General features: G+C 45.5%; 1 protein-coding gene across 1 annotated transcript; it reads left to right on the forward strand.

The window, feature by feature from the left end:
• Positions 1-50053: 50053 nt before the first annotated feature.
• Positions 50054-54064, forward strand: LOC311511706 (olfactory receptor 52P1-like; the record flags this gene model as incomplete). The annotated part of the gene is made up of 2 exons (XM_084612513.1): positions 50054-50170; positions 52968-54064. Exon 2 carries the CDS (start codon positions 53012-53014, stop codon positions 54062-54064), a length of 1053 nt encoding a protein of 350 aa, XP_084468639.1. The 5' UTR covers positions 50054-50170; positions 52968-53011.
• Between the last annotated feature and the right edge of the window lie 18025 nt (positions 54065-72089).

Raw genomic sequence — 72089 nt, forward strand, 5'->3', positions numbered from 1 at the left:
GGATTTTTACCAAACCTTCCCAGGAAGTGGGGTGCAAGGGTTGGGAGGATTTGGGGGGGAAAGACATGTCCAAACTATGTTTCCCAGTAAACCAAGATAAAGTTTGGTGGTGACAGTGGAAATCCAAGGGTAAAATAATTTTGTACCTTGGGGAAGTTTTAATCTAAGCTGGTAAAAGTAAGCTTAGGAGGTTTTCATGCAGGTCCCCACATCTGTACCCTAGAGTTCAGAGTGTGGAAGGAACCTTCACACACCCCATAAAATCTTTGCACTAAGGATGAATGTACAACCCTCACCATTCATAACTAACAGAGCTGGCTAGCAAATCCTCCCAGAGCATCCTGGGTTTAACATCTGTCTCACACTGGCCCACTGTGTCAGTCAGCTACCAGTGGTTCCTGCATGTGGCAGCTGTATTGATCTAGGCCCTCACATGTCCCATTGTTGCCCGCTCTCATTATATAATGTGCATAATTCTCAGCCTGTGAGTTTTTCCTGAGCAGCAGTCCTTGAAACACCATGTACTGTGTATGGGTGTAATAAGAGAAGCAGCATAGGTTCCTCAGCATTTGCGACCTGTGTGTAGATTTCTGACCAGTATGTCACTCCTCCCTGCCAAGGGAGCCGGTTTGATGGGAGTCATCTCACCCCCTGCAGAAGAAGAGTTGTGGGGAGCGTGGGGCAGCTCGGAGGTTGTGGAATCCACAGGTGACTGAGGTGTATGGAGAAGACACTGGCAACAAGTATGATGTTGGAAGCAAGGCAGCCTGGGATGGGGAGGAGAATTCAGACAGCGGATCCAGGATATGGTAGGAGATTGAAGCAGCTGAGGTGCAAAGATCGGTGGTTCTTTCCACCAGTGAAATGTCTGAAGTTATGTATATAACTTTCAACAAAAATTGGAAACAAAACGGAGAAATCGGCTGGGGTCTGCTGTTTATACTTAGGAGGTTCGCTAAACTCTCAGGTAGCTCTGTTTGAGTGTGTGGCACCATCTGCTCTAGTGTTGGTGATCACAGGGCCTGGAGAGCCTGAATCACCAGCAAAGCAGTGTGAAACAGGGCCAGCCCAGTTGGGTGGTTAGAGGGGTGCAGCATTTCTCATGGCTCCCAGACTGCACCCCAGGGGTGACAACCCATCCGTCTTATACCCTCTGGACCTCAAATTTAACCACAAGGCATCTATGACGCAAGTATGGGGCTAGGGACAGTAGCCCAAAGAGGAGAGCCACATGTAGCAGTTCTTTGATTCCTGTACCACCATGTTCTCACCCATGTTCTCACCGAAGCACGGTCATTTTAGCACGGGAAGAGAGGAAGTAATCACGCAGTCAGTGGAGAAGTCCCGTTGGACTAGCTCTGACCCAGGATATCATAACCCATTTCTGCACCAATCTGTGAAAGGTCAACAAAGAAGTGAAATGTGATGCCTCCCTGATGCAGAGAGTAGATTAACCATTCAAACAGTTGGTAGCTGTCAGACATAAAACAAGTTAGCACCTCCCAAGGGCCACTGGCAACTACCATTGATGTCAGAATCCTATGAGAAGAAAGCCTTTTACACGCATTTCAGCTTGCATTAATTCAGGATCATGTAATTTGGCTGCGACAGGGTGGCACTGATTTTTCAGAGGCGAATGGAATGGCTATTACAGCTGCATGGGTGGTGTGCAGTGGTACAATGCTACCATCAAGTGAAATGTGTTTTTGGCCCCCAATCTTGTGGCAGCGTTCCCAGTGAGTGCAGGTGGAAGTGCACTACACACAGGAAAGAAATCTATCACCATGTGCTGCACTGAACCGTTCGCAAACTGCATTTTGCTCTGTAAATCTGAGCCCCTGTTATTGGCAGATCATTTCTTCACTCCCAGGGGGGCTCTTAGGCTGAAGTTCTCTACGGTCTATTTTCTGCTTTTCCCGTTGCTCACAGAGTCCAGGGAATTCTATGGGAGTCCTGGGCAACCTGACAGTTCGCGGGGAGTGTTCAGGGGGATCATAAAGGTCGCTGTGCAGCATGTGAAGTGTCAGCCATGTGACATTCACACACTGATTCTCAAGCCTCTGCCTTGCAGTAGCCATAAGGAGATTTCCTTTCTCTGCTGAGCAGGATTGCGGTGACTTGCCTGTTTCTGCATTAAGGTTAGTGCTGAGTTTTTAGTACTCTCGGAAACACCAAGGGATTTACCTGGTCAAATTGGAACTATAAATGTATTGGAAAGAGTTTCGACAAATATTGTGTTTTAAATTTAGTTCCTTTTCTCTTACTGTTTCCTTCTATCTGTCTCAGTAACTTCCTTTTTTTTTTTTGTGCTGTGTGGTTTTTCCTCTGGTTCGCTCAAGTTTTCCAGTTCAGCAATGTCACTGCCCTGTTAGGAAATGCAGCCAAAGCCTCTGCAGTGGGTACCTGTGAACCAGAGAGTTCACAACGAGAATGGGCCACACACTGGCTATATTCTGCTTTCACATTCTGTCTTCACTGGGTCACTCCAGACTGACACTGTCCTCTCTGAGAGCAAAATCAGGGCCCCTGTGTTTTGAAATTCCCAACTTTCATTCCCGGTCTCAGAGCACCCCATGAACTGAAGGGAAACATGAAGGGTTTCAGAAAACATGAAGGGTGTCCTTCAGACTCTTTCAGCACCCTAACAGAATCGCACTTTCTGCAGCAGGACCCAAAGCCGAGATTTTCATAGCCGGGAGCCAAATGTTAAACACTCAGGGTGAATCTGGTCCCCTTTGAGATCAAAGGCCAAATTACCAACAGATCCAGGAGTTCCCCCTAAATCCACATGTAGTGACTTAAATAAATGCCCTGATTTAAATCAGCACTGAGTCTCCAGTGACTTCATGTGGAGCTCTCCTGTGGCCTCTAAGGATGGGTGAGCTTCTTAAGACCCAAGAAGAACTGACAGAAAAGTTGCTGATATCTCAAACTCACAGGCTTAAACCTTCAAAACAAATCGGATAACATTTTTTTCAAGGCGGGAGAGGAGTCTGCTCCCTCTGAGCCCCCGCATCTCTGTTTCTGGAGAGGATGAGAAAATGGGTGAGGGGTAAAGAGGTGGCAAGTTTTGAAGAAATACTTGGACTTGTTGCTCAAGAGCATTTACTAAGTACGGCTGAAGTAAAGCAGTGTCTGTGGGACAAAGATGTAAAGTCTGGGGCTGAGATGGCTTTTTTAGCTGATGACTTTGATTAGACTCAGGTGTCTATTGAGAGCAGGCCACAGAAAGAGGGGTTGACAACTGGTGGGAAGGGAGGGTCCCATTTTGCCCCTGGGAAGACAGTAGGGGGATGGGAGCCTAAACATTCTCTTAGCCAAAAACATTCCTCTAACCCCCATCCCAAATCTCCTGTAAAAGCAGAAGAGCTCAAAAGGTGCTGTCAGTGTAATTCCACTGATCACTTGAGGAATAAATGGCCTGTGCTAGGAGGAAGCAGGCAACCAATAGTTCATGTTAGTTCTGCTGTCCTCACCCCAGAAACTCCCCAAGCAACTGAAACCAATCATACTGGTTTTAGGAGATTAGCCTCTGCAGAACCAGACATGGAGCATGTTAACGCTCTCCAAATGGATGGAGTACTTGAGGCAGAGGGATACAGGAGCTCATATCTCTCTGGTTCAGCGGAATGTGGTCCCAAAGGCCAGGGTGCTACCTGGCCACACGGCAGAGATTGTGAGGGTGGGCGAAAGCAGATTCCTTATACCACTAGGTAAAATCCTTGTGGTGTGGGAAGGTCTGGAAAGTGTTTGGACTGTGGAGTAATGGAACACCTCTTCGTCGACCTGCTCCGTGCTCATGTTTTTTTCTGTGCAGCTCAGCTTAAAGTATTTGCCTGCCACAGGAGTGAGTTTTATCCTGGGACCAGTGAAGGAAAGGGTAAGTTCTCAGGAACTGCTGATAGAATGGGAGAGAGTCTCCTTGATTCTTCTGCAACAGGGGGAAGCCACATGCTTCCAGGCGGGAGGGTGGTTTAGAACAACTCCTGCACTCAAGCTGGAGGAAACATCACATCAGGAAGGGATGGGGTGTAATACCTTCCAGGAAGAGAACTGTCCAGGTTGTTAGCTTCCAGCAGGTCACAGCTGAACCAGAGACAAAGTCTAGGGAGCATAGAGAAATGTGTCCCAGAGGAGAGCCTAGAGAAGGGGCAGGGAATCTCAGAAACCACTGAGGTGAGTGAGGATGCCTGTCACTCTGTAACACACGGAAGCAGGATGCTTCCAAGTATGGGAGGGGGCTGAGACTAGGCAACATGCCCTCAGGCACAGAGGCAGGGGAGATGTTGTCAGTGAGTAAGGAAACTGTCTCAGCTGTTAACTGGCAGAGTTTTGCAGCTGAACAAAAGAAAGATCACTTCCTATGGAGCACACAGAAATGTGTCTTAGGAGGGGGCCCAGAGGAGGAAACTGGGGAAGGAATAGTGGGGGTAGAGGAATGTCTCCCCACTCGTCACTTGGGGCATAATGCCGAGGACACTAGAAGGAAGGCTGCATCAGCATCTGGGAACCCAGGTACACAGACTGTGTCATAAATATAAAGGGAAGGGTCACAACCTTGATGTATGCGGTAACATAAAATCCCTCCTGTCCAGAGGTACAGAGTCCCTTTACCTGTAAGGGGTTAAGAAGGTCAGATAACCTGGTTGGCACCTGGCCAACTGGACCAATAAGGGAAGAAGATACTTTCAAATCTGGAGTGGGGGGAAGAGTTTTTATCTGTGCTCTCTTTGTGTGTCCCCTCTCTGGACACAGAGAGAGACAGAGACCAAGCTGGTAAATCATCTCCTGAAAAGATACCTGAAATGATACATTACAATTACAGAAATTGTAAGTAAAGGCAGGGAAATACCTTTGTTATCTTTTGTTTTAGATTGTGAATTTTCCATATGCTAAGAGGGAGTTTTATTCTTGTTTTTTGTAACTTTGAAGCTGAGCCCAGTCGCGAATCCTCTGTGTTTTACTTTTTTATTTACTCTGTAAAGTTACCTTCCATCCTGATTTTCCAGGTGTGATTCTTTTACTTAAAAAAAAAAAAAAAAAAAAAGTTCTCCTTTTAAGAACCTGATTGATTTTCAGGGTCCTAAAACGCCAGGGGTTTGCTCTGTGCTCACTTTGTAACGAATTGGCTAGTATATTTTTCTCAAGCCTCCCCAGGAAAGGGGTGAAGGGGTTTCCGGGGAATATTTTGGGGAAACAAGGGCTCAAAGTGGCCCTTTTTTCCTGGATTTTTGTCTAAATCACTTGGTGGTGGTAGCAATACCATCCAAGGACAAGGAAATGATTTGTGCCTTTGGGAAATTTTTCACCTCTATCTCCTCATCCCTCCCATGCTCAACCCTATCATTTATGGGGTCAAAACGAAAGAGCTTCGTGACAAAGTAGTCAAATACACCTGCAGAAGTTCTGCAGACACAAAGTTCACGCAAAGTTCTGCAGACACAAGAGACGATATCTCCTCAGGCCTGCAGTGTCCATCAGGGAACTGTCAAATTGTCAGAGAGTATGTGAACCAGCACTAAGTGGGATGCAGTTTGGGAGGAAGACCAGAAGTTCTGTGAGCGCCATGGTTCCCAGTTACCCCTGGCATAGAGGAAGAGTATGCTCACAAACAATCTGTAAAAAAAGTCAGCCTTCCTTGACTGTGCAGTTCTTACGAGTTGTACTCCTAGCAGAAGGAAAATCCTTTCAGCAGAAAAGGGTTAAGAAGCTAAGGTAACCTCGCTGGCACCTGACCCAAAATGACCAATGAGGGACAAGGTACTTTCAAATCTGGAGGGGGGGAAAGCCTTTGTCTGTCTGTGTAATACCGTTGCTGGGAACAGATCAAGGATGCAAGCCCTTCAACTCCTGTACAGTTAGTAAGAAATCTAGCTAGAAAATGCTTTAGGTTTTCTTTGTTTTGGCTTGGAAATTCACTGTCCTGGAGGACATGTGTATTCCTGTTTTTTGTATCTTTTTGTAACTTAAGGTTTTGCCTAGAGGGATTCTCTATGTTTTGAATCGGACTGCCTGAATCGGTCCATGGGCCTGCATTCACCACAACCCTCCACAGCATCCAGAATGCGTTCACCCGGGGAGGGATATCCTGGCCCACAACACAATTTTTTTCAGGAAGAGGGGCAGACCAGCTGAATAGTCATGACTAAGGTTTTTTGTCACAGATAGTTTTAGTAAAAGTCACCAACAGGTCACGAGGGTCTGCGGGGGCGACTGAAATGGGGAAGATTAAAGCCTCATCAGGAGTATGACAGCCTGAGCCGCACTTCAGGACGGGTGAGGGTCCAGCACTTACTGCCACTGCAGATAACAGCTCTGTGGCCCCCACTGCAGCCCCAGCACCTCAGAGGTCCCGAGCCCCTGCTGCAGCCCATGTGAGAGAGCTCCACGGCTCCCACTGCCAGTGGCAGCTCCGAGATCTGGGTCCCCACACGGCCAAGAGCCACTTGGAGGGCCACATTCCCCCACCGCCAGAGGTGGCTGAAAGCTGCTGGTTCCTTGGCCACACATGGCAACTGAGAGCTCAGGAGCCTCCACCCGCTGCCCCAGGGCTGAAGTGGTAAATGTCACAGAGGTCTCCGAAAGTCACAGAATCGGTGACTTCTATGACTTAATCTTATCCTTAGCCATGTCTATGAACAACTCTCCGTAGTGAATGGAGAAGTGGTGGAACCCGAGTGACTGAGACAGTGACAATACTTTGTGCAGGAGGCAAAACAATCACTGACTTGCCCCAGACAGTAGAATTGTTCATCCCTGGACTCAGAGTGTCATCCGGAATTGTTAAGACCTGGAATGGTGTTGCCTCTGTAACATTGTTCAGTGCTTCTCTCCTTGGAGCTCCAAAATTATCAGTATTGGCAGGCGAGGCAACCTACTAATTCAGCAGTCCTTGATGTTATTCAGAAAGAAAGACCGCAGGCATGGTTCGATGACAAAGGCATCCGGAGAGGTTTATTTCCCCCTAGGCAGAATCCCATCACCCTGAGTATGAGCAAAACGAGTGAATTACCTTATGAAAGTCCTTTTCTGGGTGGTAATACCCCAATAAATCCTTAGAGATCAAGGACTACTGAGGGTAAAGACATTAAGAATGTTGATCTACCATCTCCAAACCGATGGGTTCGTAGAGTGATTTCAAGGAACTGTTCTGGAGACATTATTGAATTCTGTAGCCTCAGATTCCGAACATTACGATCAACTCCTCCTCAACCTCCTTTAACCAATCAGGGAGGTGCCTCAAGGCTTCAAGTTTTCGCCCTTTGAACTGCTGTCTTGGAAGTCCTCAGGTAATGAACATAGACCAATAAATTCTTCAATTAAGAAATTGCCTCGAGACTTTGTGAGTGTTTGCTCGAAAAATTTTGCTAAATGCACAGCAGGTACAAGAGAAGGCCGATAATAAAGGGGTCTAGCTGTGAGTGTTCCGTCTCGGTGATTGTGTGTTATGGTTACAACCAAGCTTGCTCTTCAGATGATTGGTTCATTGGCAGGGACTCTTTGATGTAGTGAGGCATGTGGGCCCCATCAACTACAAGGAGCACCACCCAGAGAAGAAAAAGAAGACTAAGATAAGAACATAAAAACAGCCATGCTGGTCAGACCAATGGTCCATCTAGTCCAGTATCCTGTCTTCTGACAGTGACCAATACCAATCTTCACAATGAAAGAACAGAACAGGCTGTTCTTGAGGGATCCATCTCCTGTTCTCATCTCCTGATCCATCTCCTGTTTCTTGACTTTAGCAAAGCTTTTGACACGGTCTCCCATAGTATTCTTGTCAGCAAGTTAAGGAAGTATGGGCTGGATGAATGCACTATAAGGTGGGTAGAAAGCTGGCTAAATTGTCGGGCTCAACGGGTAGTGATCAATGGCTCCATGTCTAGTTGGCAGCCGGTATCAAGTGGAGTGCCCCAAGGGTCGGTTCTGGGGCCCGTTTTATTCAATATCTTCATAAATGATCTGGAGGATGGTGTGGATTGCACTCTCAGCAAATTTGCGGATGATACTAAACTGGGAGGAGTGGTAGATACGCTGGAGGGGAGGGATAGGATACAGAAGGACCTAGACCAATTGGAAGATTGGGCCAAAAGGAATCTGATGAGGTTCAATAAGGATAAGTGCAGGGTCCTGCACTTAGGACGGAAGAACCCAATGCACAGCTACAGAGTAGGGACCGAATGGCTAGGCAGCAGTTCTGCAGAAAAGGACCTAGGGGTGACAGTGGACGAGAAGCTGGATATGAGTCAGCAGTGTGCCCTTGTTGCCAAGAAGGCCAATGGCATTTTGGGATGTATAAGTAGGGGCATAGCGAGCAGATCGAGGGACGTGATCGTTCCCCTCTATTCGACATTGGTGAGGCCTCATCTGGAGTACTGTGTCCAGTTTTGGGCCCCACACTTCAAGAAGGATGTGGATAAATTGGAGAGAGTCCAGCGAAGGGCAACAAAAATGATTAGGGGACTGGAACACATGAGTTATGAGGAGAGGCTGAGGGAGCTGGGATTGTTTAGCCTGCAGAAGAGAAGAATGAGGGGGGATTTGATAGCTGCTTTCAACTACCTGAAAGGGGGTTCCAAAGAGGATGGCTCTAGACTGTTCTTAATGGTAGCAGATGACAGAACGAGGAGTAATGGTCTCAAGTTGCAGTGGGGGAGGTTTAGATTGGATATTAGGAAAAACTTTTTCACTAAGTGGGTGGTGAAACACTGGAATGCGTTACCTAGGGAGGTGGTAGAATCTCCTTCCTTAGAGGTTTTTAAGGTCAGGCTTGACAAAGCCCTGGCTGGGATGATTTAGCTGGGAATTGGTCCTGCTTTGAGCAGGGGGTTGGACTAGATGACCTTCTGGGGTCCCTTCCAACCCTGATATTCTATGATTCTATGATTCTCCAGTCCAAGCATAGGCAATCAGATGCTAGGGATTCCCAGATCATGGGGTTGAATCCCTGAATATCTTAGCCTGCAGCCTATTAATTTCCTTCAGTCATCCCTGGTTCTTGTGTAATGTGAAGGAGTAAACAAGACTTCCACAATTAAATTACCCCTAATGAAAAAAACACAATAAAAGAACTAAACAAGAGCTTAAGAACCATGTCAAACAAACAGTGAAATACGAAAAGGCATCTTTTAAAAAGTGGAAGTCAAATCCTAGTGAGGTATATAGAAAGGACCATAAACACTGCCAAATTAAGTGTAAAAATGTAATAAGAAAAGCCAAAAAGGAGTTGAAGAAAAGCTAGCCAAAAACTTAAAAGTTAAGAACAAAATGTTTTTAAGTACATCAGAAGCAGGAAGCCTCTTAAACAACCAGTGGGACCCCATGACAATTAAGATACAAAAGGAGCATTTAAAGATGATAAAGTCATTATGGAGAAACTAAATGAATTCTTTCCTTCAGTCTTCATGGCTGAGGACGTTAGAGAGATTCCCAAAACTGAGCCATCTTCATAACATCAGCTAACAGGATGTTAGGAATCATTAAAAAAGGGAGAAAGAATAAGACAGAGAATATTTTATTGCCTTATATAAATCCATGGTGTGCCCACATCTTCAATACTGCATACAGATGTGGTCTCCTCAACTCAGAAAGGATATACTGGCATTAGAAAAGGTTCAGAGAAGGGTAACTAAAATGATTAGGGGTTTGGAACAGCTCCCATATGAGAAGAGATTAAAGAGGCTAGGACTTTTCAGGTTGGAAAAGAGGAGAAGTTTAGACTTGAAATTGGACGAAGGTTTCTAACCATCAAAGAAGTGAAGTTCTGGAATAGCCTTCCAAGGGAAGCAGTGGGGGCAAAAGACCTACCTGGCTTCAAGATTAAGCTCGATAAGTTTATGGAGGAGATGGTATGTTGCAATAACATGATTTTGGCAATTAATTGATCTTTGGTAAATAGGCCCAATGGCCTGTGATGGGATGTTAGATGGGGTGGGATCTGAGTTACTACAGAGAATTCTTTCCTGGGTATCTGGTTGGTGAATCTTGCCCACATGCTCTGGGTTCAGCTGATCACCATATTTGGGGTCGGGAAGGAATTTTGCTCCAGGGCAGATTGGAAGAAGCCCTGGGGGTTTTTCGCCTTCCTCTGTAGCATGGGGCACGGGTCACTTGCTGGAGGATTCTCTGCACTTGAAGTCTTTAATCCATGATTTGAGGACTTCAATAGCTCAGACATAGATGAGAGGTTTATTGCAGGAGTGGGTGGGTGAGATTCTGTGGCCTGCATTGTGGAGGAGCTCAAACTAGACGATAATAATGGTCCCTTCTGACCTTAATATCTATGAATCTATGAGACTAAGGGGGGATATGATAGAGGTATATAAAATCATGAGTGGTGTGGAGACAATGAATAAGGAAAAGTTATTTACTTGTTCCCATAATATAAAAACTGGGGTCCACCAAATGAAATTAATGGGCAACAGGTTTAAAACCAAGGAAAGGAAGTTCTTCTTCACTCAGCACACAGTCAACCTGTGGAACTCCTTGTCGGAAGAGGTTGTGAAGGCTAGGACTATAACAGGGTTTAAAAGAGAACTGGATAAATTCATGGAGGTTAAGTCCATTCATGGCTATTAGCCAGGATGGGTAAGGAATGGTGTCCCTAGTCTTTGTTTGTCAGACTGGAGATGGATGGCAGAACAGAGATCATTTGATCATTACCTGTTAGGTTCACACACTCCGTTGCACCTGGCATTGGCCACTGTCAGTAGACAGGATACTGGGCTGGATGAACCTTTGGTCTGACCCAGTACGGCCATTCTTATGTTCTTATGTTCTCCCCAAAGTTAGACATTTTGGCTTTTATCAATTCTTGAAAGATTTCACCAATTACACATCTGTTTATACGTCACTATAAATCCAACCTATCATTTTCTAACAGTTCCCTAATGTAAGTGGGGAACTATTGTTGGGATCTTTCCTGGCTTTTGCGACACCCCAAGGGAACTGGTAGTGAAAGAGTCCAAGTCCCTACTCCCACTCCCTTTTCCCAGAGGCCTGCCTGACCTCAAGGACTCCCCTTCCACTCTCCTGTTTGGAAGAGTCCTCGTAATGGCGATATGGCTGAGTCAAAGATTCCTGGAAGGCTGAACCCCCAGTCTCATCGTGGTCACTTAGGACAGGAGCTAGGGTGTCCCCACTCTGGAGTACTCTCTTCACACCGGACACTTCTTTGACCCACTGATCACTGCATTAACTTCAAACCAACTAGAATGTGTTAAACAGCGACTGAAAGAAAATTGGAGAGGAGTACTTGTGGCACCTTAGAGACTAAGCAGTTTATTTGAGCATAAGCTTTTGTGAGCTACAGCTCACTTCATCGGATGCATTTAGTGGAAAATACAGTGAGGAAATTTATATACACACAGAACATGAAGGAAAAAAAAAAACCTGTAAGCAGAGTGATTATTTAAGATGAGCTATTACCAGCAGGAGAGAAGGGTGGGGGTTGGGGGGGGAGGGGGGTGAAAACTTTCCAGCAGTTAACAAGGACATCTGAGGAACTTTGGGCGGGGGTGGGGGAAATAAACATGGGGAAATAGCTTTACTTTGTGTAATGACCCATCCATTCCGAGTCTCTATTCAAGCCTAAGTTAATTGTATCCAGTTTGCAAATTAATTCCAATTCAGCAGTCTCTCGTTGGAGTCTGTTTTTGAAGGGTTTTTTTGTTGTTGTTGTTGTAATATAGCAACTTTCATGTCTGTAATCGCATGACCAGAGAGATTGAAGTGTTCTCTGATTGGTTTATGATTGTTATAATTCTTGACATCTGATTTGTGTCCATTTATTCTTTTAGAGACTGTCCAGTTTGGCCAATGTACATGGCAGAGGGGCATTGCTGGCACATGATGGCACAGATCACATTGGTGGATGTGCAGGTGAACGAGCCTCTGATAGTGTGGACATCTACACATCTACCAATGTGATATGCCTGCACAGTCTCTACGTAAAAGAATAAATGGACACAAATCCCCCTCCCCCTCCGCCCTGCTGCCCTGCTGGTAATAGCTCATCTTAAGTGATCACTCTCCTTACAGGTTTGGTTGTTTTTTTTCCTTCATGTTCTGTGTGTATATAAATTTCCTCACTGTATTTTCCACTAAATGCATCCGATGAAGTGAGCTGTAGCTCACAAAAGCTTATGCTCAAATAAATTGGTTAGTCTCTAAGGTGCCACAAATCCTCCTCTTCTTTTTGCGAGTACAGACTAACAGGGCTGCTACTCTGAAACCGGAAAGAAAATTAAGGATAAATGGGAAAGTTCAAGGAAATAAGGAACCCCGTCCTGACAAGCAGCCATGTCTGGGACCTAAGAACTGTTCTCTTTGTGTTCCTCACACATCCCAGGCCCCCTGCCAGCCTCTAGTTGTGCTGTGGTGATACTGCCAAGTCAGACACTGGCTTTTGCAGTGGCCACACACCCTCAGGCTCTAAGTGGCAGGACCCTTCTCCCCAGCAATTGGCCCTACATCAGATTGATTTCCTCTCTCCTGAGTCCAGTCTTCAAGGCCCTCCGGTCTGGTGACATCTCCCTGTGCTAGGCCCTCTGTCCATGGCCCCAACTTGCTCTCCTGAGCTGCTCATTGTGATCGGCTACCTTGTTACTAGTTGCCGGCATCCACTGTCCTGGCTCTGTCCCTGCAGCTCCCTACTCTAGCTCAGCCGTGGCTCCCTGTTGGTGCAGCAGGTTTGTGCGGATCCAGCTCCCGGTTCTGGTCTGCTCCAGCTGCAGCTCCCCAGCTCTGCTTCAGCACTGCTGCCTTCAACTCTTCTGGCTTGTTGTGTGTTTGGTTGTCATGCTAATAGCACCTTGTTGTTGCTATGGCAACTGAGTTAGCTTATTAGGGGATAGCCCAGCCAGTTTGGGCTGGTTTGGTTAGTTCAGTGTGTGGAAAATAAATGGCTGCTTTCATGGCTCACCGCTCTCTGCGTCTCAAGTGATTCCTTCCTAAAGTGCTGCCCCCAAGGATACAACAAAGTGGCGACGAGAATGGGATCCCTGTGCTGCCCCAGCCACAGAAGGAAGTGGAAGTCAAGGCAAGCAAACAAACAAACAAAAAAAACCTACCAAAATCTTTCAGCTGTTGGAAGGGGGTAAGAACTGGCTTGTTTGCACTGACTGTGCTGGCTTGTTGGCACTGACTGTGAAACATGAAACTAAAACCATGGCTACACTTAAAGGGCCACTGGAACCTTTGGAGGAGAATGTAGTGCAGTGGCATGTGTATACTGAGCGTTTTGATCTTTTTGTTCTTGCAAATGACATTACAGCAGAGAAGAAGGTGCCAATATTCTTAAGTGTTGTGGGAGCGAAAACCTACTCCCTGCTACGCAGCTTATTACACCCTGTTAAGCCTGAGACCAAATCTTACAGTGATATTGCAGAAATCCTGGGGTCCCATTTTTCCTCCAAACCACTGGTAATTCCTGAAGGATAGAGGTTCCACAAAAGAGGCCAAAAAGAAGAGGAAACAGTTGTACAATTTGTAGCAACTTTAAAAAGGCTAGCAAAACACCGTGAATTTAAGGAGATGTTAAATGATGCCCTGCGTGACAGGTTACTGTGTGGTTTGCAGAGTGAAACTATACGGAAGAGCCTATTGACAGAGGCTAGCTTCCCTTACCGAAGGCTGTGGATATTGCCGTCTCCATGGAACTGGCTACAAAGGAGGCGCAATCCATCGGTGCATCCTCTAGGGTGCATAAAATGTCACAAGAACCTTCCCACAAAACTGTGCAGAGTCAGGAATGTTGCCACTGTGGTGAGCCGGGTCACAAGGCATCACAATGATGGTGTAAGGACCTGGTGTGTCAACACTGTGGCAAAAAGGGACACATTGAGTGTGCCTGTAAACAAAAGAAAAAGAGGCCTGTACTCTGGCCGACCTAAAAGGGGAACCCGTATACCCAAGAGCAGATCCAGGATGACCCAGGTGACACCTCATCGCAAGAAGAAGAGCCACTCCACGTTTTGTCTTTGGCAGTGGGCTCACATGAATACTGGGTAACCCCGTTGTTAGATGGCAAACCTATACGCAAGGAACTGGACACCGGGGCAGCCCTCTCACTGGTCTCTGAGGCTGTGTATAAAGAAAAGCTACAGCATTTTAAGGCAACAAAAGCTGTTCTGAAGACGTATACAGGAGAAGCTGTGCCCATGTTGGGCAGTATTGATGTTAAGGTGGAACTCAAAGGACAGGCTGCTAAATTGCCACTGTTTGTGGTGAGAGGTAGTTACCCAGCCTGAATGGGTAGGTCCTGGCTTGGGAAGATTCAGCTGAACAGGGCAGAAGTGCACCAAAGGACTAAAGAAGAAACCGGTCTGACCGCTATACTAAGGAAACATGCTGCTGTTTTTGGAGAGGATCTGGGAAGTATGAAGGGAATCACTGTCACACTGAACATGAAACCTGACAGTCAACCAAAATATCTGAGAGCCTGAACTGTGCCATATGCCATCAGGCCGAAAGTTGAAGCGGATTTGGAGTGCCTGGTCACCAATGGAGTCCTAATACCAGTTACCCATACTCCATGGGCCACTCCTATCATTCCAATCATGAAGAAAGATGGCTCCCTCTGGATCTGTGGTGATTATAAGGTCATTGTCAACAGAGTGTTGTGTGCAGAGCAATACCCGTTTCCCCGCATCGATGACCTCTTTGTGGGCCTGGCTGGGTGACAAAACTTCAGTAAGACTGATCTGAGTCAAGTGTGTTTACAGATGCATATCGCTGGAAGGTCCCAAGAGCTGTCGACTCTTGTGACTCATAAGGGGCTTTATCGATACTGTCGCCTACCCTTAATGTCTGTTCCCACCCTGTTCCACAGGGCTATGGACCAGATCTTGTGTGGCTTGCCAGGAGTTCAGTGCTATCTGGATGACATCCTGGTCACTGGAAGGAATGAAAAGGATCACTTAAAGAATTTAGAGGCTACCCTACAAAGACTGGAAGAGTATGGCCTACAAGTCCACAAAGACAAGTGTGAATTCTTCCAGCCCTCTGCTGAATATTTGGGACACATCATTGATGCTGAGGGTCTTCATAAGGCCCCTGCAAAAGTTAAGGCTATTGTGGAGGTTCCCCCACCTCAAAATGTTAGCCAGCTGTGCTGGTTTCTAGGACGATTGAACTATTTTGGAAAGTTCATCTCACAGTTAGCCACACTGCTAAAACCACTTCGCAAATTCCTTGGGCAGAACGAGACCTGGAAGTGGACTGAAGCCTGAGATGTTGCATTTAACAAAGCTAAAAATGCATTGCTAAATCCTGAAGTTCTAACGCACTTTGATCTATCCTTATCCCTACAATTGGCCTGTGATGCCTCCCCTTATGGAGTGGGTGCAATCGTGTCAAACATTATGCCTTCGGGAGAAGAGAGACCTGTTGCCTTTGCTTCACGCACTCTAAGCAAAGGAGAAACTAACTATGCCCAAATTGAACGTGAGGCATTGGGAATCATTTTTGGAATTCAGAAGTTTCATCAGTACCTGTTTTTGCGGAACTTTACTCTTCTTGCTGACCATCGCCCTCTGACGTCAATTTTTGGACCCTATCCAGGCATTCCCCCATTAGCTGCTAGTTGTATGCAACATTGGGCATTGTTACTTTCAGCGCACACATATGAAACCAAATATCAGAAATCCACTCTGCTCGGCAATGTGGATGGTCTCTCAAGGTTACCTTTGCCAGTCAAACATCAAGATACTGCCCAAAAGGAAGCCTTCTACTTTGAACACGTAGAGAATACACCCATCACTGCTACTCAGATAAAGAAGGCAACTCGCATTGACCCAGTGTTGTCCCAAGTTATGGACCTCGTGATGCATGGAAAATCTCAACGAAACCTCTCCGGTCTCATCGGACCTTGGTACCTACATGTCCTGGAGGACGGAGTTATCGCTCCAATCTGGCTGTTTATTGTGGGGGAGACGTGTCATTATCCCACCACCACTGAGACCACAGATGTTAGAACAGCTACATTCTGGTCACTGTGGAATAGTGCGCATGAAGGAAATTGCACGAAGCTATTTCTGGTGGCCTGGATTGGACAGTGCTATTGAAGAGAAAGCAAGAGCTTGTATGTCATGTCAGGGTGTCAGGAATGCACCCCAGTGGGTACCCCTACACCCAGGGACTGGCCTGAAAACCCATGTCAATGTATTCATGTTGACTTTGCTGGCCCCCTTGAAGGAAGCATGTCCTTAGTGGTGGTAGATGCCCATTCTAAATGGCCAGAAGTCTCCAGAATGCAGTCCACTACTGCAGAGAGTACTATCCAAAAACTACGGGGACTCTTTAGTCGTTTTGTTCTGCCAGAACAACTTGCGAGTGACAACAGACCACAGTTCATCTCTCAGGAGTTTCAAAAGTTTATGAAGGCAAATGGGATACACCACATCACTACAGCACCATATCATCCATCGACCAATGGATTAGCTGAAAGATTTGTGCAGACAATGAAACAAGCTTTGAAATCAGCAAGGAGACAAAACTCCAATGGCTGGATCTTTAGCTAGGGTGAACCCAGGGTTATGGGGCAAAATAATCCCTGGGGTTTAGCTGGGAATGGAGGCAGTCTACCTTTCTTCTCTAGTTTAGTGTTTGTTTTATTTAGGAAATGTTCTTATAAAGGGGGGAGGAATATGTTGTGTATTTGGTTGTCATGGTAATAGCAGCTTGTTGTTGCTATGGCAACTGAGTTAGATTATTAGGGGGTAGCCCAGCCAGTTTGGGCTGGTTTGGTTAGTTCAGGGAGTGGAAAATAAATGGCTGCTTTCATGGCTCACAGCTCTCTGTGTCTCAAGTGATTTCTTCCTCAACTGCTGCTCCCAAGGATACAGCATGGCTGAGTGCTGCATCTGTGGCCTCAGCCCAGTTCTGCCTTCAGGGATCCTTCTCTGGACCTTTCTTTTTTTTTGGGGGGGGGGGGCTGCTGCTGCTCTGCCTCCAGCTCAGCTTGAGCTACTGCATCAGGTTTGCCGCATTTTACTGCTTTAATAGCCCCAAATAACTTAAAAACTAACCTAAAAGTAGCGCAATCTCTTTCTTGAAACACAGGGTTTTTTTATAATAAATGCAATGGTCTATACATCAAGTAACAAATGAAACGTTTTGTTAGATACCTTACATGGATCTGATTTAGAAAAGAAAAGAAGCTAAAAGCCCCAGAAGGAGTTTTTCCACATAATCTACAAATCTATGAGATGACAATCAAATTGAAAATCAAACCCTCAGTATTTGTATTGAATCCTGATTGATGGGTGGCTGGTGTTTTAAAGAAAAAATAGCATATTATGTTGTTAAAAATTGCCTTGCCCAAGGGAGCCCAAAACTTATGTTGCGTAAAAACAACAATAACATTATTATATTATTTATTTCTAAATACATTCAATGATGCTGGCCAATGTGCATATTCTGAGTTGCATTATATTGTTACTGTTAGTCCCTAAAAGGCAACATTTCCTCCTCGGTGTCTTCACTGGAAGTAGGATGCTTCTGCTTCTGGTCATACATATCAGCAGTAAGCAGTGCAATCATTCTTTCATTGGTGCAGACTCTTCATAACAGATTTTGTATCATTGTATAGATGCAAAAATGAGACATCAGCCAATCTAGGTTGTGAAAGACTCAGGAAGGCAAGCAATTCAATCACCTGGACATATAGTGACAATTTCTGTTTCATCTGTTTCACAAACTGCCCTCAAATTCAGAGTAATGTGGTCCAGTTCTCAGAAACACATCGTTTCAAAACTCTCACCAAGAAGCTCTACTAGAATGCCCTCAATTCCTGCAGCACCTTTCCTGTATTAACATTTTCCAACCGTAACATTGAGTTTATCCTCCAAGGTTCAAGAAGAACTGGACGTAGAAAAATCAGGTATATTTCAGCACTGTCCTTACTTTATTGCCTTTGGCTATCAGAAAGCATGGCTTCAGTTTGTCAAACTGAACAAGATACCGGTTCAAACAGGGTATAATGGAAAGCCACCTTGCTTCAGAAAACTACCGTATCTTCTGTTGGTTTGAAAGTCATGGAAAGAACAAGTGACAGGGTTTCTGGGGCTGAGGGCTGATAGATGACACTGAGAGAGATCAGCTGATGGTGAGAAAGTGGAAACTTAGCAGCAGAGAGATCAGTACTTGGTGATACAGTGATAAGAGGTTAGGTGTGAGGAGCTTCTCAGACTTGAACTTCCACAGTGCTGAGCTCAGCCAAAGGAGAAAAGAGCACCCTTGATTAACAAGATATACTTTCACCCTCTTGTCACGAAGGCTTAAAATCAGTGGCACCGGGTAATCATATTTTGCAAGTGTACTTATGCAATTTCTCACGAAGCTCGAAGGTTTTGGCCCCATAAATGATAGGATTGAACATGGAGAGAAGGAGGTAATATAGGCTGGTCAAGATGATGTGAACATGGAGAGCAATTCCCTGACCAAACTGGTATGTCACAGTGGAGAAGAGGAAGGAAGGGTAAGACATCTTCATCACACCGATATGGTCTGTGCAAGTGCTAAAAGATTTCTGGTGGGCTTTCTTGGAGGATACTCTGAGGACAGCCCTGATGAACAGACCATAGGAAAGGGCAATACGTGTCAGGTCTAACATGATGATTACAATTGCTATTACCAAACCGTACATCCTGTTGACTGTAATGTCGCCACACGACATCTTCACCACGGCCATGTGGTCACAGCACGTATGTGGGATAATGTGGTTGGCACAGAATGGCTGCCTGCTCAGGAGCAGGGGCATGGGAAGAAGGAAGAGAACAGCTCTTATCAAACCCACTAGCCCTAGCTTAGCTATTCATGCGTTGGTGATGGCAGTGGCATATCTCAGAGGGTTACATATGGCGACACAGCGATCAAAGGACATTGTCATGAGGGTGGCAGAATGTGTCACGGAAGCCACGTGAATGAAGAACATCTTCGTGAGGCAGCCACCCACAGTAATACCTTTCAAATTGAACCAAAATATGCACATTGAATTTGGCATGACAGAAGTAGATGTGCCGATTTCTGTGAGTGCCAGCATGGAGAGCGGCAGGTACATCGGCTTGTGCAGAGTCTGCTCCTTGGCTATAACATAGAGAAGCATGAAATTTCCCAGCAGGCCCATAAAGTAGAAAATAGAGAAAGGGACGGAAATCCAGACGTGAGCAGCTTCCAAGTCAGGGATGCCCATTAGAAAGAATGCTGAAGCGTCAAAGTGTGTAAGGTTGAAAACTGCCATGAGGTGGTTCATGTGTCAGTCAGGGTCAGAAATGGTCAAGGTGCCTGTGAAGGACAGCCAGTGGGTGGTGGGAGAGGGGTGGGGGGTTTACACAATTTATAACAAACTGTAGAGCAAATATTTAATACTTATTACCAATCTAGAAAGGGGGTGTTGAGCAGTGATGTGGCAACATATGCAGGTGGCACAAGATTATTTAGGTCCTAGTCAAGTCCAGAGAAGTCCTCAGAGAGAGCTAACCAAGCCAGGTGAATGGGCAGCATAATGGAAGTTGAAAAAGTTTGGGATTGTTACCTTACAAAGAAGATCAATTAGAGGGGAGATGTGAAAATCTATAAAATACTGCCTGGTAGAGAGTAGATTGAGACTGTGTTCTCCATGTCTCCTAACACAAGATCAAGAGGACATTCAATTAAAGTGAAACATGGCAAATTCAAAACCAATAAAAAAAGAGTGCTCTCTTGACTCAATGCCTACTTAAACTGAGAAACTCATTGCAACAAGAGGTAGTTGAGGCCATGGGCTAAGTGAGACTTTGTGCTCAACAGAATGGGCAGGAAGGCCATAAGGCTATTGGTGTTTAGGGCAACAGGTCTGCACCTCTGTTACCTCCTGTCATAAATATAAAGGGAAGAATAAGCACCTTTCTGCATACAGTGCTATAAAATCCCTCCTGGCCAGAGGCAAAATCCTTTCACCAGTAAAGGGTTAAGAAGCTAAGGTAGCCTGGCTGGCACCTGATCCAAAATGACCAATGTGGGGACAAGATACTTTCAAATCTGGAGGGGGGGAAAAGGCTTGTCTGTCTGTGTGATACCTTTGCCGGGCACAGATCAAGGATGCAAGCCCTCGAACTCCTCTAAAGTTAGTAAGTAATCTAGCCAGAAAATGCATTAGGTTTTCTTTGTTTTGGCTTGTGAAATTTGCTGTGCTGGAGGAATTATATTCCTGTTTTTGTGTCTTTTTGTAACTTAAGGTTTTGCATAGAGGGATTCTCTATGTTTTGAATCTGACTGTCTGTGAGATTATTTTCCATTCTGATCTTGCAGAGTTGTTCTCTTATCTGTTTTTGTTCTTCTAATAAAGTTCTGTTTTTTAAGAATCTGATGGGTTTTTTTGGGTCTTAAAAATCAAGGCTGGTTTGTGCTCATCTTGTTTATTCTCAAGCCTCCCAGGAAAGGGGGTGTAAGGGCTTGGGGGGATATTTTGGGGAAAGACGTCTCCAAGTGGGATCTTCCCTGATTCTTTGTTAAATTGCTTGGTATTGGCAGCGTACCAGATTTTAATCTAAAATAAGCTTAGGGGGGCTTTCATGCTGGTCCCCACAACTGTACCTAAGAATTCAGAGTGGGGAGGGAAGCCTGACACCTTCCTTGTTTCTTTTGGTGAGACACTTTCTTGCAGGCACCCAGCTTTGTCTGAGGCATAAGTTACAGATGTTAACAGACAAATGTAAGAAGAAACATGTGTCAGCAACTCAGCTGCTAACCCTTCTCATGCCTGAATCTCAATGACGTTTGCAGATGACAAAAAATTGGGGGATTGTAAATAATAAAGAAGACAGGTCACTGATTCAGAGCAATCTGTAAGAAGGAATAATCAGCTAAACATGCATTTCCAGTGTGGCCTTGTGGCCGAAAGAGCGAATGTGGTCCTTGGATGGTAAAAACTGGAATCTCAAGGAGAGTTAGAGAAGTTATTTTACCTTTGTATTTGGCACTGGTGTGGCTGCTTCTTGAATCCTCTCTCTAGTTGTGGTGTCCCCAGTTAAAACTGGATGTTTATCGTCGGAAGAGTTTTCAGAGAGGGGTCACAAGAATTAGTACAAATTAGAAAACATGCCTTGTTGTGATAGATTCAAAGATTTGAATCTGTTTAGTTTAATCAAGATGGTTAAGGGGTGACTTGATAACTGTCGGAAACGATATACACTGTGAACTAGTATTGAATAATAGGCTTTTCAGGCTAGCATACTGAAGTGTAACAGCAAAAAGAAAAGGAGGACTTGTGACACCTCAGAGACTAACAAATTCATTTGAGCATAAGCTTTTGCTATAAGCTTTTGTGATGAAGGGAGCTGTAGCTCACAAAAGCTTATGCTCAAATAAATTTGTTAGTCTCTAAGATGCCACAGTCCTCCTTTTCTTTTTGCAGAGACAGACTAACATGGCTGTTACTCTGAGAGGTGTAACACAATCCAATATCTGGAAATTGGAGTTAAAGAATTTCTGATTGGAAATAAAGTGTACATTTTAAATGGTGTCAGTTTATTAAGCATTAGAACAATTTTCTATTCATGAGTATGTTGAATTTAACCATAATTCTCAGGTGACAGCTCTGCCTCGGAAAATGTGCACTCTGTGTGTATTTCATGAACCTGAGGGATCCCATAAGGCGCTGCATGCAAAAAAGTTTTAGGTGAGAAAAATAATAACTTCGCCCTGTCATAAATATAAAGGGAAGGGTAAACGCCTTTAAAATCCCTCCTGGACAGAGGAAAAATCCTCTCACCTGTAAAGGGTTAAGAAGCTAAAGATAACCTCGCTGGCACCTGACCAAAATGATCAATGAGGAGACAAGATACTTTCAAAAGCTGGCAGGAGGGAGAAAAACAAAGGGTCTGGGTCTGTCTGTATGCTGCTTTTGCCAGGGATAGAACAGGAATGGAATCTTAGAACTTTTAGAAAGTAATCTACCTCGGTATGTGTTAGATAATGATTTCTTTAAATGGATGAGAAAAGAGTTGTGCTGAATAGAATGACTATTCCTGTCTGTGTGGGTTTTTTTTTAACTTAATGTTTTACCTAGAGGGATTCTCTATGTTTTGAATCTAATTACCCTGTAAGGTATCTACCATTCCGATTTTACAGAGGTGATTCCTTTACTTCTATTAAAAGTCTTCTTGTAAGAAAACTGAATGTTTTTTCATTGTTCTAAGATCCCAGGGTTTGGGTCTGTGGTCACCTATTCAAATTGGTGAGGATTTTTACCAAACCTTCCCAGGAAGTGGGGTGCAAGGGTTGGGAGGTTTTGGGGGGGAAAGACATGTCCAAACTATGTTTCCCAGTAAACCAAGATAAAGTTTGGTGGTGACAGTGGAAATCCAAGGGTAAAATAATTTTGTACCTTGGGGAAGTTTTAATCTAAGCTGGTAAAAGTAAGCTTAGGAGGTTTTCATGCAGGTCCCCACATCTGTACCCTAGAGTTCAGAGTGTGGAAGGAACCTTCACACACCCCATAAAATCTTTGCACTAAGGATGAATGTACAACCCTCACCATTCATAACTAACAGAGCTGGCTAGCAAATCGTCCCAGAGCATCCTGGGTTGAACATCTGTCTCACACTGGCCCACTGTGTCAGTCAGCTACCAGTGGTTCCTGCATGTGGCAGCTGTATTGATCTAGGCCCTCACATGTCCCATTGTTGCCCGCTCTCATTATATAATGTGCATAATTCTCAGCCTGTGAGTTTTTCCTGAGCAGCAGTCCTTGAAACACCATGTACTGTGTATGGGTGTAATAAGAGAAGCAGCATAGGTTCCTCAGCATTTGCGACCTGTGTGTAGATTTCTGACCAGTATGTCACTCCTCCCTGCCAAGGGAGCCGGTTTGATGGGAGTCATCTCACCCCCTGCAGAAGAAGAGTTGTGGGGAGCGTGGGGCAGCTCGGAGGTTGTGGAATCCACAGGTGACTGAGGTGTATGGAGAAGACACTGGCAACAAGTATGATGTTGGAAGCAAGGCAGCCTGGGATGGGGAGGAGAATTCAGACAGCGGATCCAGGATATGGTAGGAGATTGAAGCAGCTGAGGTGCAAAGATCGGTGGTTCTTTCCACCAGTGAAATGTCTGAAGTTATGTATATAACTTTCAACAAAAATTGGAAACAAAACGGAGAAATCGGCTGGGGTCTGCTGTTTATACTTAGGAGGTTCGCTAAACTCTCAGGTAGCTCTGTTTGAGTGTGTGGCACCATCTGCTCTAGTGTTGGTGATCACAGGGCCTGGAGAGCCTGAATCACCAGCAAAGCAGTGTGAAACAGGGCCAGCCCAGTTGGGTGGTTAGAGGGGTGCAGCATTTCTCATGGCTCCCAGACTGCACCCCAGGGGTGACAACCCATCCGTCTTATACCCTCTGGACCTCAAATTTAACCACAAGGCATCTATGACGCAAGTATGGGGCTAGGGACAGTAGCCCAAAGAGGAGAGCCACATGTAGCAGTTCTTTGATTCCTGTACCACCATGTTCTCACCCATGTTCTCACCGAAGCACGGTCATTTTAGCACGGGAAGAGAGGAAGTAATCACGCAGTCAGTGGAGAAGTCCCGTTGGACTAGCTCTGACCCAGGATATCATAACCCATTTCTACACCAATCTGTGAAAGGTCAACAAAGAAGTGAAATGTGATGCCTCCCTGATGCAGAGAGTAGATTAACCATTACAACAGTTGGTAGCTGTCAGACATAAAACAAGTTAGCACCTCCCAAGGGCCACTGGCAACTACCATTGATGTCAGAATCCTATGAGAAGAAAGCCTTTTACACGCATTTCAGCTTGCATTATTTCAGGATCATGTAATTTGGATGCGACAGAGTGGCACTGATTTTTCAGAGGCGAAGGGAATGGCTATTACAGCTGCATGGGTGGTGTGCAGTGGTACAATGCTACCATCAAGTGAAATGTGTTTTTGGCCCCCAATCTTGTGGCAGCGTTCCCAGTGAGTGCAGGTGGAAGTGCACTACACACAGGAAAGAAATCTATCACCATGTGCTGCACTGAACCGTTCGCAAATTGCATTTTGCTCTGTAAATCTGAGCCCCTGTTATTGGCAGATCATTTCTTCACTCCCAGGGGGGCTCTTAGGCTGAAGTTCTCTACGGTCTATTTTCTGCTTTTCCCGTTGCTCACAGAGTCCAGGGAATTCTATGGGAGTCCTGGGCAACCTGACAGTTCGCGGGGAGTGTTCAGGGGGATCATAAAGGTCGCTGTGCAGCATGTGAAGTGTCAGCCATGTGACATTCACACACTGATTCTCAAGCCTCTGCCTTGCAGTAGCCATAAGGAGATTTCCTTTCTCTGCTGAGCAGGATTGCGGTGACTTGCCTGTTTCTGCATTAAGGTTAGTGCTGAGTTTTTAGTACTCTCGGAAACACCAAGGGATTTACCTGGTCAAATTGGAACTATAAATGTATTGGAAAGAGTTTCGACAAATATTGTGTTTTAAATTTAGTTCCTTTTCTCTTACTGTTTCCTTCTATCTGTCTCAGTAACTTCCTTTTTTTTTTTTGTGCTGTGTGGTTTTTCCTCTGGTTCGCTCAAGTTTTCCAGTTCAGCAATGTCACTGCCCTGTTAGGAAATGCAGCCAAAGCCTCTGCAGTGGGTACCTGTGAACCAGAGAGTTCACAACGAGAATGGGCCACACACTGGCTATATTCTGCTTTCACATTCTGTCTTCACTGGGTCACTCCAGACTGACACTGTCCTCTCTGAGAGCAAAATCAGGGCCCCTGTGTTTTGAAATTCCCAACTTTCATTCCCGGTCTCAGAGCACCCCATGAACTGAAGGGAAACATGAAGGGTTTCAGAAAACATGAAGGGTGTCCTTCAGACTCTTTCAGCACCCTAACAGAATCGCACTTTCTGCAGCAGGACCCAAAGCCGAGATTTTCATAGCCGGGAGCCAAATGTTAAACACTCAGGGTGAATCTGGTCCCCTTTGAGATCAAAGGCCAAATTACCAACAGATCCAGGAGTTCCCCCTAAATCCACATGTAGTGACTTAAATAAATGCCCTGATTTAAATCAGCACTGAGTCTCCAGTGACTTCATGTGGAGCTCTCCTGTGGCCTCTAAGGATGGGTGAGCTTCTTAAGACCCAAGAAGAACTGACAGAAAAGTTGCTGATATCTCAAACTCACAGGCTTAAACCTTCAAAACAAATCGGATAACATTTTTTTCAAGGCGGGAGAGGAGTCTGCTCCCTCTGAGCCCCCGCATCTCTGTTTCTGGAGAGGATGAGAAAATGGGTGAGGGGTAAAGAGGTGGCAAGTTTTGAAGAAATACTTGGACTTGTTGCTCAAGAGCATTTACTAAGTACGGCTGAAGTAAAGCAGTGTCTGTGGGACAAAGATGTAAAGTCTGGGGCTGAGATGGCTTTTTTAGCTGATGACTTTGATTAGACTCAGGTGTCTATTGAGAGCAGGCCACAGAAAGAGGGGTTGACAACTGGTGGGAAGGGAGGGTCCCATTTTGCCCCTGGGAAGACAGTAGGGGGATGGGAGCCTAAACATTCTCTTAGCCAAAAACATTCCTCTAACCCCCATCCCAAATCTCCTGTAAAAGCAGAAGAGCTCAAAAGGTGCTGTCAGTGTAATTCCACTGATCACTTGAGGAATAAATGGCCTGTGCTAGGAGGAAGCAGGCAACCAATAGTTCATGTTAGTTCTGCTGTCCTCACCCCAGAAACTCCCCAAGCAACTGAAACCAATCATACTGGTTTTAGGAGATTAGCCTCTGCAGAACCAGACATGGAGCATGTTAACGCTCTCCAAATGGATGGAGTACTTGAGGCAGAGGGATACAGGAGCTCATATCTCTCTGGTTCAGCGGAATGTGGTCCCAAAGGCCAGGGTGCTACCTGGCCACACGGCAGAGATTGTGAGGGTGGGCGAAAGCAGATTCCTTATACCACTAGGTAAAATCCTTGTGGTGTGGGAAGGTCTGGAAAGTGTTTGGACTGTGGAGTAATGGAACACCTCTTCGTCGACCTGCTCCGTGCTCATGTTTTTTTCTGTGCAGCTCAGCTTAAAGTATTTGCCTGCCACAGGAGTGAGTTTTATCCTGGGACCAGTGAAGGAAAGGGTAAGTTCTCAGGAACTGCTGATAGAATGGGAGAGAGTCTCCTTGATTCTTCTGCAACAGGGGGAAGCCACATGCTTCCAGGCGGGAGGGTGGTTTAGAACAACTCCTGCACTCAAGCTGGAGGAAACATCACATCAGGAAGGGATGGGGTGTAATACCTTCCAGGAAGAGAACTGTCCAGGTTGTTAGCTTCCAGCAGGTCACAGCTGAACCAGAGACAAAGTCTAGGGAGCATAGAGAAATGTGTCCCAGAGGAGAGCCTAGAGAAGGGGCAGGGAATCTCAGAAACCACTGAGGTGAGTGAGGATGCCTGTCACTCTGTAACACATGGAAGCAGGATGCTTCCAAGTATGGGAGGGGGCTGAGACTAGGCAACATGCCCTCAGGCACAGAGGCAGGGGAGATGTTGTCAGTGAGTAAGGAAACTGTCTCAGCTGTTAACTGGCAGAGTTTTGCAGCTGAACAAAAGAAAGATCACTTCCTATGGAGCACACAGAAATGTGTCTTAGGAGGGGGCCCAGAGGAGGAAACTGGGGAAGGAATAGTGGGGGTAGAGGAATGTCTCCCCACTCGTCACTTGGGGCATAATGCCGAGGACACTAGAAGGAAGGCTGCATCAGCATCTGGGAACCCAGGTACACAGACTGTGTCATAAATATAAAGGGAAGGGTCACAACCTTGATGTATGCGGTAACATAAAATCCCTCCTGTCCAGAGGTACAGAGTCCCTTTACCTGTAAGGGGTTAAGAAGGTCAGATAACCTGGTTGGCACCTGGCCAACTGGACCAATAAGGGAAGAAGATACTTTCAAATCTGGAGTGGGGGGAAGAGTTTTTATCTGTGCTCTCTTTGTGTGTCCCCTCTCTGGACACAGAGAGAGACAGAGACCAAGCTGGTAAATCATCTCCTGAAAAGATACCTGAAATGATACATTACAATTACAGAAATTGTAAGTAAAGGCAGGGAAATACCTTTGTTATCTTTTGTTTTAGATTGTGAATTTTCCATATGCTAAGAGGGAGTTTTATTCTTGTTTTTTGTAACTTTGAAGCTGAGCCCAGTCGCGAATCCTCTGTGTTTTACTTTTTTATTTACTCTGTAAAGTTACCTTCCATCCTGATTTTCCAGGTGTGATTCTTTTACTTAAAAAAAAAAAAAAAAAAAAGTTCTCCTTTTAAGAACCTGATTGATTTTCAGGGTCCTAAAACGCCAGGGGTTTGCTCTGTGCTCACTTTGTAACGAATTGGCTAGTATATTTTTCTCAAGCCTCCCCAGGAAAGGGGTGAAGGGGTTTCCGGGGAATATTTTGGGGAAACAAGGGCTCAAAGTGGCCCTTTTTTCCTGGATTTTTGTCTAAATCACTTGGTGGTGGTAGCAATACCATCCAAGGACAAGGAAATGATTTGTGCCTTTGGGAAATTTTTCACCTCTATCTCCTCATCCCTCCCATGCTCAACCCTATCATTTATGGGGTCAAAACGAAAGAGCTTCGTGACAAAGTAGTCAAATACACCTGCAGAAGTTCTGCAGACACAAAGTTCACGCAAAGTTCTGCAGACACAAGAGACGATATCTCCTCAGGCCTGCAGTGTCCATCAGGGAACTGTCAAATTGTCAGAGAGTATGTGAACCAGCACTAAGTGGGATGCAGTTTGGGAGGAAGACCAGAAGTTCTGTGAGCGCCATGGTTCCCAGTTACCCCTGGCATAGAGGAAGAGTATGCTCACAAACAATCTGTAAAAAAAGTCAGCCTTCCTTGACTGTGCAGTTCTTACGAGTTGTACTCCTAGCAGAAGGAAAATCCTTTCAGCAGAAAAGGGTTAAGAAGCTAAGGTAACCTCGCTGGCACCTGACCCAAAATGACCAATGAGGGACAAGGTACTTTCAAATCTGGAGGGGGGGAAAGCCTTTGTCTGTCTGTGTAATACCGTTGCTGGGAACAGATCAAGGATGCAAGCCCTTCAACTCCTGTACAGTTAGTAAGAAATCTAGCTAGAAAATGCTTTAGGTTTTCTTTGTTTTGGCTTGGAAATTCACTGTCCTGGAGGACATGTGTATTCCTGTTTTTTGTATCTTTTTGTAACTTAAGGTTTTGCCTAGAGGGATTCTCTATGTTTTGAATCGGACTGCCTGAATCGGTCCATGGGCCTGCATTCACCACAACCCTCCACAGCATCCAGAATGCGTTCACCCGGGGAGGGATATCCTGGCCCACAACACAATTTTTTTCAGGAAGAGGGGCAGACCAGCTGAATAGTCATGACTAAGGTTTTTTGTCACAGATAGTTTTAGTAAAAGTCACCAACAGGTCACGAGGGTCTGCGGGGGCGACTGAAATGGGGAAGATTAAAGGCTCATCAGGAGTATGACAGCCTGAGCCGCACTTCAGGACGGGTGAGGGTCCAGCACTTACTGCCACTGCAGATAACAGCTCTGTGGCCCCCACTGCAGCCCCAGCACCTCAGAGGTCCCGAGCCCCTGCTGCAGCCCATGTGAGAGAGCTCCACGGCTCCCACTGCCAGTGGCAGCTCCGAGATCTGGGTCCCCACACGGCCAAGAGCCACTTGGAGGGCCACATACCCCCACCGCCAGAGGTGGCTGAAAGCTGCTGGTTCCTTGGCCACACATGGCAACTGAGAGCTCAGGAGCCTCCACCCGCTGCCCCAGGGCTGAAGTGGTAAATGTCACAGAGGTCTCCGAAAGTCACAGAATCTGTGACTTCTATGACTTAATCTTATCCTTAGCCATGTCTCTGAACAACTCTCCGTGGTGAATGGAGAAGTGGTGGAACCCGAGTGACTGAGACAGTGACAATACTTTGTGCAGGAGGCAAAACAATCACTGACTTGCCCCAGACAGTAGAATTGTTCATCCCTGGACTCAGAGTGTCGTCCGGAATTGTTAAGACCTGGAATGTTGTTGCCTCTGTAACACTGTTCAGTGCTTCTCTCCTTGGAGCTCCAAAATTATCAGTATTGGCAGGCGAGGCAACCTACTAATTCAGCAGTCCTTGATGTTATTCAGAAAGAAAGACCGCAGGCATGGTTCGATGACAAAGGCATCCGGAGAGGTTTATTTCCCCCTAGGCAGAATCCCATCACCCTGAGTATGAGCAAAACGAGTGAATTACCTTATGAAAGTCCTTTTCTGGGTGGTAATACCCCAATAAATCCTTAGAGATCAAGGACTACTGAGGGTAAAGACATTAAGAATGTTGATCTACCATCTCCAAACCGATGGGTTCGTAGAGTGATTTCAAGGAACTGTTCTGGAGACATTATTGAATTCTGTAGCCTCAGATTCCGAACATTACGATCAACTCCTCCTCAACCTCCTTTAACCAATCAGGGAGGTGCCTCAAGGCTTCAAGTTTTCGCCCTTTGAACTGCTGTCTTGGAAGTCCTCAGGTAATGAACATAGACCAATAAATTCTTCAATTAAGAAATTGCCTCGAGACTTTGTGAGTGTTTGCTCGAAAAATTTTGCTAAATGCACAGCAGGTACAAGAGAAGGCCGATAATAAAGGGGTCTAGCTGTGAGTGTTCCGTCTCGGTGATTGTGTGTTATGGTTACAACCAAGCTTGCTCTTCAGATGATTGGTTCATTGGCAGGGACTCTTTGATGTAGTGAGGCATGTGGGCCCCATCAACTACAAGGAGCACCACCCAGAGAAGAAAAAGAAGACTAAGATAAGAACATAAAAACAGCCATGCTGGTCAGACCAATGGTCCATCTAGTCCAGTATCCTGTCTTCTGACAGTGACCAATACCAATCTTCACAATGAAAGAACAGAACAGGCTGTTCTTGAGGGATCCATCTCCTGTTCTCATCTCCTGATCCATCTCCTGTTTCTTGACTTTAGCAAAGCTTTTGACACGGTCTCCCATAGTATTCTTGTCAGCAAGTTAAGGAAGTATGGGCTGGATGAATGCACTATAAGGTGGGTAGAAAGCTGGCTAAATTGTCGGGCTCAACGGGTAGTGATCAATGGCTCCATGTCTAGTTGGCAGCCGGTATCAAGTGGAGTGCCCCAAGGGTCGGTTCTGGGGCCCGTTTTATTCAATATCTTCATAAATGATCTGGAGGATGGTGTGGATTGCACTCTCAGCAAATTTGCGGATGATACTAAACTGGGAGGAGTGGTAGATACGCTGGAGGGGAGGGATAGGATACAGAAGGACCTAGACCAATTGGAAGATTGGGCCAAAAGGAATCTGATGAGGTTCAATAAGGATAAGTGCAGGGTCCTGCACTTAGGACGGAAGAACCCAATGCACAGCTACAGAGTAGGGACCGAATGGCTAGGCAGCAGTTCTGCAGAAAAGGACCTAGGGGTGACAGTGGACGAGAAGCTGGATATGAGTCAGCAGTGTGCCCTTGTTGCCAAGAAGGCCAATGGCATTTTGGGATGTATAAGTAGGGGCATAGCGAGCAGATCGAGGGACGTGATCGTTCCCCTCTATTCGACATTGGTGAGGCCTCATCTGGAGTACTGTGTCCAGTTTTGGGCCCCACACTTCAAGAAGGATGTGGATAAATTGGAGAGAGTCCAGCGAAGGGCAACAAAAATGATTAGGGGACTGGAACACATGAGTTATGAGGAGAGGCTGAGGGAGCTGGGATTGTTTAGCCTGCAGAAGAGAAGAATGAGGGGGGATTTGATAGCTGCTTTCAACTACCTGAAAGGGGGTTCCAAAGAGGATGGCTCTAGACTGTTCTTAATGGTAGCAGATGACAGAACGAGGAGTAATGGTCTCAAGTTGCAGTGGGGGAGGTTTAGATTGGATATTAGGAAAAACTTTTTCACTAAGTGGGTGGTGAAACACTGGAATGCGTTACCTAGGGAGGTGGTAGAATCTCCTTCCTTAGAGGTTTTTAAGGTCAGGCTTGACAAAGCCCTGGCTGGGATGATTTAGCTGGGAATTGGTCCTGCTTTGAGCAGGGGGTTGGACTAGATGACCTTCTGGGGTCCCTTCCAACCCTGATATTCTATGATTCTATGATTCTCCAGTCCAAGCATAGGCAATCAGATGCTAGGGATTCCCAGATCATGGGGTTGAATCCCTGAATATCTTAGCCTGCAGCCTATTAATTTCCTTCAGTCATCCCTGGTTCTTGTGTAATGTGAAGGAGTAAACAAGACTTCCACAATTAAATTACCCCTAATGAAAAAAACACAATAAAAGAACTAAACAAGAGCTTAAGAACCATGTCAAACAAACAGTGAAATACGAAAAGGCATCTTTTAAAAAGTGGAAGTCAAATCCTAGTGAGGTATATAGAAAGGACCATAAACACTGCCAAATTAAGTGTAAAAATGTAATAAGAAAAGCCAAAAAGGAGTTGAAGAAAAGCTAGCCAAAAACTTAAAAGTTAAGAACAAAATGTTTTTAAGTACATCAGAAGCAGGAAGCCTCTTAAACAACCAGTGGGACCCCTGGACAATTGAGATACAAAAGGAGCATTTAAAGATGATAAAGTCATTATGGAGAAACTAAATGAATTCTTTCCTTCAGTCTTCATGGCTGAGGACGTTAGAGAGATTCCCAAAACTGAGCCATCTTCATAACATCAGCTAACAGGATGTTAGGAATCATTAAAAAAGGGAGAAAGAATAAGACAGAGAATATTTTATTGCCTTATATAAATCCATGGTGTGCCCACATCTTCAATACTGCATACAGATGTGGTCTCCTCAACTCAGAAAGGATATACTGGCATTAGAAAAGGTTCAGAGAAGGGTAACTAAAATGATTAGGGGTTTGGAACAGCTCCCATATGAGAAGAGATTAAAGAGGCTAGGACTTTTCAGGTTGGAAAAGAGGAGAAGTTTAGACTTGAAATTGGACGAAGGTTTCTAACCATCAAAGAAGTGAAGTTCTGGAATAGCCTTCCAAGGGAAGCAGTGGGGGCAAAAGACCTACCTGGCTTCAAGATTAAGCTCGATAAGTTTATGGAGGAGATGGTATGTTGCAATAACATGATTTTGGCAATTAATTGATCTTTGGTAAATAGGCCCAATGGCCTGTGATGGGATGTTAGATGGGGTGGGATCTGAGTTACTACAGAGAATTCTTTCCTGGGTATCTGGTTGGTGAATCTTGCCCACATGCTCTGGGTTCAGCTGATCACCATATTTGGGGTCGGGAAGGAATTTTGCTCCAGGGCAGATTGGAAGAAGCCCTGGGGGTTTTTCGCCTTCCTCTGTAGCATGGGGCACGGGTCACTTGCTGGAGGATTCTCTGCACTTGAAGTCTTTAATCCATGATTTGAGGACTTCAATAGCTCAGACATAGATGAGAGGTTTATTGCAGGAGTGGGTGGGTGAGATTCTGTGGCCTGCATTGTGGAGGAGCTCAAACTAGACGATAATAATGGTCCCTTCTGACCTTAATATCTATGAATCTATGAGACTAAGGGGGGATATGATAGAGGTATATAAAATCATGAGTGGTGTGGAGACAATGAATAAGGAAAAGTTATTTACTTGTTCCCATAATATAAAAACTGGGGTCCACCAAATGAAATTAATGGGCAACAGGTTTAAAACCAAGGAAAGGAAGTTCTTCTTCACTCAGCACACAGTCAACCTGTGGAACTCCTTGTCGGAAGAGGTTGTGAAGGCTAGGACTATAACAGGGTTTAAAAGAGAACTGGATAAATTCATGGAGGTTAAGTCCATTCATGGCTATTAGCCAGGATGGGTAAGGAATGGTGTCCCTAGTCTTTGTTTGTCAGACTGGAGATGGATGGCAGAACAGAGATCATTTGATCATTACCTGTTAGGTTCACACACTCCGTTGCACCTGGCATTGGCCACTGTCAGTAGACAGGATACTGGGCTGGATGAACCTTTGGTCTGACCCAGTACGGCCATTCTTATGTTCTTATGTTCTCCCCAAAGTTAGACATTTTGGCTTTTATCAATTCTTGAAAGATTTCACCAATTACACATCTGTTTATACGTCACTATAAATCCAACCTATCATTTTCTAACAGTTCCCTAATGTAAGTGGGGAACTATTGTTGGGATCTTTCCTGGCTTTTGCGACACCCCAAGGGAACTGGTAGTGAAAGAGTCCAAGTCCCTACTCCCACTCCCTTTTCCCAGAGGCCTGCCTGACCTCAAGGACTCCCCTTCCACTCTCCTGTTTGGAAGAGTCCTCGTAATGGCGATATGGCTGAGTCAAAGATTCCTGGAAGGCTGAACCCCCAGTCTCATCGTGGTCACTTAGGACAGGAGCTAGGGTGTCCCCACTCTGGAGTACTCTCTTCACACCGGACACTTCTTTGACCCACTGATCACTGCATTAACTTCAAACCAACTAGAATGTGTTAAACAGCGACTGAAAGAAAATTGGAGAGGAGTACTTGTGGCACCTTAGAGACTAAGCAGTTTATTTGAGCATAAGCTTTTGTGAGCTACAGCTCACTTCATCGGATGCATTTAGTGGAAAATACAGTGAGGAAATTTATATACACACAGAACATGAAGGAAAAAAAAAAACCTGTAAGCAGAGTGATTATTTAAGATGAGCTATTACCAGCAGGAGAGAAGGGTGGGGGTTGGGGGGGGAGGGGGGTGAAAACTTTCCAGCAGTTAACAAGGACATCTGAGGAACTTTGGGCGGGGGTGGGGGAAATAAACATGGGGAAATAGCTTTACTTTGTGTAATGACCCATCCATTCCGAGTCTCTATTCAAGCCTAAGTTAATTGTATCCAGTTTGCAAATTAATTCCAATTCAGCAGTCTCTCGTTGGAGTCTGTTTTTGAAGGGTTTTTTTGTTGTTGTTGTTGTAATATAGCAACTTTCATGTCTGTAATCGCATGACCAGAGAGATTGAAGTGTTCTCTGATTGGTTTATGATTGTTATAATTCTTGACATCTGATTTGTGTCCATTTATTCTTTTAGAGACTGTCCAGTTTGGCCAATGTACATGGCAGAGGGGCATTGCTGGCACATGATGGCACAGATCACATTGGTGGATGTGCAGGTGAACGAGCCTCTGATAGTGTGGACATCTACACATCTACCAATGTGATATGCCTGCACAGTCTCTACGTAAAAGAATAAATGGACACAAATCCCCCTCCCCCTCCGCCCTGCTGCCCTGCTGGTAATAGCTCATCTTAAGTGATCACTCTCCTTACAGGTTTGGTTGTTTTTTTTCCTTCATGTTCTGTGTGTATATAAATTTCCTCACTGTATTTTCCACTAAATGCATCCGATGAAGTGAGCTGTAGCTCACAAAAGCTTATGCTCAAATAAATTGGTTAGTCTCTAAGGTGCCACAAATCCTCCTCTTCTTTTTGCGAGTACAGACTAACAGGGCTGCTACTCTGAAACCGGAAAGAAAATTAAGGATAAATGGGAAAGTTCAAGGAAATAAGGAACCCCGTCCTGACAAGCAGCCATGTCTGGGACCTAAGAACTGTTCTCTTTGTGTTCCTCACACATCCCAGGCCCCCTGCCAGCCTCTAGTTGTGCTGTGGTGATACTGCCAAGTCAGACACTGGCTTTTGCAGTGGCCACACACCCTCAGGCTCTAAGTGGCAGGACCCTTCTCCCCAGCAATTGGCCCTACATCAGATTGATTTCCTCTCTCCTGAGTCCAGTCTTCAAGGCCCTCCGGTCTGGTGACATCTCCCTGTGCTAGGCCCTCTGTCCATGGCCCCAACTTGCTCTCCTGAGCTGCTCATTGTGATCGGCTACCTTGTTACTAGTTGCCGGCATCCACTGTCCTGGCTCTGTCCCTGCAGCTCCCTACTCTAGCTCAGCCGTGGCTCCCTGTTGGTGCAGCAGGTTTGTGCGGATCCAGCTCCCGGTTCTGGTCTGCTCCAGCTGCAGCTCCCCAGCTCTGCTTCAGCACTGCTGCCTTCAACTCTTCTGGCTTGTTGTGTGTTTGGTTGTCATGCTAATAGCACCTTGTTGTTGCTATGGCAACTGAGTTAGCTTATTAGGGGATAGCCCAGCCAGTTTGGGCTGGTTTGGTTAGTTCAGTGTGTGGAAAATAAATGGCTGCTTTCATGGCTCACCGCTCTCTGCGTCTCAAGTGATTCCTTCCTAAAGTGCTGCCCCCAAGGATACAACAAAGTGGCGACGAGAATGGGATCCCTGTGCTGCCCCAGCCACAGAAGGAAGTGGAAGTCAAGGCAAGCAAACAAACAAACAAAAAAAACCTACCAAAATCTTTCAGCTGTTGGAAGGGGGTAAGAACTGGCTTGTTTGCACTGACTGTGCTGGCTTGTTGGCACTGACTGTGAAACATGAAACTAAAACCATGGCTACACTTAAAGGGCCACTGGAACCTTTGGAGGAGAATGTAGTGCAGTGGCATGTGTATACTGAGCGTTTTGATCTTTTTGTTCTTGCAAATGACATTACAGCAGAGAAGAAGGTGCCAATATTCTTAAGTGTTGTGGGAGCGAAAACCTACTCCCTGCTACGCAGCTTATTACACCCTGTTAAGCCTGAGACCAAATCTTACAGTGATATTGCAGAAATCCTGGGGTCCCATTTTTCCTCCAAACCACTGGTAATTCCTGAAGGATAGAGGTTCCACAAAAGAGGCCAAAAAGAAGAGGAAACAGTTGTACAATTTGTAGCAACTTTAAAAAGGCTAGCAAAACACCGTGAATTTAAGGAGATGTTAAATGATGCCCTGCGTGACAGGTTACTGTGTGGTTTGCAGAGTGAAACTATACGGAAGAGCCTATTGACAGAGGCTAGCTTCCCTTACCGAAGGCTGTGGATATTGCCGTCTCCATGGAACTGGCTACAAAGGAGGCGCAATCCATCGGTGCATCCTCTAGGGTGCATAAAATGTCACAAGAACCTTCCCACAAAACTGTGCAGAGTCAGGAATGTTGCCACTGTGGTGAGCCGGGTCACAAGGCATCACAATGATGGTGTAAGGACCTGGTGTGTCAACACTGTGGCAAAAAGGGACACATTGAGTGTGCCTGTAAACAAAAGAAAAAGAGGCCTGTACTCTGGCCGACCTAAAAGGGGAACCCGTATACCCAAGAGCAGATCCAGGATGACCCAGGTGACACCTCATCGCAAGAAGAAGAGCCACTCCACGTTTTGTCTTTGGCAGTGGGCTCACATGAATACTGGGTAACCCCGTTGTTAGATGGCAAACCTATACGCAAGGAACTGGACACCGGGGCAGCCCTCTCACTGGTCTCTGAGGCTGTGTATAAAGAAAAGCTACAGCATTTTAAGGCAACAAAAGCTGTTCTGAAGACGTATACAGGAGAAGCTGTGCCCATGTTGGGCAGTATTGATGTTAAGGTGGAACTCAAAGGACAGGCTGCTAAATTGCCACTGTTTGTGGTGAGAGGTAGTTACCCAGCCTGAATGGGTAGGTCCTGGCTTGGGAAGATTCAGCTGAACAGGGCAGAAGTGCACCAAAGGACTAAAGAAGAAACCGGTCTGACCGCTATACTAAGGAAACATGCTGCTGTTTTTGGAGAGGATCTGGGAAGTATGAAGGGAATCACTGTCACACTGAACATGAAACCTGACAGTCAACCAAAATATCTGAGAGCCTGAACTGTGCCATATGCCATCAGGCCGAAAGTTGAAGCGGATTTGGAGTGCCTGGTCACCAATGGAGTCCTAATACCAGTTACCCATACTCCATGGGCCACTCCTATCATTCCAATCATGAAGAAAGATGGCTCCCTCTGGATCTGTGGTGATTATAAGGTCATTGTCAACAGAGTGTTGTGTGCAGAGCAATACCCGTTTCCCCGCATCGATGACCTCTTTGTGGGCCTGGCTGGGTGACAAAACTTCAGTAAGACTGATCTGAGTCAAGTGTGTTTACAGATGCATATCGCTGGAAGGTCCCAAGAGCTGTCGACTCTTGTGACTCATAAGGGGCTTTATCGATACTGTCGCCTACCCTTAATGTCTGTTCCCACCCTGTTCCACAGGGCTATGGACCAGATCTTGTGTGGCTTGCCAGGAGTTCAGTGCTATCTGGATGACATCCTGGTCACTGGAAGGAATGAAAAGGATCACTTAAAGAATTTAGAGGCTACCCTACAAAGACTGGAAGAGTATGGCCTACAAGTCCACAAAGACAAGTGTGAATTCTTCCAGCCCTCTGCTGAATATTTGGGACACATCATTGATGCTGAGGGTCTTCATAAGGCCCCTGCAAAAGTTAAGGCTATTGTGGAGGTTCCCCCACCTCAAAATGTTAGCCAGCTGTGCTGGTTTCTAGGACGATTGAACTATTTTGGAAAGTTCATCTCACAGTTAGCCACACTGCTAAAACCACTTCGCAAATTCCTTGGGCAGAACGAGACCTGGAAGTGGACTGAAGCCTGAGATGTTGCATTTAACAAAGCTAAAAATGCATTGCTAAATCCTGAAGTTCTAACGCACTTTGATCTATCCTTATCCCTACAATTGGCCTGTGATGCCTCCCCTTATGGAGTGGGTGCAATCGTGTCAAACATTATGCCTTCGGGAGAAGAGAGACCTGTTGCCTTTGCTTCACGCACTCTAAGCAAAGGAGAAACTAACTATGCCCAAATTGAACGTGAGGCATTGGGAATCATTTTTGGAATTCAGAAGTTTCATCAGTACCTGTTTTTGCGGAACTTTACTCTTCTTGCTGACCATCGCCCTCTGACGTCAATTTTTGGACCCTATCCAGGCATTCCCCCATTAGCTGCTAGTTGTATGCAACATTGGGCATTGTTACTTTCAGCGCACACATATGAAACCAAATATCAGAAATCCACTCTGCTCGGCAATGTGGATGGTCTCTCAAGGTTACCTTTGCCAGTCAAACATCAAGATACTGCCCAAAAGGAAGCCTTCTACTTTGAACACGTAGAGAATACACCCATCACTGCTACTCAGATAAAGAAGGCAACTCGCATTGACCCAGTGTTGTCCCAAGTTATGGACCTCGTGATGCATGGAAAATCTCAACGAAACCTCTCCGGTCTCATCGGACCTTGGTACCTACATGTCCTGGAGGACGGAGTTATCGCTCCAATCTGGCTGTTTATTGTGGGGGAGACGTGTCATTATCCCACCACCACTGAGACCACAGATGTTAGAACAGCTACATTCTGGTCACTGTGGAATAGTGCGCATGAAGGAAATTGCACGAAGCTATTTCTGGTGGCCTGGATTGGACAGTGCTATTGAAGAGAAAGCAAGAGCTTGTATGTCATGTCAGGGTGTCAGGAATGCACCCCAGTGGGTACCCCTACACCCAGGGACTGGCCTGAAAACCCATGTCAATGTATTCATGTTGACTTTGCTGGCCCCCTTGAAGGAAGCATGTCCTTAGTGGTGGTAGATGCCCATTCTAAATGGCCAGAAGTCTCCAGAATGCAGTCCACTACTGCAGAGAGTACTATCCAAAAACTACGGGGACTCTTTAGTCGTTTTGTTCTGCCAGAACAACTTGCGAGTGACAACAGACCACAGTTCATCTCTCAGGAGTTTCAAAAGTTTATGAAGGCAAATGGGATACACCACATCACTACAGCACCATATCATCCATCGACCAATGGATTAGCTGAAAGATTTGTGCAGACAATGAAACAAGCTTTGAAATCAGCAAGGAGACAAAACTCCAATGGCTGGATCTTTAGCTAGGGTGAACCCAGGGTTATGGGGCAAAATAATCCCTGGGGTTTAGCTGGGAATGGAGGCAGTCTACCTTTCTTCTCTAGTTTAGTGTTTGTTTTATTTAGGAAATGTTCTTATAAAGGGGGGAGGAATATGTTGTGTATTTGGTTGTCATGGTAATAGCAGCTTGTTGTTGCTATGGCAACTGAGTTAGATTATTAGGGGGTAGCCCAGCCAGTTTGGGCTGGTTTGGTTAGTTCAGGGAGTGGAAAATAAATGGCTGCTTTCATGGCTCACAGCTCTCTGTGTCTCAAGTGATTTCTTCCTCAACTGCTGCTCCCAAGGATACAGCATGGCTGAGTGCTGCATCTGTGGCCTCAGCCCAGTTCTGCCTTCAGGGATCCTTCTCTGGACCTTTCTTTTTTTTTGGGGGGGGGGGGCTGCTGCTGCTCTGCCTCCAGCTCAGCTTGAGCTACTGCATCAGGTTTGCCGCATTTTACTGCTTTAATAGCCCCAAATAACTTAAAAACTAACCTAAAAGTAGCGCAATCTCTTTCTTGAAACACAGGGTTTTTTTATAATAAATGCAATGGTCTATACATCAAGTAACAAATGAAACGTTTTGTTAGATACCTTACATGGATCTGATTTAGAAAAGAAAAGAAGCTAAAAGCCCCAGAAGGAGTTTTTCCACATAATCTACAAATCTATGAGATGACAATCAAATTGAAAATCAAACCCTCAGTATTTGTATTGAATCCTGATTGATGGGTGGCTGGTGTTTTAAAGAAAAAATAGCATATTATGTTGTTAAAAATTGCCTTGCCCAAGGGAGCCCAAAACTTATGTTGCGTAAAAACAACAATAACATTATTATATTATTTATTTCTAAATACATTCAATGATGCTGGCCAATGTGCATATTCTGAGTTGCATTATATTGTTACTGTTAGTCCCTAAAAGGCAACATTTCCTCCTCGGTGTCTTCACTGGAAGTAGGATGCTTCTGCTTCTGGTCATACATATCAGCAGTAAGCAGTGCAATCATTCTTTCATTGGTGCAGACTCTTCATAACAGATTTTGTATCATTGTATAGATGCAAAAATGAGACATCAGCCAATCTAGGTTGTGAAAGACTCAGGAAGGCAAGCAATTCAATCACCTGGACATATAGTGACAATTTCTGTTTCATCTGTTTCACAAACTGCCCTCAAATTCAGAGTAATGTGGTCCAGTTCTCAGAAACACATCGTTTCAAAACTCTCACCAAGAAGCTCTACTAGAATGCCCTCAATTCCTGCAGCACCTTTCCTGTATTAACATTTTCCAACCGTAACATTGAGTTTATCCTCCAAGGTTCAAGAAGAACTGGACGTAGAAAAATCAGGTATATTTCAGCACTGTCCTTACTTTATTGCCTTTGGCTATCAGAAAGCATGGCTTCAGTTTGTCAAACTGAACAAGATACCGGTTCAAACAGGGTATAATGGAAAGCCACCTTGCTTCAGAAAACTACCGTATCTTCTGTTGGTTTGAAAGTCATGGAAAGAACAAGTGACAGGGTTTCTGGGGCTGAGGGCTGATAGATGACACTGAGAGAGATCAGCTGATGGTGAGAAAGTGGAAACTTAGCAGCAGAGAGATCAGTACTTGGTGATACAGTGATAAGAGGTTAGGTGTGAGGAGCTTCTCAGACTTGAACTTCCACAGTGCTGAGCTCAGCCAAAGGAGAAAAGAGCACCCTTGATTAACAAGATATACTTTCACCCTCTTGTCACGAAGGCTTAAAATCAGTGGCACCGGGTAATCATATTTTGCAAGTGTACTTATGCAATTTCTCACGAAGCTCGAAGGTTTTGGCCCCATAAATGATAGGATTGAACATGGAGAGAAGGAGGTAATATAGGCTGGTCAAGATGATGTGAACATGGAGAGCAATTCCCTGACCAAACTGGTATGTCACAGTGGAGAAGAGGAAGGAAGGGTAAGACATCTTCATCACACCGATATGGTCTGTGCAAGTGCTAAAAGATTTCTGGTGGGCTTTCTTGGAGGATACTCTGAGGACAGCCCTGATGAACAGACCATAGGAAAGGGCAATACGTGTCAGGTCTAACATGATGATTACAATTGCTATTACCAAACCGTACATCCTGTTGACTGTAATGTCGCCACACGACATCTTCACCACGGCCATGTGGTCACAGCACGTATGTGGGATAATGTGGTTGGCACAGAATGGCTGCCTGCTCAGGAGCAGGGGCATGGGAAGAAGGAAGAGAACAGCTCTTATCAAACCCACTAGCCCTAGCTTAGCTATTCATGCGTTGGTGATGGCAGTGGCATATCTCAGAGGGTTACATATGGCGACACAGCGATCAAAGGACATTGTCATGAGGGTGGCAGAATGTGTCACGGAAGCCACGTGAATGAAGAACATCTTCGTGAGGCAGCCACCCACAGTAATACCTTTCAAATTGAACCAAAATATGCACATTGAATTTGGCATGACAGAAGTAGATGTGCCGATTTCTGTGAGTGCCAGCATGGAGAGCGGCAGGTACATCGGCTTGTGCAGAGTCTGCTCCTTGGCTATAACATAGAGAAGCATGAAATTTCCCAGCAGGCCCATAAAGTAGAAAATAGAGAAAGGGACGGAAATCCAGACGTGAGCAGCTTCCAAGTCAGGGATGCCCATTAGAAAGAATGCTGAAGCGTCAAAGTGTGTAAGGTTGAAAACTGCCATGAGGTGGTTCATGTGTCAGTCAGGGTCAGAAATGGTCAAGGTGCCTGTGAAGGACAGCCAGTGGGTGGTGGGAGAGGGGTGGGGGGTTTACACAATTTATAACAAACTGTAGAGCAAATATTTAATACTTATTACCAATCTAGAAAGGGGGTGTTGAGCAGTGATGTGGCAACATATGCAGGTGGCACAAGATTATTTAGGTCCTAGTCAAGTCCAGAGAAGTCCTCAGAGAGAGCTAACCAAGCCAGGTGAATGGGCAGCATAATGGAAGTTGAAAAAGTTTGGGATTGTTACCTTACAAAGAAGATCAATTAGAGGGGAGATGTGAAAATCTATAAAATACTGCCTGGTAGAGAGTAGATTGAGACTGTGTTCTCCATGTCTCCTAACACAAGATCAAGAGGACATTCAATTAAAGTGAAACATGGCAAATTCAAAACCAATAAAAAAAGAGTGCTCTCTTGACTCAATGCCTACTTAAACTGAGAAACTCATTGCAACAAGAGGTAGTTGAGGCCATGGGCTAAGTGAGACTTTGTGCTCAACAGAATGGGCAGGAAGGCCATAAGGCTATTGGTGTTTAGGGCAACAGGTCTGCACCTCTGTTACCTCCTGTCATAAATATAAAGGGAAGAATAAGCACCTTTCTGCATACAGTGCTATAAAATCCCTCCTGGCCAGAGGCAAAATCCTTTCACCAGTAAAGGGTTAAGAAGCTAAGGTAGCCTGGCTGGCACCTGATCCAAAATGACCAATGTGGGGACAAGATACTTTCAAATCTGGAGGGGGGGAAAAGGCTTGTCTGTCTGTGTGATACCTTTGCCGGGCACAGATCAAGGATGCAAGCCCTCGAACTCCTCTAAAGTTAGTAAGTAATCTAGCCAGAAAATGCATTAGGTTTTCTTTGTTTTGGCTTGTGAAATTTGCTGTGCTGGAGGAATTATATTCCTGTTTTTGTGTCTTTTTGTAACTTAAGGTTTTGCATAGAGGGATTCTCTATGTTTTGAATCTGACTGTCTGTGAGATTATTTTCCATTCTGATCTTGCAGAGTTGTTCTCTTATCTGTTTTTGTTCTTCTAATAAAGTTCTGTTTTTTAAGAATCTGATGGGTTTTTTTGGGTCTTAAAAATCAAGGCTGGTTTGTGCTCATCTTGTTTATTCTCAAGCCTCCCAGGAAAGGGGGTGTAAGGGCTTGGGGGGATATTTTGGGGAAAGACGTCTCCAAGTGGGATCTTCCCTGATTCTTTGTTAAATTGCTTGGTATTGGCAGCGTACCAGATTTTAATCTAAAATAAGCTTAGGGGGGCTTTCATGCTGGTCCCCACAACTGTACCTAAGAATTCAGAGTGGGGAGGGAAGCCTGACACCTTCCTTGTTTCTTTTGGTGAGACACTTTCTTGCAGGCACCCAGCTTTGTCTGAGGCATAAGTTACAGATGTTAACAGACAAATGTAAGAAGAAACATGTGTCAGCAACTCAGCTGCTAACCCTTCTCATGCCTGAATCTCAATGACGTTTGCAGATGACAAAAAATTGGGGGATTGTAAATAATAAAGAAGACAGGTCACTGATTCAGAGCAATCTGTAAGAAGGAATAATTAGCTAAACATGCATTTCCAGTGTGGCCTTGTGGCCGAAAGAGCGAATGTGGTCCTTGGATGGTAAAAACTGGAATCTCAAGGAGAGTTAGAGAAGTTATTTTACCTTTGTATTTGGCACTGGTGTGGCTGCTTCTTGAATCCTCTCTCTAGTTGTGGTGTCCCCAGTTAAAACTGGATGTTTATCGTCGGAAGAGTTTTCAGAGAGGGGTCACAAGAATTAGTACAAATTAGAAAACATGCCTTGTTGTGATAGATTCAAAGATTTGAATCTGTTTAGTTTAATCAAGATGGTTAAGGGGTGACTTGATAACTGTCGGAAACGATATACACTGTGAACTAGTATTGAATAATAGGCTTTTCAGGCTAGCATACTGAAGTGTAACAGCAAAAAGAAAAGGAGGACTTGTGACACCTCAGAGACTAACAAATTCATTTGAGCATAAGCTTTTGCTATAAGCTTTTGTGATGAAGGGAGCTGTAGCTCACAAAAGCTTATGCTCAAATAAATTTGTTAGTCTCTAAGATGCCACAGTCCTCCTTTTCTTTTTGCAGAGACAGACTAACATGGCTGTTACTCTGAGAGGTGTAACACAATCCAATATCTGGAAATTGGAGTTAAAGAATTTCTGATTGGAAATAAAGTGTACATTTTAAATGGTGTCAGTTTATTAAGCATTAGAACAATTTTCTATTCATGAGTATGTTGAATTTAACCATAATTCTCAGGTGACAGCTCTGCCTCGGAAAATGTGCACTCTGTGTGTATTTCATGAACCTGAGGGATCCCATAAGGCGCTGCATGCAAAAAAGTTTTAGGTGAGAAAAATAATAACTTCGCCCTGTCATAAATATAAAGGGAAGGGTAAACGCCTTTAAAATCCCTCCTGGACAGAGGAAAAATCCTCTCACCTGTAAAGGGTTAAGAAGCTAAAGATAACCTCGCTGGCACCTGACCAAAATGATCAATGAGGAGACAAGATACTTTCAAAAGCTGGCAGGAGGGAGAAAAACAAAGGGTCTGGGTCTGTCTGTATGCTGCTTTTGCCAGGGATAGAACAGGAATGGAATCTTAGAACTTTTAGAAAGTAATCTACCTCGGTATGTGTTAGATAATGATTTCTTTAAATGGATGAGAAAAGAGTTGTGCTGAATAGAATGACTATTCCTGTCTGTGTGGGTTTTTTTTTAACTTAATGTTTTACCTAGAGGGATTCTCTATGTTTTGAATCTAATTACCCTGTAAGGTATCTACCATTCCGATTTTACAGAGGTGATTCCTTTACTTCTATTAAAAGTCTTCTTGTAAGAAAACTGAATGTTTTTTCATTGTTCTAAGATCCCAGGGTTTGGGTCTGTGGTCACCTATTCAAATTGGTGAGGATTTTTACCAAACCTTCCCAGGAAGTGGGGTGCAAGGGTTGGGAGGTTTTGGGGGGGAAAGACATGTCCAAACTATGTTTCCCAGTAAACCAAGATAAAGTTTGGTGGTGACAGTGGAAATCCAAGGGTAAAATAATTTTGTACCTTGGGGAAGTTTTAATCTAAGCTGGTAAAAGTAAGCTTAGGAGGTTTTCATGCAGGTCCCCACATCTGTACCCTAGAGTTCAGAGTGTGGAAGGAACCTTCACACACCCCATAAAATCTTTGCACTAAGGATGAATGTACAACCCTCACCATTCATAACTAACAGAGCTGGCTAGCAAATCGTCCCAGAGCATCCTGGGTTGAACATCTGTCTCACACTGGCCCACTGTGTCAGTCAGCTACCAGTGGTTCCTGCATGTGGCAGCTGTATTGATCTAGGCCCTCACATGTCCCATTGTTGCCCGCTCTCATTATATAATGTGCATAATTCTCAGCCTGTGAGTTTTTCCTGAGCAGCAGTCCTTGAAACACCATGTACTGTGTATGGGTGTAATAAGAGAAGCAGCATAGGTTCCTCAGCATTTGCGACCTGTGTGTAGATTTCTGACCAGTATGTCACTCCTCCCTGCCAAGGGAGCCGGTTTGATGGGAGTCATCTCACCCCCTGCAGAAGAAGAGTTGTGGGGAGCGTGGGGCAGCTCGGAGGTTGTGGAATCCACAGGTGACTGAGGTGTATGGAGAAGACACTGGCAACAAGTATGATGTTGGAAGCAAGGCAGCCTGGGATGGGGAGGAGAATTCAGACAGCGGATCCAGGATATGGTAGGAGATTGAAGCAGCTGAGGTGCAAAGATCGGTGGTTCTTTCCACCAGTGAAATGTCTGAAGTTATGTATATAACTTTCAACAAAAATTGGAAACAAAACGGAGAAATCGGCTGGGGTCTGCTGTTTATACTTAGGAGGTTCGCTAAACTCTCAGGTAGCTCTGTTTGAGTGTGTGGCACCATCTGCTCTAGTGTTGGTGATCACAGGGCCTGGAGAGCCTGAATCACCAGCAAAGCAGTGTGAAACAGGGCCAGCCCAGTTGGGTGGTTAGAGGGGTGCAGCATTTCTCATGGCTCCCAGACTGCACCCCAGGGGTGACAACCCATCCGTCTTATACCCTCTGGACCTCAAATTTAACCACAAGGCATCTATGACGCAAGTATGGGGCTAGGGACAGTAGCCCAAAGAGGAGAGCCACATGTAGCAGTTCTTTGATTCCTGTACCACCATGTTCTCACCCATGTTCTCACCGAAGCACGGTCATTTTAGCACGGGAAGAGAGGAAGTAATCACGCAGTCAGTGGAGAAGTCCCGTTGGACTAGCTCTGACCCAGGATATCATAACCCATTTCTACACCAATCTGTGAAAGGTCAACAAAGAAGTGAAATGTGATGCCTCCCTGATGCAGAGAGTAGATTAACCATTACAACAGTTGGTAGCTGTCAGACATAAAACAAGTTAGCACCTCCCAAGGGCCACTGGCAACTACCATTGATGTCAGAATCCTATGAGAAGAAAGCCTTTTACACGCATTTCAGCTTGCATTATTTCAGGATCATGTAATTTGGATGCGACAGAGTGGCACTGATTTTTCAGAGGCGAAGGGAATGGCTATTACAGCTGCATGGGTGGTGTGCAGTGGTACAATGCTACCATCAAGTGAAATGTGTTTTTGGCCCCCAATCTTGTGGCAGCGTTCCCAGTGAGTGCAGGTGGAAGTGCACTACACACAGGAAAGAAATCTATCACCATGTGCTGCACTGAACCGTTCGCAAATTGCATTTTGCTCTGTAAATCTGAGCCCCTGTTATTGGCAGATCATTTCTTCACTCCCAGGGGGGCTCTTAGGCTGAAGTTCTCTACGGTCTATTTTCTGCTTTTCCCGTTGCTCACAGAGTCCAGGGAATTCTATGGGAGTCCTGGGCAACCTGACAGTTCGCGGGGAGTGTTCAGGGGGATCATAAAGGTCGCTGTGCAGCATGTGAAGTGTCAGCCATGTGACATTCACACACTGATTCTCAAGCCTCTGCCTTGCAGTAGCCATAAGGAGATTTCCTTTCTCTGCTGAGCAGGATTGCGGTGACTTGCCTGTTTCTGCATTAAGGTTAGTGCTGAGTTTTTAGTACTCTCGGAAACACCAAGGGATTTACCTGGTCAAATTGGAACTATAAATGTATTGGAAAGAGTTTCGACAAATATTGTGTTTTAAATTTAGTTCCTTTTCTCTTACTGTTTCCTTCTATCTGTCTCAGTAACTTCCTTTTTTTTTTTTGTGCTGTGTGGTTTTTCCTCTGGTTCGCTCAAGTTTTCCAGTTCAGCAATGTCACTGCCCTGTTAGGAAATGCAGCCAAAGCCTCTGCAGTGGGTACCTGTGAACCAGAGAGTTCACAACGAGAATGGGCCACACACTGGCTATATTCTGCTTTCACATTCTGTCTTCACTGGGTCACTCCAGACTGACACTGTCCTCTCTGAGAGCAAAATCAGGGCCCCTGTGTTTTGAAATTCCCAACTTTCATTCCCGGTCTCAGAGCACCCCATGAACTGAAGGGAAACATGAAGGGTTTCAGAAAACATGAAGGGTGTCCTTCAGACTCTTTCAGCACCCTAACAGAATCGCACTTTCTGCAGCAGGACCCAAAGCCGAGATTTTCATAGCCGGGAGCCAAATGTTAAACACTCAGGGTGAATCTGGTCCCCTTTGAGATCAAAGGCCAAATTACCAACAGATCCAGGAGTTCCCCCTAAATCCACATGTAGTGACTTAAATAAATGCCCTGATTTAAATCAGCACTGAGTCTCCAGTGACTTCATGTGGAGCTCTCCTGTGGCCTCTAAGGATGGGTGAGCTTCTTAAGACCCAAGAAGAACTGACAGAAAAGTTGCTGATATCTCAAACTCACAGGCTTAAACCTTCAAAACAAATCGGATAACATTTTTTTCAAGGCGGGAGAGGAGTCTGCTCCCTCTGAGCCCCCGCATCTCTGTTTCTGGAGAGGATGAGAAAATGGGTGAGGGGTAAAGAGGTGGCAAGTTTTGAAGAAATACTTGGACTTGTTGCTCAAGAGCATTTACTAAGTACGGCTGAAGTAAAGCAGTGTCTGTGGGACAAAGATGTAAAGTCTGGGGCTGAGATGGCTTTTTTAGCTGATGACTTTGATTAGACTCAGGTGTCTATTGAGAGCAGGCCACAGAAAGAGGGGTTGACAACTGGTGGGAAGGGAGGGTCCCATTTTGCCCCTGGGAAGACAGTAGGGGGATGGGAGCCTAAACATTCTCTTAGCCAAAAACATTCCTCTAACCCCCATCCCAAATCTCCTGTAAAAGCAGAAGAGCTCAAAAGGTGCTGTCAGTGTAATTCCACTGATCACTTGAGGAATAAATGGCCTGTGCTAGGAGGAAGCAGGCAACCAATAGTTCATGTTAGTTCTGCTGTCCTCACCCCAGAAACTCCCCAAGCAACTGAAACCAATCATACTGGTTTTAGGAGATTAGCCTCTGCAGAACCAGACATGGAGCATGTTAACGCTCTCCAAATGGATGGAGTACTTGAGGCAGAGGGATACAGGAGCTCATATCTCTCTGGTTCAGCGGAATGTGGTCCCAAAGGCCAGGGTGCTACCTGGCCACACGGCAGAGATTGTGAGGGTGGGCGAAAGCAGATTCCTTATACCACTAGGTAAAATCCTTGTGGTGTGGGAAGGTCTGGAAAGTGTTTGGACTGTGGAGTAATGGAACACCTCTTCGTCGACCTGCTCCGTGCTCATGTTTTTTTCTTTGCAGCTCAGCTTAAAGTATTTGCCTGCCACAGGAGTGAGTTTTATCCTGGGACCAGTGAAGGAAAGGGTAAGTTCTCAGGAACTGCTGATAGAATGGGAGAGAGTCTCCTTGATTCTTCTGCAACAGGGGGAAGCCACATGCTTCCAGGCGGGAGGGTGGTTTAGAACAACTCCTGCACTCAAGCTGGAGGAAACATCACATCAGGAAGGGATGGGGTGTAATACCTTCCAGGAAGAGAACTGTCCAGGTTGTTAGCTTCCAGCAGGTCACAGCTGAACAAGAGACAAAGTCTAGGGAGCATAGAGAAATGTGTCCCAGAGGAGAGCCTAGAGAAGGGGCAGGGAATCTCAGAAACCACTGAGGTGAGTGAGGATGCCTGTCACTCTGTAACACATGGAAGCAGGATGCTTCCAAGTATGGGAGGGGGCTGAGACTAGGCAACATGCCCTCAGGCACAGAGGCAGGGGAGATGTTGTCAGTGAGTAAGGAAACTGTCTCAGCTGTTAACTGGCAGAGTTTTGCAGCTGAACAAAAGAAAGATCACTTCCTATGGAGCACACAGAAATGTGTCTTAGGAGGGGGCCCAGAGGAGGAAACTGGGGAAGGAATAGTGGGGGTAGAGGAATGTCTCCCCACTCGTCACTTGGGGCATAATGCCGAGGACACTAGAAGGAAGGCTGCATCAGCATCTGGGAACCCAGGTACACAGACTGTGTCATAAATATAAAGGGAAGGGTCACAACCTTGATGTATGCGGTAACATAAAATCCCTCCTGTCCAGAGGTACAGAGTCCCTTTACCTGTAAGGGGTTAAGAAGGTCAGATAACCTGGTTGGCACCTGGCCAACTGGACCAATAAGGGAAGAAGATACTTTCAAATCTGGAGTGGGGGGAAGAGTTTTTATCTGTGCTCTCTTTGTGTGTCCCCTCTCTGGACACAGAGAGAGACAGAGACCAAGCTGGTAAATCATCTCCTGAAAAGATACCTGAAATGATACATTACAATTACACAAATTGTAAGTAAAGGCAGGGAAATACCTTTGTTATCTTTTGTTTTAGATTGTGAATTTTCCATATGCTAAGAGGGAGTTTTATTCTTGTTTTTTGTAACTTTGAAGCTGAGCCCAGTCGCGAATCCTCTGTGTTTTACTTTTTTATTTACTCTGTAAAGTTACCTTCCATCCTGATTTTCCAGGTGTGATTCTTTTACTTAAAAAAAAAAAAAAAAAAAAAAGTTCTCCTTTTAAGAACCTGATTGATTTTCAGGGTCCTAAAAAGCCAGGGGTTTCCTCTGTGCTCACTTTGTAACCAATTGGCTAGTATATTTTTCTCAAGCCTCCCCAGGAAAGGGGTGAAGGGGTTTCCGGGGAATATTTTGGGGAAACAAGGGCTCAAAGTGGCCCTTTTTTCCTGGATTTTTGTCTAAATCACTTGGTGGTGGTAGCAATACCATCCAAGGACAAGGAAATGATTTGTGCCTTTGGGAAATTTTTCACCTATGCTGGTAGAAATACGCTTAGGGGGTGTTTCATGCGGGACCCCACATCTGTGCCCCAGAGCTCAGGGTGGGGAGGGAACCCTGACAGCCGGTGACCCAGGTTTTGAGAGGGAACTGTGTAACTGGCTTCCTGGAGGGGAGCAGTCCCACAGCTTACTTCTCAGCGACAGAGGAAGGGGTGACGGAGGGTACCCCAATCCAGGTCCCAGTTTTTCAGGACGCTATTTCTGATACTTTTTTTTGAAAATATCTGTGTCTCTTTACATCTAGTTGCAGCTCCAATGCCTGTGATAACGGAAGAATTGAGACCAGGAAGTTGCCAGGTGGTAGTCTGTGAGAATACAAATGCCCCAACTGACAGAGAAGGGGGTGTCTTCCCCCATGCTAGTGAGTCGTGGGAAAGCTGCTGGGAAAAAGTTGTGTCTGATCAAAGGGTAAACACAGCCAGCCCAGGGAGCTCAGATCACCATCCTCTAGGGAAAGGTGGCAAAGAGCCAGCCAATGTGCAGGATCCCCCTGAAAAACTATCTTCCCAGACCCTGAGGCACCAAAATTCCAGAGACACAAATAAATTAATTAAATTACCTTATGGTAAGTCTAGTTCATAGTTAATAGCTGCAAACAGATTTAAATCTGATCATAGCATAGAAACCTGGTTTGCAGTGTCTGAATGGGGGAGCTGTTTGGACGCATCCTTCCCCCCAAAATACTTCCCAAAACCTTGCACCCCACTTCCTGGACAAGGTTTGGTAAAAAGCCTCACCAATTTGCCTAGGTGACTACAGACCCAGACCCTTGGATCTTAAGAACAATGAACAATCCTCCCAACACTTGCACCCCCCCTTTCCTGGGAAATGTTGGATAAAAAGCCTCACCAATTTGTATAGGTGACCACAGACCCAAACGCTTGGATCTGAGAACAATGACAAAATATTCAGTTTTCTTACAGGAAGACTTTTAATAAAAATAGAAGTAAATAGAAATAAAGAAATCACCTCTGTAAAATCAGGATGGTAGATACCTTACAGGGTAATTAGATTCAAAACATAGAGAACCCCTCTAGGCAAAACCTTAAGTTACAAAAAAGATACACAGACAGGAATAGTTATTCTATTCAGCACAATTCTTTTCTCAGCCATTTAAAGAAATCATAATCTAATACATACCTAGCTAGATTACTTACTAAAAGTTCTAAGACTCCATTCCTGGTCTATCCCTGGCAAAGACCCAGCATATAGACAGACTGAGACCCTTTGTTCCTCTCCCTCCTCCCAGCTTTTGAAAGTATCTTGTCTCCTCATTGGTCATTTTGGTCAGGTGCCAGCGAGGTTACCTTTAGCTTCTTAACCCTTTACAGGTGAGAGGAGTTTTCCCCTTCACTTTATATTTATGACACTGCCTCATGGCCTTGAAGGCTGGGTGCCAAGAGAGCGATAACACACCCTGCCTTTGAGCTCGTCGGTGGCTAACCCTCTTGGAGCAAACTAAAGGGGGAGGTGAGACATTCTCTATCACCGGGGAGCATCCTGTAACCGCCATAGTCCTCATTTTCATATAAACATGATTTTACATAGAAAACATGCCTTGTAAGGTATCAGGGAAAGGTTATGATCTGTTGAAATCATGCCTCTATCCATACATGTGTATCATTAATGAATATGGAGTTATGATTATGGTGTTGTATGGTGGTCACTAAAACATGCTGTAAATTGGGGAATAAGTCAGATATTAGCTCTCCAGAGGCAACAGCAAGGAAAGTGACCAATCCCCAGGCAGGGTGTCAAACAACCCATCAAGAGCCCTTGTCCAGCAAGGGAGCTCCAATGCAATGACTCACGTGCACGAAGCCCCACAGCGGGAATTGCTCAACCTTGCTTGGAGAGACTCAGCAATGCCCCCCAGACATGCCTGGACTTGTGCCCCACAAGCACATGGATTGAGGCTATAAAACAGACAGAGCGGACACATACTGGGCCCTTCTCCTGCCCCCACTGAGAAGAAGACAAGACTCCAACAGGGGAGATTGGCCCAGGTTTACACAGGAAACTTGTATATTAAGGACTGCAATATCCAGTGGGGTGAGAAATATCCTTAATCTAGATGTTGCCCAGTCTAATAGGATTGAGAGTTTAGACAGTGTGCTTACATTTCCTTTTCTTTTGGTAACCACTCTGACTTTTTGCCAATCACTGAATATCACTTAAATTCTATCTTTTTACTTAATACATTTGTTTGTAAGGCTGGCTACCAAAGCTAAGGACTGGGGTGACCAACCAGATCACCAGTCCAGATAACACCAGAGGGGAACATCACAGGGTTGCAAAGCAGCATGTAGGTGGACAGGTGGGCAGTGCTGTTGAAATTATTTTTTTCTTTGTGTTTGTTGGTCCAAGGCCAACTTTGGGACCTTTCGTGGTACAGAGTGTGTTTGGGGAGTTTCAGAGTCTCTTTCCCATGGCAAGCCACAGAACTACAATCTGGGTGTCACAAGTTTTACTCAGTTTTGTTTCCATTTGTTGTTGTTCTGTAACTTCAGGCATTTCACTGGTAGAAATAACATTTGATATTTTGTAACAATGTACCCCATATTGTTCATTGTGATATGATGATATGATTATAGCATAATTATGATACAGTTTATGCAAGATGGGTCATGTAAGATGTTATTGGAAAAGTTATGACTTTCTGAATATGGTTATCCTATTTGTATGTATTGATGATTTTGGTCAAAAGTACTGAATTTTGATGACTTCCCTGTATTTCAAATGTAGTTACAAGTGAGTAACGCCCACTAGGGAACTTGATGTCAGTCTAGATAGATGGTTGGGAAGGGCCTATTCAGGGCAATGAGACTTTGGGGGAAACAATAGGCCTTTAGAGAAACTTATCTCCCACCTGGTGAGCCTCCCTGAGAATGCTTCAGACAGACTATACGTAGTGGATGCTATGACTCTAAAAGGCAATGTGACCAGGCCACATAACTCTGGACTCCATTTTGGGGAGTCTGTAATCTTCCCACAAACGAGTCTGGAAACCAAGTTTTGAAACAAACGGTTCCCTCCGTATTCTAGATCTATGGAAAGTAGGGAGTGACATCGTCGGTAGTTCTTCACTCCTCACTCAAGAAGACTCCGAGAATGTTCATAACTATAACATATTTACCATATTATTTTTTACAAATAAGAACCCCCTTGCTGTGCTTTTCTCCCTTTACAGGCACCTTGAGCATTTCTGAGTCATATCGATGCATCAACTGCTTCATGGCACCTTTCAACTTCACCCACTCTGACGCTTCAACTTTCATCCTAATGGGCATCCCTGGCCTGGAGGCTGCCCACATCTGGATTTCCATCCCTTTCTTTACATTCTACATTGTCAGCCTGTTGGGAAATGTCACGCTTCTGTCTGTTGTAGGTAAGGAACAGACTCTGCAGAAGCCGATGTACCTCCTGCTCTGCATGCTGGCACTTACAGACATTGCCACACCTACCTTTGTTGTGCCAAAGGCACTGGGCATATTTTGGTTCAATTTGAAAGGCATTACTGTGGCTGGCTGCCTCACCCAGATGTTCTTCCTCCACACGATTTCTGTGATGCACTCATCCACCCTCGTGACAATGGCCTTCGATCGCTACGTTGCCATATGTAACCCTCTGAGATATGCCACCATCCTCAGCAATGCACAAATAGCTAAGCTAGGGCTTGTAGGTTTCATAAGAGCTGTTCTCTTCATTCTGCCCCTGCCCCTGCTCCTGAGTCAGCAGACATTCTGTGCCAACCGCATTATCCCCCACACACAATGCGAGCACATAGCTATGGTGAAGATGGTGTGTGGGGACATTAGAGTCAACAGGATATATGGTTTTGTGCTAACGTTTGTAATCAATGGGTTTGACCTGACGTTCATTGCCCTGTCGTATGGTCTGATCATCAGGGCCGTCCTCAGAATCTCCTCTCATAAAGCCCACCAGAAAGCCCTTAACACTTGCACAGCCCACATCTGTGTGATGCTGACATATTATACCCCTACCTTCTTCTCCATTCTTACACACCACTTTGGTCAAGGCATTGCACCCTATGTTCATATCATCTTAGCTGACCTCTATCTCCTCATCCCTCCCATGCTCAACCCTATCATTTATGGGGTCAAAACGAAAGAGCTTCGTGACAAAGTAGTCAAATACACCTGCAGAAGTTCTGCAGACACAAAGTTCACGCAAAGTTCTGCAGACACAAGAGACGATATCTCCTCAGGCCTGCAGTGTCCATCAGGGAACTGTCAAATTGTCAGAGAGTATGTGAACCAGCACTAAGTGGGATGCGGTTTGGGAGGAAGACCAGAAGTTCTGTGAGCGCCATGGTTCCCAGTTACCCCTGGCATAGAGGAAGAGTATGCTCACAAACAATCTGTAAAAAAAGTCAGCCTTCCTTGACTGTGCAGTTCTTACGAGTTGTACTCCTAGCAGAAGGAAAATCCTTTCAGCAGAAAAGGGTTAAGAAGCTAAGGTAACCTCGCTGGCACCTGACCCAAAATGACCAATGAGGGACAAGGTACTTTCAAATCTGGAGGGGGGGAAAGCCTTTGTCTGTCTGTGTAATACCGTTGCTGGGAACAGATCAAGGATGCAAGCCCTTCAACTCCTGTACAGTTAGTAAGAAATCTAGCTAGAAAATGCTTTAGGTTTTCTTTGTTTTGGCTTGGAAATTCACTGTCCTGGAGGACATGTGTATTCCTGTTTTTTGTATCTTTTTGTAACTTCAGGTTTTGCCTAGAGGGATTCTCTATGTTTTGAATCGGACTGCCTGAATCGGTCCATGGGCCTGCATTCACCACAACCCTCCACAGCATCCAGAATGCGTTCACCCGGGGAGGGATATCCTGGCCCACAACACAATTTTTTTCAGGAAGAGGGGCAGACCAGCTGAATAGTCATGACTAAGGTTTTTTGTCACAGATAGTTTTAGTAAAAGTCACCAACAGGTCACGAGGGTCTGCGGGGGAGACTGAAATGGGGAAGATTAAAGCCTCATCAGGAGTATGACAGCCTGAGCCGCACTTCAGGACGGGTGAGGGTCCAGCACTTACTGCCACTGCAGATAACAGCTCTGTGGCCCCCACTGCAGCCCCAGCACCTCAGAGGTCCCGAGCCCCTGCTGCAGCCCATGTGAGAGAGCTCCACGGCTCCCACTGCCAGTGGCAGCTCCGAGATCTGGGTCCCCACACGGCCAAGAGCCACTTGGAGGGCCACATACCCCCACCGCCAGAGGTGGCTGAAAGCTGCTGGTTCCTTGGCCACACATGGCAACTGAGAGCTCAGGAGCCTCCACCCGCTGCCCCAGGGCTGAAGTGGTAAATGTCACAGAGGTCTCCGAAAGTCACAGAATCTGTGACTTCTATGACTTAATCTTATCCTTAGCCATGTCTATGAACAACTCTCCGTAGTGAATGGAGAAGTGGTGCAACCCGAGTGACTGAGACAGTGACAATACTTTGTGCAGGAGGCAAAACAATCACTGACTTGCCCCAGACAGTAGAATTGTTCATCCCTGGACTCAGAGTGTCGTCCGGAATTGTTAAGACCTGGAATGGTGTTGCCTCTGTAACATTGTTCAGTGCTTCTCTCCTTGGAGCTCCAAAATTATCAGTGTTGGCAGGCGAGGCAACCTACTAATTCAGCAGACCTTGATGTTATTCAGAAAGAAAGACCGCAGGCATGGTTCGATGACAAAGGCATCCGGAGAGGTTTATTTCCCCCTAGGCAGAATCCCATCACCCAGAGTATGAGCAAAACGAGTGAATTACCTTATGAAAGTCCTTTTCTGGGTGGTAATACCCCAATAAATCCTTAGAGATCAAGGACTACTGAGGGTAAAGACATTAAGAATGTTGATCTACCATCTCCAAACCGATGGGTTGGTAGAGTGATTTCAAGGAACTGTTCTGGAGACATTATTGAATTCTGTAGCCCCAGATTCCGAATATTACGATCAACTCCTCCTCAACCTCCTTTAACCAATCAGGGAGGTGCCTCAAGGCTTCAAGTTTTCGCCCTTTGAACTGCTGTCTTGGAAGTCCTCAGGTAATGAACATAGACCAATAAATTCTTCAATTAAGAAATTGCCTCGAGACTTTGTGAGTGTTTGCTCGAAAAATTTTGCTAAATGCACAGCAGGTACAAGAGAAGGCCGATAATAAAGGGGTCTAGCTGTGAGTGTTCCGACTGGGTGATTGTGTGTTATGGTTACAACCAAGCTTGCTCTTCAGATGATTGGTTCATTGGCAGGGACTCTTTGATGTAGTGAGGCATGTGGGCCCCATCAACTACAAGGAGCACCACCCAGAGAAGAAAAAGAAGACTAAGATAAGAACATAAAAACAGCCATGCTGGTCAGACCAATGGTCCATCTAGTCCAGTATCCTGTCTTCTGACAGTGACCAATACCAATCTTCACACTGAAAGAACAGAACAGGCTGTTCTTGAGGGATCCATCTCCTGTTCTCCAGTCCAAGCATAGGCAATCAGATGCCAGGGATTCCCAGATCATGGGGTTGAATCCCTGAATATCTTAGCCTGCAGCCTATTAATTTCCTTCAGTCATCCCTGGTTCTTGTGTAATGTGAAGGAGTAAACAAGACTTCCACAATTAAATTACCCCTAATGAAAAAAACACAGTAAAAGAACTAAACAAGAGCTTAAGAACCATGTCAAACAAACAGTGAAATATGAAAAGGCATCTTTTAAAAAGTGGAAGTCAAATCCTAGTGAGGTATATAGAAAGGACCATAAACACTGCCAAATTAAGTGTAAAAATGTAATAAGAAAAGCCAAAAAGGAGTTGAAGAACAGCTAGCCAAAAACTTAAAAGTTAAGAACAAAATGTTTTTAAGTACATCAGAAGCAGGAAGCCTCTTAAACAACCAGTGGGACCCCATGACAATTGAGATACAAAAGGAGCATTTAAAGATGATAAAGTCATTATGGAGAAACTAAATGAATTCTTTCCTTCAGTCTTCATGGCTGAGGACGTTAGAGAGATTCCCAAAACTGAGCCATCTTCATAACATCAGCTAACAGGATGTTAGGAATCATTAAAAAAGGGAGAAAGAATAAGACAGAGAATATTTTATTGCCTTATATAAATCCATGGTGTGCCCACATCTTCAATACTGCATACAGATGTGGTCTCCTCAACTCAGAAAGGATATACTGGCATTAGAAAAGATTCAGAGAAGGGTAACTAAAATGATTAGGGGTTTGGAACAGCTCCCATATGAGAAGAGATTAAAGAGGCTAGGACTTTTCAGGTTGGAAAAGAGGAGAAGTTTAGACTTGAAATTGGACGAAGGTTTCTAACCATCAAAGAAGTGAAGTTCTGGAATAGCCTTCCAAGGGAAGCAGTGGGGGGCAAAAGACCTACCTGGCTTCAAGATTAAGCTTGATAAGTTTATGGAGGAGATGGTATGTTGCAATAATATGATTTTGGCAATTAATTGATCTTTGGTAAATAGGCCCAATGGCCTGTGATGGGATGTTAGATGGGGATGGGATCTGAGTTACTACAGAGAATTCTTTCCTGGGTATCTGGTTGGTGAATCTTGCCCACATGCTCTGGGTTCAGCTGATCACCATATTTGGGGTCGGGAAGGAATTTTCCTCCAGGGCAGATTGGAAGAGGCCCTGGGGGTTTTTCGCCTTCCTCTGTAGCATGGGGCACGGGTCACTTGCTGGAGGATTCTCTGCACTTGAAGTCTTTAATCCATGATTTGAGGACTTCAATAGCTCAGACATAGATGAGAGGTCTATTGCAGGAGTGGGTGGGTGAGATTCTGTGGCCTGCATTGTGGAGGAGCTCAAACTAGACGATAATAATGGTCCCTTCTGACCTTAATATCTATGAATCTATGAGACTAAGGGGGGATATGATAGAGGTATATAAAATCATGAGTGGTGTGGAGACAATGAATAAGGAAAAGTTATTTACTTGTTCCCATAATATAAAAACTAGGGTCCACCAAATGAAATTAATGGGAAACAGGTTTAAAACCAAGAAAAGGAAGTTCTTCTTCACTCAGCACACAGTCAACCTGTGGAACTCCTTGTCGGAGGAGGTTGTGAAGGCTAGGACTATAACAGGGTTTAAAAGAGAACTGGATAAATTCATGGAGGTTAAGTCCATTCATGGCTATTAGCCAGGATGGGTAAGGAATGGTGTCCCTAGTCTTTCTTTGTCAGACTGGAGATGGATGGCAGAACAGAGATCATTTGATCATTACCTGTTTGGTTCACACACTCCGTTGCACCTGGCATTGGCTACTGTCAGTAGACAGGATACTGGGCTGGATAGACCTTTGGTCTGACCCAGTACGGCCATTCTTATGTTCTTATGTTCTCCCCAAAGTTAGACATTTTGGCTTTTATCAATTCTTGAAAGTTTTCACCAATTACACATCTGTTTATACGTCACTATAAATCCAACCTATCATTTTCTAACAGTTCCCTAATGTAAGTGGGGAACTATTGTTGGGATCTTTCCTGGCTTTTGCGTCACCCCAAGGGAACTGGTAGTGAAAGAGTCCAAGTCCCTACACCCACTCCCTTTTCCCAGAGGCCTGCCTGACCTCAAGGACTCCCCTTCCACTCTCCTGTTTGGAAGAGTCCTCGTAATGGCGATATGGCTGAGTCAAAGATTCCTGGAAGGCTGAACCCCCAGTCTCATCGTGGTCACTTAGGACAGGAGCTAGGGTGTCCCCACCGTGGAGTACTCTCTTCACACCGGACACTTCTTTGACCCACTGATCACTGCATTAACTTCAAACCAACTAGAATGTGTTAAACAGCGACTGAAAGAAAATTGGAGAGGAGTACTTGTGGCACCTTAGAGACTAAGCAGTTTATTTGAGCATAAGCTTTTGTGAGCTACAGCTCACTTCATCGGATGCATTTAGTGGAAAATACAGTGAGGAAATTTATATACACACAGAACATGAAGGAAAAAAAAAAAACCTGTAAGCAGAGTGATCATTTAAGATGAGCTATTACCAGCAGGAGAGAAGGGTGGGGGTTGGGGGTGGAGGGGGGTGAAAACTTTCCAGCAGTTAACAAAGACATCTGAGGAACAGTGGGCGGGGGTGGGGGAAATAAACATGGGGAAAGAGTTTTACTTTGTGTAATGACCCATCCATTCCGAGTCTCTATTCAAGCCTAAGTTACTTGTATCCAGTTTGCAAATTAATTCCAATTCAGCAGTCTCTCGTTGGAGTCTGCTTTTGAAGGTTTTTGTTGTTGTTGTTGTAATATAGCAACTTTCATGTCTGTAATCGCATGACCAGAGAGATTGAAGTGTTCTCTGATTGGTTTATGATTGTTATAATTCTTGACATCTGATTTGTGTCCATTTATTCTTATAGAGACTGTCCAGTTTGGCCAATGTACATGGCAGAGGGGCATTGCTGGCACATGATGGCATAGATCACATTGGTGGATGTGCAGGTGAACGAGCCTCTGATAGTGTGGACATCTACACATCTACCAATGTGATATGCCTGCACAGTCTCTACGTAAAAGAATAAATGGACACAAATCCCCCTCCCCCTCCGCCCTGCTGTCCTGCTGGTAATAGCTCATCTTAAGTGATCACTCTCCTTACAGGTTTGTTTTTTTTTTCCTTCATGTTCTGTGTGTATATAAATTTCCTCACTGTATTTTCCACTAAATGCATCCGATGAAGTGAGCTGTAGCTCACAAAAGCTTATGCTCAAATAAATTGGTTAGTCTCTAAGGTGCCACAAATCCTCCTCTTCTTTTTGCGAGTACAGACTAACAGGGCTGCTACTCTGAAACCGGAAAGAAAATTAAGGATAAATGGGAAAGTTCAAGGAAACAAGGAACCCCGTCCTGACACACAGCCATGTCTGGGACCTAAGAACTGTTCTCTTTGTGTTCCTCACACATCCCAGGCCCCCTGCCAGCCTCTAGTTGTGCTGTGGTGATACTGCCAAGTCAGACACTGGCTTTTGCAGTGGCCACACACCCTCAGGCTCTAGGTGGCAGGACCCTTCTCCCCAGCAATTGGCCCTACATCAGATTGACGTCCTCTCTCCTGAGTCCAGTCTTCAAGGCCCTCCGGTCTGGTGACATCTCCCTGTGCTAGGCCCTCTGTCCATGGCCCCAACTTGCTCTCCTGAGCTGCTCATTGTGATCGGCTACCTTGTTACTAGTTGCCGGCATCCACTGTCCTGGCTCTGTCCCTGCAGCTCCCTACTCTAGCTCAGCCGTGGCTCCCGGTTGCTGCAGCAGGTTTGTGCGGATCCAGCTCCCGGTTCTGGTCTGCTCCAGCTGCAGCTCCCCAGCTCTGCTTCAGCACTGCTGCCTTCAACTCTTCTGGCTTGTTGTGTGTTTGGTTGTCATGCTCATAGCACCTTGTTGTTGCTATGGCAACTGAGTTAGCTTATTAGGGGATAGCCCAGCCAGTTTGGGCTGGTTTGGTTAGTTCAGTGTGTGGAAAATAAATGGCTGCTTTCATGGCTCACCGCTCTCTGCGTCTCAAGTGATTCCTTCCTAAAGTGCTGCCCCCAAGGATACAACAAAGTGGCGACGAGAATGGGATCCCTGTGCTGCCCCAGCCACAGAAGGAAGTGGAAGTCAAGGCAAGCAAACAAACAAACAAAAAAAACCTACCAAAATCTTTCAGCTGTTGGAAGGGGGTAAGAACTGGCTTGTTTGCACTGACTGTGCTGGCTTGTTGGCACTGACTGTGAAACATGAAACTAAAACCATGGCTACACTTAAAGGGCCACTGGAACCTTTGGAGGAGAATGTAGTGCAGTGGCATGTGTATACTGAGCGTTTTGATCTTTTTGTTCTTGCAATGACATTACAGCAGAGAAGAAGGTGCCAATATTCTTAAGTGTTGTGGGAGCTAAAACCTACTCCTTGCTATGCAGCTTATTACACCCTGTTAAGCCTGAGACCAAATCTTACAGTGACATTGCAGAAATCCTGGGGTCCCATTTTTCCTCCAAACCACTGGTAATTCCTGAAGGATAGAGGTTCCACAAAAGAGGCCAAAAAGAAGAGGAAACAGTTGTACAATTTGTAGCAACTTTAAAAAGGCTTGCAAAACACCGTGAATTTAAGGAAATGTTAAATGATGCCCTGCGTGACAGGTTACTGTGTGGTTTGCAGCGTGAAACTATACGGAAGAGCCTATTGAGAGAGGCTCAGCTTCCCTTACCGAAGGCTGTGGACATTGCCGTCTCCATGGAACTGGCTACAAAGGAGGCGCAATCCATCGGTGCATCCTCTAGGGTGCATAAAATGTCACAAGAACCTTCCCACAAAACTGTGCAGAGTCAGGAATGTTGCCACTGTGGTGAGCCAGGTCACAAGGCATCACAATGATGGTGTAAGGACCTGGTGTGTCGACACTATGGCAAAAAGGGACACATTGAGTGTGCCTGTAAACAAAAGAAAAAGAGGCCTGTGCTCTGGCCGACCTAAAAGGGGAACCTCTATACCCTAGAGCAGATCCAGGATGACCAAGGTGACACCTCATCGCAAGAAGAAGAGCCTGTCAAGGTTTCTCCCCCACTCTGAACTCTAGGGTACAGATGTGGGGACCTGCATGAAAAACCTCCTAAGCTTATCTTTACCAGCTTAGGTCAAAACTTCCCCAAGGTACAAAATATTCCACCCGTTGTCCTTGGACTGGCCGCTACCACCACCAAACTAATACTGGTTACTGGGGAAGAGCTGTTTGGACGCGTCCTTCCCCCCCAAATACTTCCCAAAACCTTGCACCCCACTTCCTGGACAAGGTTTGGTAAAAAGCCTCACCAATTTGCCTAGGTGACTACAGACCCAGACCCTTGGATCTTGAGAACAATGAACAATCCTCCCAACACTTGCACCCCCCCTTTCCTGGGAAATGTTGGATAAAAAGCCTCACCAATTTGCCTAGGTGACTACAGACCCAGACCCTTGGATCTTGAGAACAATGAACAATCCTCCCAACACTTGCACCCCCCCTTTCCTGGGAAATGTTGGATAAAAAGCCTCACCAATTTGCATAGGTGACCACAGACCCAAACCCTTGGATCTGAGAACAATGAAAAAGCATTCAGTTTTCTTACAAGAAGACTTTTAATAAAAATAGAAGTAAATAGAAATAAAGAAATCCCCCCTCTAAAATCAGGATGGTAGATATCTTACAGGGTAATTAGATTCAAAAACATAGAGAACCCCTCTAGGCAAAACCTTAAGTTACAAAAAGGATACACAGACAAAAATAGTTATTCTATTCAGCACAATTCTTTTCTCAGCCATTTAAAGAAATCATAATCTAACACATACCTAGCTAGACTACTTACTAAAAGTTCTAAGACTCCATTCCTGGTCTATCCCCGGTAAAGACCAGCATACAGACAGACACAGACCCTTTGTTTCTCTCCCTCCTCCCAGCATTTGAAAGTATCTTGTCTCCTCATTGGTCATTTTGGTCAGGTACCAGCGAGGTTACCTTTAGCTTCTTAAACGTTTACAGGTGAGAGGAGCTTTCCCCTGGCCAGGAGGGATTTCAAAGGGGTTTACCCTTCCCTTTATATTTATGACACGCCCCCCAAATCTCAGCTAGGGTGAAACACTGGCTGGGATTTCTTCCTGGAGCTCTAGGAAAAACAGAGTTAATAAGACACATGCATCTCTAAATATACTACCAAGTACATAAAGACTAACAATATTTTCCACATCTCAAGGACGATTTTAACCAGTTGATTCTGGGAAACTTTCACGGGAGAGTGCATCAGCCACTTTGTTAGAAGCTCCTGAGATGTGTTGGATGTCGAAATCAAAATCTTGGAGAGCTAAACTCCACCGAAGAAGTTGTTTGTTAGTTTCCTTGACGGTGTGAAGCCACTTCAGTGCAGCATGGTCGGTTTTCAGGTGGAAACGCCGTCCCCAAACATATGGGCGTAGCTTTTCCAGAGCATAGACAATGGCGTAACATTCTTTTTCAGTGACTGACCAGTTGCTTTCCCTCTCAGACAGTTTTTTGCTGAGAAACACTACAGGGTGGAATTCTTGATCAGGTCCTTTCTGCATTAAAACTGCTCCCACACCACGCTCGGACACATCTGTGGTTACTAAGAACGGTTTGTCAAAGTCTGGGGCCCTTAGTACAGGGTCAGACATGAGTGTCGCTTTAAGCTTGTTAAAGGCCTTCTGACACTTTTCGGTCCACTGAACAGCATTTGGCTGTTTCTTTTTGGTTAGGTCTGTCAGTGGGGCAGCGATTTGGCTGTAGTGCGGTACAAATCGTCTGTAATAACCGGCAAAGCCGAAGAAGGATTGAACCTGTTTCTTTGACTTTGGGACAGGCCAATTTGGTAGCATCCACTTTGGCCTGTAGGGGGCTGATAGTTCCTTGACCCACCTGGTGTCCAAGGTAAGTCACTCTGTTTAGGCCTATTTGACACTTCTTAGCCTTAACAGTTAGTCCTGCCTCCCTTATGCGCTCAAGGACTTTTTGTAGATGTTCCAGGTGGTCTGCCCAGGAACCCGAAAATATGGCCACATCGTCAAGGTAGGCGACTGCATATTCTCCTAATCCCGCTAGGAGACCATCTACAAGTCTTTGGAAAGTGGCGGGTGCATTTCGCAGCCCGAAAGGGAGTACATTAAATTCATACAGCCCGAGATGTGTGATGAAGGCTGACCTTTCCTTGGCAGATTCATCTAGCGGTACCTGCCAGTACCCCTTGGTTAAGTCCAAGGTAGAGATGAACTGGGCCCGTCCCAGTTTCTCTAATAGTTCATCTGTGCGTGGCATTGGATAGTTGTCTGGGCGAGTTACAGCATTTAGCTTACGGTAGTCCAAGCAAAAACGTATTTCCCCATCTGGTTTGGGAACTAGAACCACTGGAGATGCCCATGCACTTTCAGAGGGGCGGATTACACCCATCTGTAACATATCCTGGATCTCCCGTTCTACAGCAGTTTTAGCTTGAGGAGACACCCGGTAAGGTTGAACCCTAATTGGGTGAGCATTACCTGTGTCAATGGAGTGGTATGCCCGTTCAGTCAGTCCTGGGGTGGCTGAGAACGTTGGCGCGTAGCTAGTGCACAGCTCCTGGATCTGCTGTCGCTGCATACGCCCAAGGGTCATGGAGAGGTTCACCTCTTCCACACCACCACCACATTTCCCTTCATAGTAGACACCTTTGGGCCACTCAGCGTCGTCTCCTCCCTGGGCTGTAAACTGACAAACCTTTAATTCTCTGGAATAAAAGGGCTTTAGAGAATTAATATGGTACACCTTAGGCTTCCGGTTGGAGGTGGGGAATGCTATGAGATAATTAACAGCTCCCAGGCGCTCCTGGACCATGAATGGCCCTTCCCACGATGCTTCCATTTTATGGGCCTGGAGCGCCTTTAAGACCATGACCTGGTCTCCTACTTTGAAGGAACGCTCTCTGGCATGTTTATCATACCAGGCTTTTTGCTCTTTTTGAGCATCCTGTAAGTTTTCTCTAGCAAGGGCTAAAGAGGTTTGGAGCGTGTTTTGTAGGTTGGTTACGAAGTCCAGAATGTTAGTTCCTGGAGAAGGTGTAAATCCCTCCCATTGCTGCTTTACCAACTGCAATGGCCCCTTAACCTCACGGCCATATACAAGTTCAAATGGGGAAAACCCTAAACTGGGATGTGGTACAGCTCTGTAGGCAAAGAGCAACTGCTGCAACACTAGGTCCCAATCATTGGAGTGCTCATTTACGAATTTACGTATCATGGCCCCCAAAGTTCCATTAAACTTCTCCACCATGCCATTTGTTTGATGGTGGTAAGGAGTGGCAACCAAGTGATTTACCCCATGAGCTTCCCAAAGGTTTTTCATAGTTCCTGCCAGGAAATTAGTCCCTGCATCTGTGAGGATGTCGGAGGGCCAACCTACCCTGGCAGAAATGTCTGCTAGTGCCTGGCACACACTTTTAGCCCTGGTGTTGCTTAGAGCTACTGCTTCCGGCCATCGGGTGGCAAAATCCATGAAAGTCAGTATGTACTGCTTTCCTCTGGGTGTCTTTTTCGGAAAAGGACCCAGAATATCCACAGCTACTCGCTGAAATGGAACTTCAATGATGGGGAGTGGCTGGAATCATAGAATCATAGAATCATAGAATATCATAGAATATCAGGGTTGGAAGGGACCCCAGAAGGTCATCTAGTCCAACCCCCTGCTCAAAGCAGGACCAATTCCCAGTTAAATCATCCCAGCCAGGGCTTTGTCAAGCCTGACCTTAAAAACCTCTAAGGAAGGAGATTCTACCACCTCCCTAGGTAACGCATTCCAGTGGAGAGGGGCTTTGACCTGGTCTTGGGGTTTTCCCACTCTTTGGCACACCTCACAAGACTGGACATAGGTAGAAACATCCTTGCCCATTCCCTCCCAGTGGAATGACCCCCCGCAAACAGTCTTTGGTCCTGTTCACCCCAGCATGGCCACTAGGGTGATCATGGGCTAAGCTCAAGAGCTTGGCCCGGTATTTAGTTGGAAGTACCAACTGTCTCTAAGGATGCCAGTCTTCCTGGTGTCCACCGGAAAGAGTTTCCTTGTATAAAAGTCCTCTTTCTACAACAAACCTGGATCGATTAGAAGAGCTGAGAGGCAGTGGGTTGCTCCGTGCTGCCATCCAAGCTCTCTGGAGGCTTTCATCTGCTTCCTGTTTGGTCTGGAACTGTTCCCTTGATGCTGGAGACATCAATTCCTCATTGGACTGGGGACATAGGCTTGGTCCCTCTGGAAGCGATATAGGGGATGGAGCTGTTTCTGTTGACTGTGAACCGCTCTCCGCTAGTGCACTATGTTGGGATTCAGGCTCCGGCTGAGCCTCCTGTGTAGGGTTATCGGCTGCTGCCAGTTCAGGTTCGGTGGGGCCCTCTGGTGTTGAGGTTGCAAGTACTGGATTCAGTGCTGACACGGGGTCTGGTGTTGGTTGTTCGGCTGGTTCCGGTTCTGGGACTGGTTCCGTCTGGGTCTCTGGGACTGGATCCACCACTGCTGTTGCAGACATTGGCCTGGGGTCCGGGTCCATCACCTCTGACCAGGTCCTGATAGAAGTTTCCGGAACAGAGCTAGGCCACACGGCTTGTTTAGCCTGGCTGCGGGTGACCGTTCCCACCCTCTTGGCCTGCTTCACATGATTGGCCAAGTCTTCCCCCAACAGCATGGGGATGGGATAATCATCATAGACTGCAAAAGTCCACATTCCTGACCAGCCCTTATACTGGACAGGCAACTTGGCTGTAGGCAAATCGAAAGAGTTGGACTTGAAGGGTTGAATCGTCACTTGGATCTCTGGGTTGATTAAATTGGGGTCCACTAAGGAAGCATGGATAGCTGACACTTGTGCTCCGGTGTCCCTCCACGCGGTGACCTTCTTCCCGCCCACACTCACAGTTTCCCTCCGCTCCAAGGGTATCTGGGAGGTATCTGGGCCTGTGGACCTCTGGGGTGATTCCGGTGCAATGAACTGTAATCTGTTGGGGTTCTTGGGGCAGTTGGCCTTTACATGCCCCAGCTCGTTACATTTAAAACATCGTCCAGCTGACGGGTCACTGGGGCGAGGAGGGTTCCTGGAGAACGGGGTGGTGGGACGATAAGGGGTCTGGAGGGTTCTTTGGGAGGTAGGTGGGGCTTTGGGTGGCCCCCGGAAATAGGGTGTGGTCTGGGGTGGTCCCTTCTGGTCTCCGCTCCAACTGCGACCAGTTTTCTTGTTCTCTGCCACCTCCACCCATCTGGCTCCAATCTCTCCTGCCTCGATTTCAGTTTTGGGCTTCCCGTCTAGGATGTATCTTTCTATTTCCTCAGGAACACCCTCTAAGAATTGTTCCATTTGCATTAGGAAGGGCAAATTTACTAGAGATTCAACACTTCCTCCTGATATCCAGGCATCCCAATGTTTCACAATGTGGTAGGCATGTCGGGTAAATGACATGTCTGGTTTCCACCTTAGGGCTCTGAACCTCCGACGAGACTGCTCAGGTGTTATCCCCATTCTGACTCTCGCCTTGGATTTAAACAGTTCATACTTGTTCATGTGTTCTTTAGGCATTTCAGCTGCCACCTCAGCTAAGGGTCCACTGAGCTGCGGCCTCAGCTCTACCATGTATTGGTCAGTAGAGATGTTGTACCCAAGGCAGGCCCTTTCGAAGTTTTCTAAGAAGGCCTCAGTATCATCACCTGCCTTGTAGGTGGGGAACTTTCTGGGATGGGAAGTGGTACCTTGAGAAGGATTGCTAGGGTTTGTTGGTATATTCTGCTGGGCCTTTATCCTCTCCACCACCTCCACATGCTTTCTCTCTTTTTCCTTCTCCTCCTCCACATGCTTCCTTGCCTCCATTTCCCTCTTGTGGGCAGCCTCCTGTACATCCTTCTCCAGCCGCATGAGTTCTATCTGTCTTTCATGTTCCCTTTCTTTTTCCTCAGCCTGAAATTTGGCTAATTCCAGCTGTAGTTGAGCTGAGGATTTGATCATTCTAACCTCTCTGTTTTTAACTAACTTTACACCTGAGGTTTAGAAATAAACAAACAAAATTGGCTGTAAAATTTTGCTGTGCTGGAATAGAATACCTATTCTCTGATAGTGACTGTCAGCCTACAGAAAAAGAAAAATCCCTTGTCTCTGCTCTGGGCCCAAATTAAAGCAAAAAACCTCCAACTACTTGGAAACCTGCTTACCCAGCCCAAAGAAAAAGCAAATGGGTAGAACACACACCCCCTATTTACTTTTAGGAAGAAAAGAAAAAAAAAACCTCTGGGTTGGAAGACTGTGAATTTCCCTGCAGGAGTTAAGTACCCTGCCTCCAGGCAAAGAAAACCTGCAATTCACAAGATAATCCCCTTTTGTCTCTGCTTGGCCACAAAGCAGAGAAAAACAAGCTGCTTTCAGTTTCAAAGCTGCTTTCTGGACTTCCTTTCCACAGGAAAAAAAAATCCTTTTTAAAATCTGTATTTCTAGTTCAAAAAATCTCAACTGGATCTCAAAATGATTTCAGGTTAATCCCACCACTATGCCACCATGTCAAGGTTCCTCCCCCACTCTGAACTCTAGGGTACAGATGTGGGGACCTGCATGAAAAACCTCCTAAGCTTATCTTTACCAGCTTAGGTCAAAACTTCCCCAAGGTACAAAATATTCCACCCGTTGTCCTTGGACTGGCCGCTACCACCACCAAACTAATACTGGTTACTGGGGAAGAGCTGTTTGGACGCGTCCTTCCCCCCAAAATACTTCCCAAAACCTTGCACCCCACTTCCTGGACAAGGTTTGGTAAAAAGCCTCACCAATTTGCCTAGGTGACTACAGACCCAGACCCTTGGATCTTGAGAACAATGAACAATCCTCCCAACACTTGCACCCCCCCTTTCCTGGGAAATGTTGGATAAAAAGCCTCACCAATTTGCCTAGGTGACTACAGACCCAGACCCTTGGATCTTGAGAACAATGAACAATCCTCCCAACACTTGCACCCCCCCTTTCCTGGGAAGTGTTGGATAAAAAGCCTCACCAATTTGCATAGGTGACCACAGACCCAAACCCTTGGATCTGAGAACAATGAAAAAGCATTCCGTTTTCTTACAAGAAGACTTTTAATAAAAATAGAAGTAAATAGAAATAAAGAAATCCCCCCTCTAAAATCAGGATGGTAGATATCTTACAGGGTAATTAGATTCAAAAACATAGAGAACCCCTCTAGGCAAAACCTTAAGTTACAAAAAGGATACACAGACAGAAATAGTTATTCTATTCAGCACAATTCTTTTCTCAGCCATTTAAAGAAATCATAATCTAACACATACCTAGCTAGACTACTTACTAAAAGTTCTAAGACTCCATTCCTGGTCTATCCCCGGTAAAGACCAGCATACAGACAGACACAGACCCTTTGTTTCTCTCCCTCCTCCCAGCATTTGAAAGTATCTTGTCTCCTCATTGGTCATTTTGGTCAGGTACCAGCGAGGTTACCTTTAGCTTCTTAAACGTTTACAGGTGAGAGGAGCTTTCCCCTGGCCAGGAGGGATTTCAAAGGGGTTTACCCTTCCCTTTATATTTATGACAGAGCCACTCCACGTTTTGTCTTTGGCAGTGGGCTCACATGAATACTGGGTAACCCCGTTGTTGGATGGCAAACCTATACGCAAGGAACTGGACACCGGGGCAGCCCTCTCACTGGTCTCTGAGGCTGTGTATAAAGAAAAGCTACAGCATCTTCCGTTTAAGGCAACAAAAGCTGTTCTGAAGACGTATACGGGAGAAGCTGTGCCCATGTTGGGCAGTATTGATGTTAAGGTGGAACTCAAAGGACAGGCTGCTAAATTGCCACTGTTTGTGGTGAGAGGTAGTTACCCAGCCTGAATGGGTAGGTCCTGGCTTGGGAAGATTCAGCTGAACAGGGCAGAAGTGCACCAAAGGACTAAAGAAGAAACCGGTCTGACCACTATACTAAGGAAACATGCTGCTGTTTTTGGAGAGGATCTGGGAAGTATGAAGGGAATCACTGTCACACTGAACATGAAACCTGACAGTCAACCAAAATATCTGAGAGCCTGAACTGTGCCATATGCCATCAGGCCGAAAGTTGAAGCGGATTTGGAGTGCCTGGTCACCAATGGAGTCCTAATACCAGTTACCCATACGCCATGGGCCACTCCTATCATTCCAATCATGAAGAAAGATGGCTCCCTCCGGATTTGTGGTGATTATAAGGTCATTGTCAACACAGTGTTGTGTGCAGAGCAATACCCGTTTCCCCGCATCGATGACCTCTTCGCGGGCCTGGCTGGGTGACAAAACTTCAGTAAGATTGATCTGAGTCAAGTGTGTTTACAGATGCATATCGATGGAAGGTCCCAAGAGCTGTTGACTATTGTGACTCATAAGGGGCTTTATCGATTCTGTCGCCTACCCTTAATGTCTGTTCCCACCCTGTTCCACAGGGCTATGGACCAGATCTTGTGTGGCTTGCCAGGAGTTCAGTGCTATCTGGATGACATCCTGGTCACTGGAAGGAATGAAAAGGATCACTTAAAGAATTTAGAGGCTACCCTACAAAGACTGGAAGAGTATGGCCTACAAGTCCACAAAGACAAGTGTGAATTCTTCCAGCCCTCTGCTGAATATTTGGGACACATCATTGACGCTGAGGGTCTTCATAAGGCCCCTGCAAAAGTTAAGGCTATTGTGGAGGTTCCCCCACCTCAAAATGTTAGCCAGCTGTGCTGGTTTCTAGGACTATTGAACTATTTTGGAAAGTTCATCTCACAGTTAGCCACGCTGCTAAAACCACTTCGCAAATTCCTTGGGCAGAACGAGACCTGGAAGTGGACTGAAGCCTGAGATGTTGCATTTAACAAAGCTAAAAATGCATTGCTAAATTCTGAAGTTCTAACGCACTTTGATCTATCCTTATCCCTACAATTGGCCTGCGATGCCTCCCCTTATGGAGTGGGTGCAGTCGTGTCAAACATTATGCCTTCGGGAGAAGAGAGACCTGTTGCCTTTGCTTCACGCACTCTAAGCAAAGGAGAAACTAACTTTGCCCAAATTGAACGTGAGGCATTGGGAATCATTTCTGGAATTCAGAAGTTTCATCAGTACCTGTTTTTGCGGAACTTTACTCTTCTTGCTGACCATCGCCCTCTGACGTCAATTTTTGGACCCTATCTAGGCATTCCCCCATTAGCTGCTGGTTGTATGCAACATTGGGCATTGTTACTTTCAGCGCACACATATGAAACCAAATATCAGAAATCCACTCTGCTCGGCAATGTGGATGGTCTCTCAAGGTTACCTTTGCCAGTCAAACATCAAGATACTGCCCAAAAGGAAGTCTTCTATTTTGAACACGTAGAGAATACACCCATCACTGCTACTCAGATAAAGAAGGCAACTCGCATTGACCCAGTGTTGTCCCAAGTTATGGACCTCGTGATGCATGGAAAATCTCAACGGAACCTCTCCGGTCTCATCGGACCTTGGTACCTACATGTCCTGGAGGACGGAGTTATCGATCCAATCTGGCTGTTTATTGTGGGGGAGACGTGTCATTATCCCACCACCACTGAGACCACAGATGTTAGAACAGCTACATACTGGTCACTGTGGAATAGTGCGCATGAAGGAAATTGCACGAAGCTATTTCTGGTGGCCTGGATTGGACAGTGCTATTGAAGAGAAAGCAAGAGCTTGTATGTCATGTCAGGGTGTCAGGAATGCACCCCAGTGGGTACCCCTACACCCAGGGACTGGCCTGAAAACCCATGTCAATGTATTCATGTTGACTTTGCTGGCCCCCTTGAAGGAAGCATGTCCTTAGTGGTGGTAGATGCCCATTCTAAATGGCCAGAAGTCTCCAGAATGCAGTCCACTACTGCAGAGAGTACTATCCAAAAACTACGGGGACTCTTTAGTCGTTTTGTTCTGCCAGAACAACTTGCGAGTGACAACAGACCACAGTTCATCTCTCAGGAGTTTCAAAAGTTTATGAAGGCAAATGGGATACACCACATCACGACAGCACCATATCATCCATCGACCAATGGATTAGCTGAAAGATTTGTGCAGACAATGAAACAAGCTTTGAAATCAGCAAGGAGACAACACTCCAATGGCTGGATCTTTAGCTAGGGTGAACCCAGGGTTATGGGGCAAAATAATCCCTGGGGTTTAGCCGGGAATGGAGGCAGTCTACCTTTCTTCTCTAGTTTAGTGTTTGTTTTATTTAGGAAATGTTCTTATAAAGGGGGGAGGAATATGTTGTGTATTTGGTTGTCATGGTAATAGCAGCTTGTTGTTGCTATGGCAACTGAGTTAGATTATTAGGGGGTAGCCCAGCCAGTTTGGGCTGGTTTGGTTAGTTCAGGGTGTGGAAAATAAATGGCTGCTTTCATGGCTCACAGCTCTCTGTGTCTCAAGTGATTTCTTCCTCAACTGCTGCTCCCAAGGATACAACATGTCTGAGTGCTGCATCTGTGGCCTCAGCCCAGTTCTGCCTTCAGGGATCCTTCTCTGGACCTTTCTTTTTATGGCTGCTGCTGCTCTGCCTCCAGCTCAGCTTGAGCTACTGCATCAGGTTTGCCGCATTTTACTGCTTTAATAGCCCCAAATAACTTAAAAACTAACCTAAAAGTAGCGCAATCTCTTTCTTGAAACAAAGGGGTTTTTTATAATAAATGCAATGGTCTATACATCAAGTAACAAATGAAACGTTTTGTTAGATACCTTCCATAGATCTGATTTACAAAAGAAAAGAAAAGAAAAGAAAAGAAAAGAAAAGAAAAGAAAAG

This window comes from Lepidochelys olivacea (genome assembly GCF_965140295.1).
Source record: "Lepidochelys olivacea isolate rLepOli2 genome assembly, chromosome: 1".
Lineage (NCBI taxonomy): Eukaryota > Metazoa > Chordata > Testudines > Cheloniidae > Lepidochelys > Lepidochelys olivacea.